Source organism: Falco biarmicus, chromosome 20 (assembly GCF_023638135.1).
Source record: "Falco biarmicus isolate bFalBia1 chromosome 20, bFalBia1.pri, whole genome shotgun sequence".
Classification (NCBI taxonomy): Eukaryota; Metazoa; Chordata; class Aves; order Falconiformes; family Falconidae; genus Falco; species Falco biarmicus.
The window spans coordinates 1,607,586-1,677,987 of record NC_079307.1 but is presented as its reverse complement, the minus strand read 5'-3'; the positions used below and the strand labels follow the sequence as shown (position 1 = coordinate 1,677,987).

Below are 70,402 nucleotides of genomic sequence, written 5' to 3'. Positions count from 1 at the left end.
CTCTGAGATCAAAGATGCAGCTCTGAGAGCGGAAAGCCAGGAATAAATTGCATCCTGTCGGACAGACATGCCCACTGTCGCCCACAGCCTTACCTGTCCTCATTCAGACCAGGGCCACCACGTCCCTTTGCCCACCCTCAAGGCGAAGCCCAGCAAGATGCACGCCTGTGCAGGCACCTTCACTGGGCTTTGGGCTTGGAGGAGGCACTTCTGGCTTCTGGTCCTGCCCCTGGGCTTTTCTTCTGATTTTAAAAACCAAACTGTGTTTTTCTCCCCAGCCCAGCAAAGCCCACCCTGGCCACTACTGAGAAGCCACTCCAGCTGCAGGCTGAGCTCCCTGCCAGGAGAGGAGGGGGCTGCAGGCTCAGGCTGCCCCAGGAGAGCAGCCAAGGCACTGGGTGTCGAGGCAGCACATAAGATACGCAGCCCTGGCAGGATGTCTCAGACCAAACTACACCGTGCCTGGCACTGCTGCTTTTTTAATTATTTATTTATTTGTTAAATTATTATTTCCTCCACTCCTACGGTAGCAAAACCCACACTTTAAAAAGAAGTAATCAGAGCCTTGGCCCCAGGGCAGCACTGCTATTTAGAGCCAGGGCTCTGTGTTTACTATATAGGTAGGGATGTGGCTTTTAAGTGGAGATAATAATAGAGGGGCAGATGTAAATACATCCTCCGGTAAAGGGAGAGCAGCCTTTAACCCTGCACCCCATTGCTCAGCTGTGGCCTGACTCTGGTTTTCCAGGAATCCTGAGTTGCCAAATGCAATTCTTTACCCTTTTGGATCTTTTTAAGATTAGGTTAAGGGAAAAAAGAAAAAAAAAAAAAAAACCCACGCAACAACCCACAGTGTAGAGGAGCTGGTCCTTGGGCTTGGCAAGGTTAAAGGAGTACGAGCCCAGCCCTGAGCATGTCCACTCCCTGTAAAAGGTTGAGGAAATCAGGATACGGAGCAGGATAGGACCCACCAGCCCCAGGCTGTGGCAAAGACATCCCAGGGTACCGCAGTGCCGCACAAAGGGTGCTGCCGAGGCCAGGAATCTCATGAGCTCATGGGGAAGGAGGGCTTAAGAGGAAAGAAGGAGTAATATATAAGGAGTGATTTCCCTTTCTCCATTACAGCTGGTTGTTCCCTGGTGCTGAGCGGGTTCCCAGCCAGGGACAGCGTGTTTCTGCCCATCTCCTGATGTTTGCCACCGCTGAGCACGTGGCAGTAGTTACCTGGGTTTACAGCCAGAGACTTTGATACTCCTGCAAGGCAATGTGGCTGGGAAGGAAAACTCGGTCTGAAAGAGGGAAATGTGCATTTTAAATGAAGCTGCACAATATATCCATTTCCCACCCACCCCACCCCCAAAAAAAAAACCAAAAAACACAAACAAACCAATAAAATAAAATAAAATAAAATAAAATAAAATAAAATAAAATAAAATAAAATAAAATAAAAGGGACAGGAGGAGCTGGCTGCATCGTTTTATTCTCGTAGGTATTTTCCGGAAGACTGATTTAGCCCGTTGCTGGAGGAAACCCCACGTGGACCCGGCTGTTGGTTCAGGGCATGGAAACCTCCTTGTCCGTGTCACAGGGGCCCGAACCCTCCGTCCTTGGCTGGGGGAAGGACGTGGGAACCCGGGCGAACCCTCCCGAGGCACCTCCTGCCTCCAGGCTGGAGGGAGATGCTGGCACAGGACCCGGGGGGGGGGAGGGGGGGGGGGGATGTTGGGGACAACGGGAGAGGAACTAGCCCGCTCGGGGCAAAGCCTCCTACGGTGTCCAGGTGTGGGAAAGGCAGCCGGGTGCCAGCCCCCAGCCCCTGGGGCAAGACCACCTCCCCGAGCCCCTGCACTGCAGGATCGGGCCCGGCGGGCAGGGGCTGGGCTGAAGGGGTTAATGCTGGAAGAGTAACAGGCTGGAGTTGACACTGGGAGGCAGGCGGGGCTCCCGGCGCCTGATTGGCCTCAAATCGCATCCAAAAGTGGGTTGGTGTTTTTTTTATTTTTTTTTTTTTAATAATTTTTTTCTCTCTCTGCTGCTGCTTCTTCTTTCTTTTTTTTTTTTTTTTTTTTTTTTTTTTTTTTCTCTTTCGGTTCTCCTCCTCCCCCAGGCTCTGGCTGGCAGGGGAGGGGAGTGGGGAACAGCGAGAGATCAAAAATAAACCTCTTATGTCAAAGCCGGGGGGAGAAAGTATAAATACCGCGGGCGCGGCGGCCGGCGCGGAGGCTGCGGGGGAGCCGGCGGAGCGCGGCGGGGCGGCGGGGCTGGGCCGGGGATGGGGCCGGGGATGGGGATGGGGCGGCGGGCGCTGCTGGGGGGCCGCGCCCCGCTCCACCTGCTGCTGCTGTGCCACGCGTGGGCACTGCCGCCCCCCCCCGCGGGAGGCGCAGCCGCTGCTGCCCGCCCGCCTGCCCGCACCGCCGGGGCAGCTGGCCCTGCGCCTGGCCGCCTTCGGCCGCGCCGTCGTCCTCCGCCTGCGCCCCGACGCCGCTTTCCTGGCCCCCCGCCTCCGCCTGCAGCGCCTGGGGGGGCGCCGGCCGCCGGGACGGGCGCCGCCGCGCCGGGGGTGCTTCTACGCGGGGGGCGTCGAGGGGAGCCCCGAGGCGCCCGCCGTGCTCAGCCGCTGCGGCGGGGGGGGGCTCCGCGCCGCCTTCCTCCTCGACGGGGCGGCCTACGAGCTGCAGCCGCTCGGGCATCCCGCGCCCGGGCCGCCCTGGCGCCGCCTGCACCGGCTGCAGCGCCGCGCCGCCCCGCCGGGCCCCCCCGCCGCGCCCGGGCCGCCGCCGCCCCGCCGCGCCCGCCGCTTCGTCTCGCAGGCGCGGTACGTGGAGACGCTGCTGGTGGCCGACGCGTCCATGGTGCGCTTCTACGGGGAGGACGTGGAGGTAAGGGCTGCCCCGCCGTCCTGCCGTCCCCCTGTCCCCATTGCCCCTCCATCCCGTCATCCCGCCACTCCTCCGTCCTGTTGTCCCTCTGTCCCCTTCATCCTTCCGCCCCCTCCGTCCCCTTCCTTCATTCCTCCATCCCCATTGCCCCTCTGTCCCCTTCATCCCCTTCATCCTGCCACCCTTCTGTCCCCATCACCCCTCCATCCCTCTGTGCCCTCCATCCCCATGTTCCTCTTGTCCCTCCATCCCCTTCATGCCTCTGTCCCCTTTATCGCCTCCATTCCTCTGTCCTGCCCTTTCATCCCTCTGTTCCCATCACCCCTCTGTCCCCTTTATCCCCTCCATTCCTCTTTCCTCAAGCTCTTCCATCCCCTCCATCCCCTTCATCCCTCTGTCCCCACTGCCTTTCCATCCCCTTCATCCCTCGCTCTCCTCTGGCCCTGCTGCCCTTCCATCCCTTCATCCTGCCACCCCCTCCGTCCCCGTTGTCCCTCCATCCCCTCCTGCTGCCTCTCAGCCCCTCCATCCCCCACTGCTCCCCCAGCCTCTGCTGTGCACCCGGACCCGCAGGCACAAGCAGCCCCGGGGTGCCAGGGACCACCTTGGGTGAGCGAGTAGAGAGCTGGGGACAGGGTGGGGGACCTTGGGTCTGTCCCCACCTTCCCCGGCTGCGGAGGGGCTGTCAGTCCCCGGGGCAAAGGCTGCAGGGCTGATCTGTCTGTGTTTGGGGACACTTTGCCAGACTCAGCATCCATCCCAGGGAGCCGGGGTCTGCACAGGCTGGACACTGCCATGTCCCGTCACTCTGGTGTCCCCAAAGATGAGGGACAGAGGGGGTTAATGCCTTTCTTGCTGCAAGGGAATAGCCTGCTGCAAAGCGATGGGCTTAACTCCCGGATAGGAGCTCGGGCCAGATAGTAAATAAACCAGGGGCTGAGTAATGTGCAGTCCTGCTCCTGAGCCACCTGTTAGCAGCCCAGCAGATGGACCGACAAGCCTTTCCCCAGCCACCACAACCGCAAACGCTCCCCCTCCTTAAACACACTCCAGCTGCAGAGACCCTGCCCATGGCCAGGCTTGGTGGAGACCCCGGGAGCAGAGATCTTGGCCTCTGGAGCCCACACATCCATCTCCAGAGCTGTTGACCAGCGGCTTTCATCAGCATCACGTTATTTTTCACGCCTCTTGCAAAGCCAGTGCGCCCCCCTGCCCATGGTCCCTGCAGTGATGGGTTGTTCGGGTGCTTGGGTCCAAATCCAGCTCTGAAACGCACTCGGGTCCTTGCAGGGGATAACTCTGCGCCGAAGCTGCTTGGCTTCGGCCATGGGTGGTTTGGGTCCAGGGCTGGAGCTCCGCGGGGAGCAGCCGGGCAACTGAAACCAGGGGCTGCGCTTTGGCTGCCTGGCTTTGCCACTTCTGCCAGCCTTATCCTTCCCCTGGGGGCTTCATCCAGCTTCTCCACTCTTAATAAAGCAGTGGTTTAATTCCAGCCCTGCTCAGGCGGGGCTGGACCTTGGGAAATGCTAAACCTTGGAGCTCCAGCTGATTTCAGCTGCTCAGCATCCCTCAGGTTTTGCTCCTTGCTTGGTTTTGCTTGCGTGCCACCATGCTGGGTTGGCAGGAACAGGTAGCAGAGAATCAGGGTTGACGGATGCTGCGCTGGGAGACAACCCCCCCGAGCAAACAGCAGTCAAGCACAGAGTTTGCAACGGAGTAACCCAAATTCTTAAGCAACAGGCATATAAATGGGGGTGAAAATCACTCTCCCTGTAGTGTGAGCCTGGTCTCTGATTCCCCGAAAGGACAGGGGGAAAAAAAATAGTGTGGTGCATCTTCTGCCAGCAGCTGGGCACCCGATGGCTTTAAAGCAACACCCGAGGATCTGCCTCGGGCTACAAGTAAGGTGCTATGTTTGAGGGGGGAGTCACGGTAATGCCCAGCTCATTTTGGAGGAACAGAGCAAGAGTGTAAAGTGATTTGGAGAAAATCAACCAGCTCTCATGTAGTAGTATAAAAAAAAAGCCACCTGCTGTGTTTCTGTGTCTTTTGTTCTCAGCAACAAAAATGCAGGGAGAAGCATGGTTGCTGCTAACTCAGGAGACCAGCCAGCCATCTCACTTCTCCCTAAATACCTACATTTTGTGGGCCAAAAAAAAAAAGTGATGGCTTGCTGGTGCTGGTGAGATCTTGGCTGATTAGGAGATGCGCAGGGAGCAGAAAGGTTGAGTCAGAAGAAACTATATTTATATAGTGACTTTTCTTCCCGTAACCACACTTTAATTACCAATTTTTATTAAAGGTCACAAGTATTGTGTGTATTCCTGGTTGTTTTCTTGCATAAGCTGTAACAGCTTCAGTAGAAGATAGTCGCCATAAGATGCATTCAAGCGTTGCAAGTTAGAATCAATGCCCTGCTGTTGTTAGGAAAATACTATTAATGATTTATTTCTAATCAATCCAAGCCTTATAGCTCAGACGTTAACCTAATTTAGGTAACAAATGTTTAATTCTACTTCTATCAACACTTAGGTAAACTAGGAGGAAATGATGAAGTAAGAGCAGAGCCAGAGTTGAAATTTGGGGGTTTAATCGCTCTTCTGGCTTGATGGTTGCTGCATGGGGTGTTGGAGGGGGCATTAGCAGCAGGACAGTGCTGAGCAGTAACACCTGTGAGCAGCTGGCAGGTTGAGGAGGGCTTGGCAGGATGTGACCTGCAGTAATTAGGAAGAGCCCCCTTATATAAGGGGTGGGTGCAAGGCCCTCAGCTGGTTACACAAGTCATCCTTTGTGTTTTTCCTGCAGAGGAGCCAGAATGTTTGAAGAAAAAGGACCATGAGCATCACTAACAGCATTAAGTGGGGGGTTGGGGATGGGAAACCGAGGCAGGAGATGGTGCAGGGGGTAATCCCTGTGGTGTGCAGGGAAAAGGGCATCTGGGCTGAGCACCTGCAGCACAGGCTGCACTTGCAGGGATGCTCAGCAGGGCTCGGGTGATGTTTGCCGAGACACCTAAAGCAACAGGCGGTTACAAAAACCGGCCGCGGCATCCCCAGCCAGTTGGCAGCTGAATCGGATTCCTGTGGTGGGATTTCTCCAGTCTCTTGGGTGCAGACAAGACGCATTTCCAAGCTTTCCTCTGCAAACACGATGGCTACGATCCCCTTTCTTTCCCCCTTGCTCTCACAAGTGAGGATTCTGCTATCCCAGATTCCAGGAGTTGGTAGTGACTGAGGACCCCGGGCAAAATCGGATTGGTTTGATTAAGCTGGGATTCCTCGCCTGACTTCTGTGGTTTTTTTTCCAGGTAGATCAATGAGGTTTTTGGAGTGCTGTTGCAATGCCTTCCTTCTAAGACCAGGTGGGTGCTGGAGTGCGTGGCATGGGGCACTGCTGGGGTCCTGCTGCCGGCTCTCCTGCACCCAGGCTGTCCGTCAAAGTGACCTTGGAGGTAAAACCCAAGCCACCCCAGAGCCTCAGGTTCCCCCCCCACCGTGTCCGGCTCCTAGGCTTGCTTTAGGATATTTTGCAGCTTGAGCGGGTAGATTCACTTAATCCCTTGACAAAAGGAGCTGACCCCTCCTGAGCCCATCCCAAAGGCAACTGGGGTGGGATTAAAGGGGATCTTTGCAAAGCAAAGGGGGACCTGTGCGGATGCTGCCACCCGCCAGCATTGCCGGTGCTTTTCCTCTGGGATTTGTCCCCCGGGTGTGACCCTGAGCCTGCATCTCCTTCGGTACAAGGGGTCGGAGGACCAGCCAGCCTCCCTAAATGTTCCCCTGGCCGAATGACTCGCTTCCTCGCATCGCCCCGTAATGTTAAACAGCTGCAGCGTTTCAGCCCTGCCGCTGGCGCGGTGACCGCCGATTATCAAGGGCTTCGGTATGAAAGGCACAGCGTGGAGGGAGCTGGCTCCCACCGGAGCAGCCCAGGAGCGGTTGCAAACTGCAGCTCTTCCCGCCCTGGGATGCTCTGGGGACGGGGTTTTGCTTCGTGTTCATCCCTGCCTGCGAAGAGGTGGTGGCAGTCTTGCGTGTGCCTCAGTTTCCCCTGCCCTGAAAAGGAGTCATTTGGGTCAGCCCCAAAAAATCCAGCAAGCAGGGAAGGAGGAGGGGGGAAAAAATCATGTGGCAAAGAGAATAAGGATGGGATGGAGAGCTGGGAAGGCAGAAGGGCAGGCAGGCAAGCAGGCTGGCAAGGTGTCCACCTCTCCTCGGGCTTGCCCCCCGTTTCCCTTGGCTGTCGCCCACATTTTTGCAAGGAAATTCTTGGCCTGGGCTTCAAACCACAGGAGGGGGCTGGCAGGGCGGCCGCCGGCCACTGCGGGTATCCGAGCCAGGGGGTCAGCACGCAGATGTCGCTTCAGGGGAGAGAGACAGGCTGGGATATGTTTTTACCAGTTGTTTTTTAAAAGCTGGGCAGCCCTCGCATCTGACCCTGTGTTTTCTTCCTTCCATCTGTCTGCGCTCCAGAAATCTCTGCGTTTCTCTTTTCTCCCCCCGCTCCCCTACAGAAATGCTGGCTTCTAGGGAGAAAGGCGGGGGGCGGCGGGGGAACCAACCCAAAGCCAACAACTCCATGAACAAACAAACCTACAGCCCCAGGTGGGGTTGAGCATTAATCTCCACAAGCTGGGGAGCATGTCGGAGGGAGGCAAGTGGTGCAGGGGTGTTGTACGGGTGCTGCCTGCCATCCTTCTGCACTGGGTGGGTCCAGCGATATTAGATCAGTATGTGCATACCACAATAATAGTTAGTGTCTGTGTAAGAGCAGTTCCTCCTTGAAAAATAATTATGATTTAAAACAAAAACAAAACAAAAAAACAAAACAGTTTAGGGATCTCCGCAAGCTTCAGATTCTGAGTGGTTCTCGTGAAGGAGAACATAAGCAGAGACTTTGCAAGAGCCTGTATCAGAAAGCGAAATCCTTCAATATTATGAGGTTAAAAACAACCACTTCTGTTCTCCGTGCTCTGACTTACATTCATTTTTTTCCATTGCTGACCCTCTGCCCATGCTTTTTGCTGCTGCCGGTCTCATGTCAGGTAATGCTGGTGGTACCTGTGCATGCTTGGCTTAGCAGTGGCGATTTTCTATGCAGCCTGCTCTAGGTGAGCTGCTTGAGCAGGGCGGTTGAACTAGATGATCTCCAGAGATCCCTTCCAACCCTGACCACTCCGTGATGCTGTGGCAGGAGGGGTGTCGGAGCTGCTGTAACGCAGGTGTGTTGGACAACAGGCATCCTCCCTTGTTTTAGGGGGGAAACAGGTGGAATTTGAGGTCCTTGAGACCAGAGGGAGCCAAAGATTGCAGCCGGGGAGAAAAGAGGTAGGTTTTGGGGGGCATCACCAGGCAGTAGAAACCCCTGCACTGCCTCTGCAGCGTGGTGGCTCGGCTGCAATGCTCATACCTGGCCATAAAAGCAGAGCATGGGGCAGAGGAGGGATGCTCCTGCAATCCTCTCGGCCTTGGGCTGCTGTCCTCTCCCCCCACAGCAGGTAAGGGGTTGATTTTCCAGCTGTATTTACTAGCTGGACAGAAATCCTGCCAAGATCTTGAGATGCTGGTTGGAAAAGGCAGGGAAGCACCTTGTGCCCAATGTGCTGCAGTGCCTTGCAAGGAGGCAGGAACCAGTCCGTTTGTACCTCTGGGCTGCCCAAAGCTGACCCTGTGGCTGCCCCACACCTGATTCCGATACCCTCGGGGTCAGACCCACATCCTCAGCCTCTGTGCTGGGAAGGAAACCCCGGAGAAGGCGGCGTTCCCTCCTGGGCGGCTTGTCAAGCCAGAGCCTGTTTGCAAAGGCACGAGAAGGATGGGACAAGCGGGATTCAACTCGTCCGCAGCCTGTTGTTGGCCAAAAGCACTCAGGCAGCCTCTCCTGAGCCCTGGGGATCCTGTAATTTGCTTTTGGCCCCAGCTCCAAACCTTTGGCCAAGCCAAGGCAGTGCAGGTGGATTGCTGCTCTCCCCGGAGCGGTCAGGGTCCAACTGAAACCCAACCAACTCCTGCACGGTCCAGGGATGGGTATAAATAGACACCAGATGGTGGAACAAGTGAATTTGACCTTTTAATCTGCACTAAATAGTTGTTTGTTCGGTTCGTTTTCTGTCTTCGCTTTCCAGACGAAAGCAGGGCGGACGGACGTTTTCCGAGTCCCTCCATTCCTGCTGCTGAAAGAGTTTCTTGGCTGGATGTAACCCTGAGGATGCGAGGGTTGGTGTCCCAGGGGATTTGCCATAGGGATTGAGAGCTCCCAGGTAAAAACTACCGGGATGGAGAGAAACCTCTAATGGGTTAGAAAAGGATGCGGCAGAATTTGCTCCCATGGAAATGAGGGATGATCCCATGATGCACTGCTCCAGCACAGAGCATCCTTCTAGATCTTCGCACACGTAATCTTAGGAAGGGTTTGTGATGGTTGCTTTTAGGAAGGTTCCCAACAGACTTTCCCCATGGGGTAAACAATTCCCCCGGTCCCCTGCAGCAGCTGCTCACGGGGATCTCGCCTGGGTTTCTTGCCTCGGCGGTGACTTCTCCGTGACATTTGTTGCGTGCTTTGGGCTGGGATGTGAGTCATGTCGCGGAGATCTGGCCAGTCTAAATAAACCAGTCTATTCAGTGCTCCCATCATCCTTGCTGGGGCCTGCCCTCAGATAATGAGCCGGGGAGGACTTGGGATACATCTTGCTGAAGCAAAACATCTGTTTATGTGGAGTTGCCAGCGATGGGGTAAAATGGGGCAGAATAACTTAAAATAGCCACAAGTGCCCTGGGCGAGCAGCTGTTGGTGCAGCAAATATGCTGTCACTATTAGGGGACGGGGGTATCCCCTAAACATCTCCCTCGTTTTCTGAGAAAATGGCCTTTTGTGCATATCACTGTCCTGGCAGCGTCACGATGGGTGAGCGCGCCAAGCCGGCTCTGCTCAGAAAACATGTATTTTGGGTGAAAATCAGGTGTTGGAGAGGGCTTCCACTGAGTCCTTCCAGTTTAATTAGGTAGTGGCACTGGAGTGAGACCACAGGGTGTAATTCATCTGGGGAGGAGAGAGGCCACTTTCTCTTTCCCAATATGATATTGTGTAATAGCTGCATTTTTTTCTCCTGACTCTTGGCTGCGAGCGGGTGCCAAGCAGAGGAGGAATTTCGATGCTCCGATAAGATGTTTACATCAGCTTAAACACCGCTGGCGCGTTTGACATATTAAGTAATCTCTGACCGTCCCAGTTGCCCGAGCTGGGAATGCTGCTGGGCGAAGACTCGGCCGTCGAAGCGGTTTGGCTCCGGTTTGTCGCCAAGGACGTTGGGTTCAAACCCTGCCGACCAGAGCGGGCAGGAGTTTTACGGCGATGCGAGGGCGGTTTTGCACCAGCGAGGGGATGCATGTGGGGCAGTTCCTGTCCTAGGGCAGGGTTAACGCTTTGGGAATAGGCAAGAGCACTCGTGAGGTTTTGCCAAGGGATTTCTGGGTGCCAAGGGTTCATGGCAGGTGAGACGCAGCGTCTGGAGAAGGGGATGCAGGGGTGGGCTTGCTGTGCCCGGTGCTGGGCACAAGGTGTAAAGCATTGCGTACAGAAAAGGCAGCGCTTAGTCTGTCAACCCCAGTGGCTGCCTGAGTCGGTCTGGATGTAGTAGGCTTCATAAATGAGATCCATTTCTCCTTTCCTACCATAAAATTAAAAAAAAAGCCCCATGGCAAAGGCTTTAACCAGGCTCTGCCTGCCTTTCTTTCCCCACAGAACCATGTCCTGACCCTGATGTCCATGGCTGCTCGCATCTACAAGCACCCCAGCCTGAAGAACTCCATCAACCTGGTCGTGGTGAAGGTGCTGGTGGTGGACGAGGCGGCAGCGGGGCCAGAGGTGTCCGACAACGGCGGGCTCACCCTGCGCAACTTCTGCAGCTGGCAGCAAAAGTTCAACCCCACAAGTGACCGGCACCCGGAGCACTACGACACTGCCATCCTGCTGACGAGACAGGTCCGCAGGGTCCCTTGGGGATGCTGGGGGTGGGGGGAGGAACGGGGTCGAGGAGGGATCCCCCCACCATGCACAGAATGGAGCCTGCAGCAATGCAGCTGAGGGGGCGGTTGAATTTGGGGTGCAGAGCACCAGTGGGTCACCCAGCTCTGCCTGGAGATGTTGGGGCAGCCGAACTGGGGACCCCTTCACCCTGCCTTACCCGCCCCGGCGCTGCTCGCAACCAGGATTTCTGCGGACACCAAAGCTGCGACACGCTGGGAGTGGCGGATATTGGCACCATGTGTGACCGCAACAAAAGCTGCTCGGTGATCGAGGACGAGGGCCTGCAGGCAGCCTACACCCTGGCTCACGAACTGGGTAAGGCATCCCTTCCCAAAGGGGTTGCTCCTTTTTCAGCCTGCCATTGCCAGCCCAGCTGCTGGGAGGGGATGTAGCACAGCCCAGCACCAGCATCTCCCGGCTGGGTACCACCCACCGAGCCTCGGGCAGCACTGGGGAGCTCCTGCCACTGTCAGAAGCTGGTTTGCACCAGCAAAACCGCTTCAAAGTGCCCGAATTGGTGTAAGTGGGTGTATTTGCCTGGTGGATGAGCTAAGGCAGGGGAGCAAGCAGTTTTCCCCCCCTCAGTTTGCCACTCCTAGAGATGCCCGGACTGATTTGGGCTGCTTCACCCTGTGTACAGCAGGCTGTACCGCTGAGACAGAGCAAGCTCTGTTTTGTTTAGCACTTCTGATTTATCGAAGCAAGTAGCTTTTGCAGCAATGGAACTGCTTGATGACTTAGAGATGCTCCCAACTGCCCACGCACCGCTGGCAGCAGGGGCTGGGCTTGGGGGCTGCGGCTCAGCGATGCTCTCTGCTCCCCAGGCCACGTGCTCAGCATGCCCCATGATGACTCCAAGACCTGCGAGCGGCTCTTCGGGCCCCTCGGCAAGCACCACATGATGGCCCCTCTTTTCATCCACTTGAACAAGACCCAGCCCTGGTCTCCTTGCAGCGCCATGTACCTCACTGAGTTTCTAGATGGAGGGCACGGTAAGGCTCAGTTCAGCCACCTCATCATTCAGGACAACCTTTTCCTTAATTGCTCAGGCTCATTGCAACGCCTGGAGGGGGGTGTGGGGTGAAGGGGGAGTCGGATCAGAAGGCAGAGAGAGGTTTGGGGTGCCCCGCTTGGTGCAATCTGTGGCATCGAGCCCTGATGCATCTCCAACCTAATTCTTGTGCCTTGCCCAGGCGACTGCTTGTTGGATGCCCCAGCCAACCCCCTGGCCCTGCCTGTGGAGCTGCCCGGCCAAAAAGCCCTCTACAGCCTGGACCAGCAATGCCAGCAGATCTTCGGCAAGGACTTCCAGCACTGCCCCAACACCACAGAGGAGGACATCTGCGCCCAGCTCTGGTGCAGGACCGGCAGTGGGGAGCCCCTCTGCCACACCAAGAACGGCAGCTTGCCATGGGCCGATGGCACCCCCTGCAAAGGCGATGGGCTATGCTGGGATGGCCGCTGCATGCCACAAGATGCCCTGAAGCCCCAGGTAATGAGGGGGAAGGGGTTTGGGGACCAGCAATCTGGGGCTTGACCCTTTGGGATTCCCAAATCTCTGCCCCTGGTCCTGGTGTCTCCTGGTCTAGCTTTGGATTTGCCCGATTTGTTTTCTGAATCTCTCCTTCAACAGCACCTTGCGATAATCTTTATCGCTGGCAAGCCCAGCTTGTAGCTAAATGCTGCCGTATATTTTGCTGAGGCGTGAGCTGGTCTGAACCAGAGCAAGCACCCACAGTTCTGCAATTAAATCATCACTTTTTGCCTGGCTGGGGGAATTAGTGAAGATTTCCAAGTCAGTCAGCAAAGTACTTAAACCCAAGCTTAACTTTAAGCACATGAACAGACTGGTGGAAGTCTGTAATAACTTCGTGTGAAGTATGTGCTTAAGTGCTTTGCTGGATCAGGGTCCCAGCTGGTGACACAGGGGGAGGTGCTGGGGGGGATTTAGTGTCGCTCCAGAGCTTTGCTCACCCTGAGAGTGAGCAGCCAGGGATGGACGGGCTCGGAGATGGATGTAGCAGCTTCTCCTGGCCTCTTGCAGCCGGCGGTGGACGGTGGCTGGGGCCCATGGAGCTCCTGGGGCTCCTGCTCCCGGACCTGCGGCGGTGGCGTGCAGTTCTCCTACCGGCACTGCGACAGCCCCAAGCCCCAGCACGGCGGCTGGTACTGCGAGGGCCAGCGTGCCAAGTACCAGTCCTGTCACACCGACGAGTGCCCGCCGGACGGTAAGGGACGCCGTGCCCCGGTGCACGCTCACCTCCCGCTCCTGTGTCTCTAGAACCTGTCACCAGGGGTTGCTCCGCTCTCCCTTGAGTATTTATATTTTTTGGTGGGGGGGAAAGAGCCTTCTGCTGGGGGTTGTGATCCCTTCCCGCTGGGTGGAAGGCGTTTGGCATCCCTCCTCTGCTTGCAAGCTTGCTGCGCACTCTGGCGATGCTCAGCTCGCTCCCACATCTCCGCGACAGCTCTCTGAGGACAGCCGTTCCCACCGGCTTCCCACAGCTCCCAGGTCATGTTTCACCTTTCCTTGCAGGGAAAAGCTTTCGGGAGCAGCAGTGCGAGAAGTACAATGGCTACAACTTTACGGATCTGGAAGGGAATCGCCTGGAGTGGGTTCCCAAGTACGCGGGAGTGTCCCCCCGGGATCGATGCAAGCTCTTTTGCCGAGCCAGAGGGAGGAGCGAATTTAAAGTCTTCGAGGCCAGAGTAAGACACCTGGTGATGATAATCACCCCTCTTTCCCCCCTTGGAGCTCAAATGCCCTAATTTCTCCTCTGCCCCCCCACCTTTCCCTAGGTGATTGACGGGACGCTGTGTGGACCCGAGACCCTCTCCATCTGTGTCCACGGGCAGTGCGTCAAGGCTGGCTGCGACCACATCGTTGGGTCCTCCAAGAAGCTGGACAAGTGCGGGGTGTGCGGTGGCAACGGCTCCACTTGCAGGAAAATCTCCGGCTCACTCAACCGATCCAAGTAAGGCACTGGGGAGAAGGGCTCTGCAGAGATGGGCTGGGGGCAGACCAGCTTACCCCTCTCCGCCTCCTTTCTTCTTTGTTTTTTGTTGCAGAAGTGCTAGGTTAGGGATGTTAGGACTCCTTCTAGGTCGCATAAAGCCGGTTTGCTTTCCGTACCTGAATCATTGCATCTATGCATCCGAGCAGCCGGACTAGAGGAGCGCTTGGCTTCCCCTCTCAGCCCTGAAGCTGGGTGGCCTTGCAGCAGCCTGGTCTCCTCCTCAGACTTTGGGAATTACACTGGGTTTATTTCGGGGCAGTATTATGCAAGCCAAGCAGAGTTTATTTCCTAAAATAATAGCTGGTGCTGACACGGGCAACAGGCTCCGTACGCCACTGCAAATAAATCTGCTGCCCCAAGTTGTTTATAATATGTATCTCACCCCAATGCAGCCGGTTGGGCACATATTCAAGAACTGATGTGGGATATAAATAGTTCAATAATTTTTCCCTGGGCTTGGGGGTGAATTTCAGTCCCGGGACTCGGGCATTGAGGCAGCCGCTTCCCTTGCCCAAGATCCCCGTTGCTTTGCCAAAGAGCTGAATTGAAGGCTTTTGTTGAAAATATCGTAACAAAAGCCCAACGCATCCAATTCCATGCGGCGAGGTGACTCACACAGTCAAATTAGATTTCCTAAATGGTTTCCTTCCAGGGAACCAGCTGAAATGGGGCTTCCACTCTCCTATGAATTGTTTGCGGTTGACTAAAGAGAGATTAGCGTGGCAGCTACAGCCAAGAAGAGATCCCATTAAGATCAGGGTTAGGGAGGCCAGGGTGACTGAGAGCACAGTTTGACCTAAAGGCTTTTTTCCAAAATACTCCAAACCTAATTCCTGACCTCAGCGTCAACGTGGGGATGTGTGGAACACGATCCTGCCGGCCCCACGACGTGACTCATGCCAGGATGGCATTTTATTGTAGTGGCACGTAATTACCATAGCATGGGGTGCCGAGGGCTTGAATACCAAAGCCTTCCCGGTGCTGTCCCGGGAGCTGTAGTGCTCCGGGGATCTTGTTTGGGAGGGAGATCCTCCCCCAGCATGGCAAGGTGCTCTGCGCCCTCCAACAGAAGCTCTTCTGTGTCATGGGTGGTGGCTGCAAAACTCTTCCAAAGATGAGCCCAGGGTACAGAGATGCCCACCCATGGATAGGGGATGGTTCTGCAGCAGTAGGACTTGCTGTCTTCTAGGAAAGGCTTTTGAGTGGATATCCAAGTCATCTGCAATATGAGATGCCTGTTGGATTAACTGTTTAACTGCTGATCTGGTTCTAGCAGCAGCATCTGGCCAACGTGTGTATCCTCTGAGCGTACAATGCCAGCAGCGCCCCGACTTACTGCTGTTCTGCTGTTCTGCTCTTCTGTATCTATCTATAGCTGACGCTATCAGTCAGCATCACCTGTGACAGCACCACTGGCAGAGCCAAGCTTTTAGTCCCAAACACCTCACCCATTTCAAAAGAAAGGGGAATTTTCCACCAAGGCCGATAACCGTGGGGCTGCTCGTTTGATTGCATCGCTCATTTTTGCGTGTAATTCAGCAGAATCTTCCAGCCAAGCATTCATCTGGCACAACTACAGTATTTCCAGCTCCTAAGTGCTCTGGGCTACAGAGTGATGGCTTCAGAGCCATGATCCCGCTTGCCAAGGGCCATCCCTTGCCTGGGTCTCCTCTTAGGAAGTCCAGGAAAATAACCGTGTCCCTTTGCCCTGCACAGATACGGCTACAACGACATTGTCACCATCCCTGCCGGGGCAACCAACATCGACATCAAACAGCGCAGCCACAGAGGAGTCCGTCACGATGGGAATTACCTGGCCCTGAGGACCCTGGAGGGCAAGTACCTGCTGAACGGAGACTTTGCCATCTCAGCCATGGAGCAGGACATCCTCATTAACGGGACCATCCTGAAATACAGTGGCTCCATGACGACCCTGGAGAGGCTGCAGAGCTTCCGACAGCTCCCGGAGCCCCTGACCGTCCAGCTGCTGACCATCGCTAGTGAGGTCTTCCCACCCAAAGTCAAGTACACCTTCTTCATCCCCAAGGATGTCCCTTTCAGCAAGCAGAAGGGCAAAGAGAAGAAGTCAGCCAATGTCATCCGACCGATGCTGACCTCCCAGTGGGTCCTGGGCGACTGGTCCGAGTGCTCCAAGACATGTGGCTCCGGCTGGCAGAGGCGGACGGTGGATTGCCGAGACGTGGAGGGTCAAACCTCCTCCACCTGTGACAGAGCCCTCAAGCCTGAGGACATCAAGCCCTGTGGAGATGTCCCCTGCCCGCTCTGGCGCCTGGATCCCTGGTCCCCCTGCTCCCAAACTTGCGGTGAGGGCATGCGGACACGCAACGCCTCTTGCATCGATTACACCGGTAAAATCACTGCCCCGGAGAAATGCAGCTCACCGGGGCCACCGCCAGCCACCGCCACCTGCCTGCTGCGGCAGTGCTGAGCCGTGCCGGGACAGGCTCGGCAGCAATGCGCCAGGGCAGGATGGCGAGGATGCCACGATCTTGCTCACCAGACTAATAACCACTCTCCAGCGGTTCGTCCCCACCCCATCGATGTCTACCTCAGAGGGGGGAATACCGGCAGCAAAATGGGGAGGAATCACTTCTTTTCCTTTCTTTCTTCCTTTCTGGCTGGCTGCTCGCAGGCAAGTTATAATTTAAGGGGAAAAATAACCGTATCTGTAGGGTGTTTCCAAAGAGTTGTTGTTAAATGTGGTTGCGGACTCTGTTTGTAAGGTTCGCTGGGGTTTGTTGCTGGAAAAAAACACGGAGCCTGGCTTTGCCATCGCCCCGTCCCAGCTGTAGGTCGAGGAGGTCCAGGGTGGGCGGCTTAGCTGATAAAATTGGGATCCCTTTGCAAAAGGCTTGGATTGAGTTGCCGTCCCCTCCCTGCAGCAGCGTGGGTGTCCTTCAGCACGGGGAGTGTTTTATCGGCTGTGGGTTTAGCTTGGGAGGTGACTCGCTGGTTTGGCTGGGAGCGAGCCGAGGGCTGGATCCTGGCAGGCACATGGCAGAAGGACAGGCAGGGTGGTCATGGTGGTTTCTGCTGGATTTATAATCCACGAGGCAACAAACATCTGTCTCCAAACACCCCCAGCATCAGCAGAGAGATTCCTAGAGCTGCAGCCCCATGCCTCGATCTTCCCAGCTGCAAACCCAGGGCTTAATTACACCTGAGCTGGCTTGCAGGGCTGCTGTGAGGATTAATTAATTACTAATTCTGCAGTGCTTTGGCTGTGAAACTCCGACCCCCTCTGGAGTGGACACTTGGGTGTGCCAGCATTTCCCCTCCCACCCTTGGCTTTCGGTCCCCTGCATCTTGCTTTCCCAGCTCTGCTTGGATTTTGGAGATAATTTGCTAACGTGGCTCGTAGCAGGGCTGAGCCCAGGAGCAGCAGGTGCTGAGCCCTCTCCTGAGCCCACCACGGTGATGGGTGCCGCTCTCCACCTCTGCTTTCCCGGGATATGTGAAGATGCTCGGGTCTGGCACCGGGTTTCAGCCTTGCTTTAGCGATTCTCAGTCTATTCGCCAGCAGTTCACGCCTGGCAAGGCTGGAGCTCCTTCTTCCCGGTGGGAAGCAGCCAGGCCCCCTCTCCCCAGCCCAGCCGCTCCCTGGCCCCGGCACAGATGGCTGCTCGGTCCCTGAACCCCCCATCAAAGCAGTCGCCATCCGTGTGCTGGCAGCAGCTGGTGCCTGGGGAGTGGGGATGGAATTTGGGAAGGTTTTGCCATCCCTGGATGGCGATTCGGTATTTCCAGGATCCTCTCTCGATGCCCCTCGCTGCTTCCCTGCGGATGCCCATAACCCTGCCTTGACTCCCCTTTTGGCAGCAAAACGTTGAATTTCCCGTGGGAACAGCCTTTCTCATCCGGAGGGGAGGAGGGCTGGAGTTTGTGGTGCCTGAGCTTCCCCATCTGCAGTTGCGGAGCAGATCTTTTTTCCTTGTCCCTTTTGCCTGAGCTGAGCCTGTGTGAGACCCTCGTCTCGCTGGCCGGGCAGGTTTGGGATGGGGCCATGGGTGAGCCACTCTGGAGCTGTGCCGGAATCCCTACCATTGATTTGAAAACCCAAGATACTCAGCTTTTATCTCCCGTAGGTGATTCCTATTGAAACCAAGGGGCTCCAGCCAAGGGCTGAGGGTACCGAGGGCTTGGCTCCTTGCTTTTTTTTTTTTTTTTTTTTTTTTTAGGGAAGAAAAAAAAATAAAAATAAAGACCAGCTGCAGAGTTTGGATGCAGAGCTGTTTGGGCTGTCGTTCAGACCTACCTTCGGGCAATGTTCTGTGTCTGCTAATTAATCTCCAGGAATTTAACAAATAGCTGGATGCTAAAGTCATGTAGCCTTGCAGGGTTATTTTCTTTTTCCCCTTTGAGTCTGTGAGGGTTTTAACTCAAAGGCCAGCATGTGTTTCCTCTCCAGCGTCGTAAACCATCATTTAGGATGGGTCAGAAATTTCAGCCTGAGATGGTGCCAAGGAAAACGTCCGCATTTATCACACAGGAGTCGTGCATGCCAAGGGTCTCTTCCAGTTTTCTATAGTCACTGCGTGGTTGCTTAGCCGCAGCTTCCTAGATGCAAAAACTCCCTGCCATGGGCAAATCCTGCTGCTTTTCCAGCGAGGAGGAGGATGGGGAGCTGCTGGGAGCAGGGGGACCGCAGGTGGCGATGCTCGGTTGAGGTGTGGGGTCTGGGTGATGGTAAGTGGGATTCCTGCCCTAGCCTTCCCGTAGAAACACGTAGCCTTTATGCTGATTTAAGTCAAAGAGGTTATATATTAGGATATATATATATATGTATATATGTTTCCCTTCAGTGAAGGATTGTAGCAATGTACTGAGCCTCTTGTGTTAGGTATTTATTATAAAATTCTGTTTGGTTTTGTACAGTAGCTGTCTGGAAAAGAGAGGGGAAAAAAAAAAAGAAAAAAGAAATAAATAGTAATAAAAAAAGACTGTCTTGTTTTAACATGCTGCTCCCACATCCCCACTCCGAAACCCGCAGCGGGGTCGGAGAAGGGATGCCTTTGCTCATCGTTTAACCACTTCAGTATATGACTGGTGTCTCCCTCCTCCCTGCTGCATCCAAATCAGGGTGCAATTGCTGGCCGAGCTGTGTAAGCATAACAAATCCTACCGAAATTAAGCTTTGGACTTTGAAGGGGAGGGAAAAATATCGTTTTCTGGGTTTGAGCCTTTTGTCTGTATTTGTTTTAACTTTTAGAGCAGTCTGTTTGTGACTCTGCCTTTACCCCTTCAATAAAGGATTTCCTGCCTCTTACCTCTTTGCATTCGTCTCTATTTGCATTTTCTCAGGATACTTTGGGTTTTTTTCTATCCCAAGAGCAGTGTCTTAAATCTCCCTTTTCTGTAGCTTATCCAGCCTTAAATAAAAGGTTAATTTGGTTTTAAGATGCTGAACCAAAACATTATGTGATGGCGTAGACAAAACCCAGGGAGCAAAAATTATTCCCCGGAAATTTTGAAATCATCTCTGTTTTACGGACTGCTTATGAGCAGCTACCTCCTCTCTATACATACATCCGTATAGATAATTCTGCTGCTTACCAGGAGGGCATACAGCCTAAACAGGGCTAAAACAGGGGACGCTGGCTCCTTCACTGAAATATATAATAGCCACGGGTAGTAGGAACTTGGTGCTGTCTCTGTAGGTGCGGCATTTTCCTCCAAAACACCAGATCACTGGAATTTGGTTGATGGCAACACAGATTTTGGAGCTTTCTTGTTGGAATAAGCATGGGCTCATTACAAGGTAATTTGGGTATCTTTGCTTGGGTCAAACAGGCTCTGCTGCTAGATGTTGAATAGCAGCTGCGGTTTATTTTCTGTATATTGGTCCACTGACAGAGCTAGAAAACGATGCTGCAGAGGCTGCCTAAAATTTAGCCGCATGGGAGAGCAAGGGAAAGGGGTTAACCCATCGCCATGGGACGTGTCACAACATTAATGGGCACAGCCACGCATGCCACCCTATTTATAACCAGGTGTGACATTCATTTTAGATGACTTCCCCTGGCACCCGTACAGCCAGGTCCTGGGTTTCGGCTCATTAAGGCAGCAGCCTGCCCTGGCTTTTCCCCCACCTTTCTTTTTTGTCGTTTTGTTGCCATTGCTGGGTTTGAGTTCAATAATTGGAATTTCAAACAATGCCAAAGGCTCTGGGATATTACTGGGTAGGAAAAAGCCCTTAATTAATCATAGCAGCATAACCATCATAATTTAATTTTGAGAAAAGAAGAGTGGGATAAGAAAATAAACCTTAGGGGAGCTTCTCGGTCGCCATATCTGCGATGGTACCCCAGAGACAACGGGGGCCAGTGGGCAGAGAGATGCCTTTTGGTAGCCCCATCAGGGGGAAGTTATTAGGGTCAACCCATGGCTGGACCCCTGGCCCTGTGCTGCGAACGGTGCTGCTCCCCAATCAGGGATAATTATATTTTATCAGCGTATTTCCTCTTATGAGGTGCTTGCAGAGGATGTGGGATGCCACAGGCTGCTCCCCCATGCATGGTACGTGTGGAGATGGTGGTTTGGTCCTTGTTCCGAAACCTCCTCCCTCCAAGGGTTGGGATCTCCTGGTCTCCAACCCCACTTATTGCTGGAGTCGCTTCCCCCTTGTCTTTGTGCTCACGCTGTTCTTCAGGTCAACAGCTTTCCCCTCTCCTTGGTTTGTACCTGCCCTCCCGTGTGTTTGTAGGTGGGAGCTGTACCCTCTTTCAGCCTTATTTTGCTAAACTTCGCAAGCCAAGCTCTGTAGGCTCAGCTCATAAAATACCCTCCTCGGCTCTGGGCTGAATTTATTATCCCCAGGCAGAAGTGACCATGCTGTCCCAGCAAGGTCACATCGGCAGCTGGTGCTCCAACCACAAATCCTTCCTTATTCTTGATGGAAACATCCTTCCTGATGTGTCCTAGGACCATAACGTCCCTTTTCTGCTGTTATCTTCTGCTTAGCTCATCCATCCTGCTCTTACACCCCTCTGCTCTTCTAGATCTCTCTTTTTCCATACAGATACCTGCAAAATCCATCCTCAGTTGCCCGAGCAAGCAGGCAGGTTCCCAGAGCACCTGGGCAATGGCATTTTGGAGGGGCTGTTGCAATTCAGAGCATCTTAGAAAACAGGCTCCTTTCCTAAACCACCCACTTCAACCTCCTCTTCTGCCGACCAGGATGCTTTAACCCCCAGGACTGCACTCTCTGAGGACCAGGCAAAGCGTTCCCAGGTCTGGAGAGGACATAAACCCCAAATCTTCCCGATGTCTGGAGAAAACCAGGGGTTGCCAAAGAGGGAAGTGGTGCTGGATTGAGCTAAAGCAAATTAACTACGCCCTGGAGACGGCAGCAGGCAGGAGGGTGGAGAGGAGTTGGCTCCTGCACACCGGTGGTAAATTAAGGAGTAGGTGACGAGTCCTCGAGGGTGGGAGCGAAGAGGTTTTCCCTCCAGAGGTGCTGAGGTTGGGGAGGAGAGAGGAAGGCGTGCAGGGAAGGTGTCATTTGCTGTCGGTGCTAATGGATGCATCCTGCCAGGAGCAGGAAGGCAGGCTCCTAGCAGCACGGGATCTGCTCCAAGAGCCGCTGCAGCAAAGGAAAACGTATTCCACAGGCTGCAAGAAGAGGGTGAACCAGCCTCCAGGCTGGAATTGCACGTTCGGCAGCTTGAACGGGGTAAGGGAGGGAGAGGTGCAAGGATTAAAGCAAGGGGCCAGATGATACCAGTGACCGACAGGAGCTGTAGCTGGGTGGGTGGGAAACCACGATTTCTGTTTAGACAGACAAAGGAGGCTTTAAGGGGATGGTGGCACAGCCCCCGGCCACATCCATCCTGCCGCAGACAGGACCCCGTTCCTCAAAGCAGCTGCTGGCAGCACGCCCCGAAGGCAATGCAGGACCACTCTGCTAAGCATCCCTGGCTCCGGCAGTTTGCGTTCCATTTAAAAGCTGAAGGTGGAAGCTACAAGTCACCCTTTGAAAGCTTTCTCCTCATTTTCCCACTGGTGTTTGATACCCATCAAATTCCAGCCGGTTAATCCAAGGGACCCCCAAAGTCCCTATATTTCCCTATAAATAAGCAGTAGATGCACAGAGCAGATGTACCACTGAATTACTCAGGGTTTATGTTGGTGTTGCTCCATCTGTGCCCACGAATCGAGCCCACGATGTTGTAAAATGTGCGTAAGAGCAAATCCCCTTACCGGGAAAATATGGGAGTTGGTATTTTGGCAATTCATGGCAACGCCTCTTGCTGAGAAACTGCAACTCCACAGGAAAAACAAATAGTAATAAAGGATGACCCCGTAGCTTAGGAAACCCGAGCAGGCGTAAATCAATACAGCTCCCTCCTTGATTTACTCCAGCAAACAACGTGGCTCCAGGAATGGCTGAAGAACCTCTCCAGATATCAAGGGCTAATAAATTGTTATTAATAAAACAACCCCTTCTGCCAGAATGAAAGGAAATTCACATCAGAGTCAGGCTGGGAAGGCTGATGTGCTCCTCCGTGGTGATGATGTGCAGAGTGCTCCGCATCCCAAACCTGCCAGCTTCCCACCCCACCATTAATTGGAAACCTAACGAGGTGGCAGCTGGGAGGCAGGTGTGCCATTGCAGGAGGTGGTAAGGAAAAGGCAGAAAGGGGAAGAAGTTTAATAAAGGGTGCTTTTTGTTTGTTTGTTCGTTTATTATTATTTTTTTTGCAGGGATGGGGTTGACTGGCTGAAGACATGGGTCATTTTTCTGAGTGAAATCAATGCACTGGCCAGCTGCCCGCCTCACAAACACCACTGTCTGCAAGGCAGCTGGCATTCCCGCTGGGGACACGCTGGTGATTCGGAGGCAAATCCAACCTCCGTACACTGATTTACACCGGCCGAGCATCCTGTGCTTATCTCTGCTGCAGGGGAGACCCGGGCATCCCAGCACCGCTGGTACCGCTGGCCTGATGCTGGGGCCGTGCTTTATTCCTGGGGGGGTTTATGTGCAATGAACTCATTCCTTAAAAAAAAAAAAAAAAAAAAAAAAAAAAAGGCAAGGTGGTGGTTCACTGTGCAGCTTTATGGCTTCTTTCCTGGCTGCACACGGCAGGTTTAAAGGCTTCACTCAGAGGATTTTGTTATTTTGCCGAAGCACAGCGAGGACACAGACCACGCTGAATTTTACTGTCTTCTAGATGGGAATTTGGGTGGGTCGGACCTCGTTTCCCTCCCATGCAAAGCTCCAGGAGCTTGCTCAGAGCAAGTCTCGAGCAAGTGGAACAACTCACAGCAACACCCAAGCCCCTCTGCTGTGCTAACTTGAAGCTTTACTCCCGAAATTGCCACAAATCGGCGCGTTGAAGCAATTGCACAAGGTGTGACAGGACGGCTACGGAGTCAGCGAGAAAAAGCAAATCGATCCCAGCATCTTCAGGCAGCAGCACCGGCTCTGGGTTGGCTAAAATCACTCGATCCCCAACACTTTTGCCACCAAACCCCCCCCAGCTCAACACTTTTCCTAGCAGCATTTTGAAAGGGAGGGATGGCATCTCCTAGGTTTTTTTTATTAATCCGCTGCAATTCGGGAGTTAGGGTGGCTCGCCACGATTCTCCCTTGCAAATGACTCACTGAGGCGGCCGCGACCCATGCACGCGCGCAGCCTGCTGACACCCCTGCTATTCCCCCCCCCTGCTTTGCACGGGGTGGGGGGGGTGGGGGGGGGTTGCAACGTGCATCAGGGTTGCAGCACAGCTCCCTGCAACCAACAACCCAGTATGAGGAAGCCAAAGGAGAATTAAGCAGCTGAGAGCCCTGGAGAAGGCGAGGGCTCTGGTTTTCTCCCCAGTTTTGCAAGGAATCATCTAAATCAGTCCCAGGGTTTTTACAACAGAGCGGGGAGTTTGGCCTCGGTTTTTTATTTTTGCCAACAGAGCAGCGTGGAGTTTTCCAGGGGCCAGTTTTAAGTTTTTTTAGTGCTGATTAACATTTTTTGGACCACGGCCTTTCAATCTGTTTCCTGCTTCAATTTACTGAGTGCTCATCGGGAAAAAAAATCCCAACAACCCAAAAAAACCCCAAACCAAATCCAAAACCCCACGGTAAAACAAGCCGTGGAGGAAATGGTTGCACTAATCATGTTAAATTAAGCAGTGCTTACCCTGAATTAGCGCAGATCTGGACCAAAATAGAGGGGTGGCTTAATTAGAGACTTAATAACTATAAATTTGATGGGGATGGATGCAAACTGGAGGGTAGCTGGCACAATCCTGGCTCCAGTGGTTGCATGCACTGGAGCACCAGAGGGGGTTGTGCACAGTCCTAGCCCCAGGGGTGCATGCATCGGAGCACCGGGGGCATTGTGTATAGTCCTGGGCCTGGGGGTGCATGCACAGGAGCACCGGGGGTGGGGGGTGGGGGGGGGTGGGTGGGGCGGGTGGGTAGGTCCTGGCTCTGGAGGTGCATGCACCAGAGCAGTAGGGGGGCAGGATGCACCAAATGCACGGTCCTGGGCCCTGGGGGTGCATGCACCGGAGCACCAGGGGGGTTGTGCACAGTCCTGGCTCAGGGGGTGCATGCACCGGAGCACTGGAGTATGTGTGTGTGTGTGTTGTGCATGGTCCTGGCCCCAGGGGTGCATGCACCGGAGCACTGGTGTGTGTGTGTATGTGCGTGTCGGATGCACCATGTGCATGGTCCTGGCCCCAGGGGTGCATGCACCGGAGCACTGGGGTATGTGTGTGTTGTGCATGGTCCTGGCCCCAGGGGTGCATGCACCGGAGCACTGGTGCGTGTGTGTGTGCGCGTGTCGGATGCACCATGTGCACGGTCCTGGCCCCAGGGCTGCGAGGTTGTGCATGTTCCTGTGCCCCGGGGGTGCATGCACCAGAGCACCAGGGGGGGGTCGGGTGCACTGTGTGTTCAGTCGTGGCCCTGGGAGTGCATGCACCCAAGCACTGGGGGGGTTGTGCACGGTCCTGGGCCCCAAAGGTGCATGCACCGTAGCACCGGGGGGTTGTGCATGGTCCTGGGCCCCAAAGGTGCATACACCGGAGCACTGGGGGGTTGTGCATGGTCCTGGCCCCCGGAGTGCATGCACGGGAGCACCAGGGGGAGTCGGATGCACCATGTGCACGGTCCTGGCCCCGGGGGTGCATGCACCGGGGCCCCGGGGGGTTATGCAGGGTCCTGGGCCCCGGGGGCGCATGCACCGGAGCACTAGGGGGAGTCGGATGCACCGTGTGCACGGTCCTAGCTCCGGGGGTGCATGCACCGGAGCATCCCCTGCTCGGAGGGGTGGGGACGGGACGCACGGGAGGCCCCAAGCACCCCAGTCCCGGGGGCTGCCAGGCGCGGAGACCCGCGGGGGGAAGCGGCGGATCAGGCCCGCGCAGCCCCGCTCCCCCCGCCGCCCGCCGCGGGGTGCCCGGCCCGGCCGCTCCCGCTGCTCCCGCTCTGCGCATGCGCCCCCCCCCCCCCCCCCCCCGCCGCGGCGGCCCCGCCCCCGCCGCCCCGCCGCGGTGCACTGTGGGACACAAACAAAGTGCCCGGCCGGGCGGCGCGGCGCGCAGGAGCTCGCACCGCCGGGACCCCCTCCCCGCCCCCCCCCTCCCCCAGCTGCCTGCGCGTGCCCGCGCCGCCCCCCCCCCCGCGCAAACCTCTCGCGGGGGGGCACGCGCGCCCCCCCCCCCCCCCTCCCCCTCCCCGCGCCGCCTGAGGGGGAGGCGGCGGCGGCCTCCTCCGCCGCCTCCTCCGCCGCCTCCCGGCCCGCCGTCATGGCCCGTGCAGGGCCCCGGCGCGGCCGCCGGTAGAGGGGCTCGGCCTCCCGCGCACGCCGGGCCCAGCCGGCCCCACCGACCGCAGGTAACCGGGGCGGGGAGCGCGGCCGCGGCCCGGGAAAGGGGGCGGCGGGTGGCGGCGGCGGCCGTTGGTTCCCCTCAGGGGCGGGGGGACGGCTCCCCTGCGCGCGCAGGCGGGCGCCCACCCCGGGGAGGGCTCTGCCCGCTGCCCCCCGCGGGCCCGGCCCTCTGCCCCCGCCCCGCCGCGGCCACGCGTGGCTCCGGGGGGAGTCCCCGGGGCTGCCCGGCCCCGCGGGGGTGGCACTGCGCCGTGCGCTCCCTCCGCCGCCTCCGCACGTGTGTCCCCGGCCGCCCCCCGCGAGGGCCCGTGCTGCCCGGGGGGGGGCCCGTGGCGCCTGTGAGCCCGGGGGCGCGCTCGGGTGCTGCCCGGGCACACGCAGCCGCGGAGTTTTGGCGATGGGGCGGGGGGAGTTGTGTTGATTCCCGCATCCCAGCGGGATACCTGCTGCCTTTTCCACTGCAGGCTTCTGGGAGGAGAAGAGGGATTCCCACTAGCTGTTAGGCGAAGCTTGCCGTCCCTTTGTTGTTGGGTTTTTTTTTTTGGTGTGTTTTGTTTGTTGTGGTTTGTTGTTTTTATTTTCTTGCAACACCCCTTTCTGCATCTTCTTTACTGCCCATCTGCCGTGGTCTGCAGTGCTGCCTCCACTTGCACCCATGTCCACGCACGATGAGGATATCGTAGTGCTCGTCTGCCAAGATCTGTTGCATCGAGATCTGTTGCATGTTTTTCTGCTCTCCCTCCATGTATTCGGGGTTATTTTCCTATATGCAAACATAAACATTGGCAGATGCTGGGGGGGGGGGGGGGGGGGGGGAGTTGCATAGTCTGCTTCTTGCTTGCCAAGAGCATGTTGTCTCCTTTCGTACACACAGGGCAAGGGTACCACTGCCTTCCAAAATCTGCTGTACTTCTTTCCACACACAGGTGTGCTGGGGGATGGCTCCATGCTTGACCACCGCAGCCTGTTAATTATATAAAACCTAGGAGGCTTCTTCCTGTCTGCAAAAACCCGCTAAGTTTTTTTCCACCCAAATAGACATGCACACATCTTCCACCAAAGGCTAAGAGGTGACTCCTCCAGCCCGTCTCCTGTTTGCGCTGCGCAGCTTGTTCTGCCTGCTGATGAGGGGGAGTATGTCTCCTCCTACGTATGTATACACACCAGGGTTATCCCGCTGACTGCCTACCAGAAGCCGGTGCATCCCGCGTTGTGCGTGTTTGTACACATCAGGAAAGGCTCAGGCAGCATTTCACTGGCAGCCTTTGGGAGGCAGGCAGGCAGGCATTTCTCCTACATGCTTCCAAGGAGAAGGTTTCCACTGTTTGTCCTTTCATGTCTTGTATGTTCCCACAGACGCCCAGCGGCAGCTGTTTTGGTGCCTGCCCCCAGACCATAGTACTTCCCTGCTACACGTGCTGGAGGGGTCACCTGTTCTTACCCATTTCTTATCTCTTCTTGGCTGCACTTCATGGCTGCCCGCTACATCTTTCTTTCGTGACTGAGACTTTCAGCCCTTTTCCTTCATGTGCTCTGCTGATACTGCAGTGTGGTACAGTCAGGTTAAGGCCTACCTTGTGTTTTGTTTTGATGTTAGGTTTTTTATTTGCTGAGCAGTCCACCAGAGTAAAAATAAGTAGTCTGTGTACTTCCTTGGGGTCTGCAGACCCCAAGTTGGAAAGCACAGTTCTAAAATAAGTTTCATTTCTCTTTTCTGGTCATACACAGAACTTGTCCAGCCTAGGATCTATTGTGATGTTTCTAGAAGTCTCCTGCTTTCACCCTGTGTGAAGCCCTTGGTTTGCCATACGCACGTGGGGAATTTCTCAGGTTTCCCAGTTACATGTTTGCCCCTGCTTTCTTTCTGTGCTTCTGCCTGACGTGAGGCTTTTCCTTTTCCCCTTTTTTAATTTTTATTTTATTTATCCTTGGGATGTCTAGTACATTTAGCTTTTACTTAGGTGGAGGTCACCCAGTTCACCTCCTGAGTCGATCCCCAGCCTCTAGCTGCGTGTTTTCACAGACGAGGTGACATGTTGTTTATCACATGTGGGGCACGCCTGTGGCACCGCTCTGCAGACCCTGCAAGGTGACACTGGGCAGGAATGGCTTGCATGCAGGTGGGTCACGGACTAGCATCCAGGAGTCTTTTAGTATTTTGAGCGCGATGTGCTTTTCTTCTGCCATCAAGGTCTCTTACTGTAGCTTGACGTCTACACGCAGCACAGATCCAAGGTGTGTGATGCACCTGGAGACCTTGCTTGGGCTTAAGTGCATCTGTTTACAGAGATAGAGCCGCACAAGTGTTAACCTGCTAGCTTACCAGTATAAATGCCTCCATTGATGTAGAACTGTTTATACCAGGAACCAGTTACAATGCTGTAAGTGTCTCTCCCTAGGGACTACTTCTATTTGAACAGCTGTTTTTAATCCGAAACTTTAATTGGTGCGAACACTCCAAGCAGTCCCTTTCCAGGCGAAGGGAATTTCCAGCCCTACTTTAGTCTCCCCAGGTGGATGTTGCACGGATGCTGACTTGTCAGGAGGGAGGATCGCGCTTACTTTCCCACACAGGAGGTTTCGTGCTGGTTTTGTTTGCAGGGTGAGAGAATTCCTCTTTTTGTGACTGTCGGGGTTGTGTTTGGGGGGTTTTTGGGGGGGCGGAAGGTGGGGCAGGGGGACTGTCCTTACGTATTTCTTCTGTAATATGCAAGAGAAGTAGTCAGCAACTGAAACTGAATCCTTGCCATGTTTGTTGCAACAGGAGGTTAATCATGAACTCTGGCAACTTTTAAAAGGGGTGGTTTCATTCTGCGGTGTCTGTAGCAAATGCATGCTGTTAGGAGGGTCTGGTCAGCCGTTTGCAAAAGGGATCAAAAGCAAATACAGCTTCCCTCCTGTGTGAAGTTGAACGAGCATCCGAACGTTATTTTTGGTTGTATCCCGTGACTTGCTCGAAGGAGGCTTTTTATTTTTATGTCCTTCTCATGAATGGATGTGCGATGCCTGTGATGTGAGATGAATGGTGTTCGTGTGACTTGTCACTGATAAGGAGAAGGTCCAGGGTACTTTGTGCTTGTATTGGTTGCTTCTGATCTAGCATTTCGCCAGCATTGTGTGTTACATCTGGTGAACTTCTTTTTCAATGGGCTTTGTGGAGGTCTGGGTATCTTCCTCTGAGGAGATCTGGTGGTATGTGTAACTTGCCTCCTTTTTAGGTGTTGTAATCCGCTAGCTTGAGCAAGAAGAAAGTTGTGCTGTGACAAAGCAGCGATGCTTTTGCTGGCACGTGACGAGGAAGGAGATGTCCCTTGACGTAGAGGGGATTGTCTGTTGACATTCTTCTATCTCACCCGCTTATAAGTAGGTTATCCCTGCTCAAATTATGCAACTGTGCAGACAGCCAGACTTCAGGAATTCCAAATGCTTCAACGTGTCGAGTGCTGACTTCTAAATTAAATGCCACAGTTGCAGAGTGCGTTCACAGTCTGTCACTTGAAATATGACATCAATCTTGGAATCGCGTGTGGCTGAAAAGGGGCAGCAACTTAATTGCTTGTTTCTTTGAAAAAGTGTTGTGTAAGATTGCAGGAACAAAACTGGGTGAGAGATGTGCCTCTACCTGTAATAGTGGTTTGATATGGAAGCAGGTGGCTAGCTTTTCAGCAGTAAGAAGCAGGACAAAATACTGAAAATGCTGATTTATATAAGAAGTTGCAATGCCTCACTCTTTGTGGCTGCTGCTGTTGCCTTGAAAGATGCAGTTTCTGGTGCATAGATCTAATTAAATAGTTGTGTACTTATTGCTAAGTAAACATAGGAGTCCATTACTCTTAACTTGCCTTGGAGATCAAATTGATTCTTCTAATGGTTTCACTGGATGAAAACAAATGTCTAGTACTGCTTTGTACAAGGTGCCAAACGAAATGGTGGTGGTAGCAAATGAACTGCAAACCTGATAAAATGGAATTTGTGCATACGGATGGGAAGAGAGGAATTGTAAATGCTCGGCATATCATTTAATTCTTACGTTCCGTTTAATCAAGTTATCTTGATTAATCAAGTTAAGGAAGTGACTTAAACTGTGCGTTATTTGTAGATAGCATGTTTTTAATATATTCCAATTTAGAGCTGGGGAAATGATTATTTCACATGAACAGGTTTTTCAGAGCATGTGAAAGATGGGATAATAAGGACTGCAAAATGTGTGCTGGGCTCAGCATGTGGTCTGTGACAGTGGCCAGAAGTAAATCATTAGGGGGAGAGTGGAAGAGCATACACAGACAGCGCGATAATCATTCCTCCATGCATCTACCAGTGGTGACAGGGTTGAAAGTGGCCCGAACTAGAGGGCATGTGCTGACAGTCATGTTCAATAGCGCCAGTTGAACCTGTCCTCCATGGATTTGCCTAGACCTTTGGAACAGTTTATACTTGTAGCTTTTGCAGTATACTGTACAACGAATCTCACAGTTTGTGCAAAAATAATTCCTGGGTTTGGGCTTATTTTTGTTTTAAACCCAGTGAATGGTAATCTCTTCGAGTGACTGCTAGTTTTTGCGGTGTGAGAAAGAATAAAGAATCTTTTTGCAGTCATCACCTCATTTGCAATTTTACAGATCTTTGTGTTCTCAGTTTTCTGTCTTTAGTGGTTTTCGGGTTTTTTCTTTTCCAAGCCGTATTGTCCCAGTCTATTTAGTACATCTGATTTGACCACAGTATTTATTTGCTTGCTTTATCCAAGAAGACTGAATAAAGGCAATTTTTTCAGAGCATTAAGAGATGCCTTATAATAAAGGGACACTTTGTAGCTCATCTGTGATATCGTTACACAGTAAACATTGATAATGTTTTATATTCCGAAGTACAAATGAACATAGTAATTGTAGCGAGAGCTAGTTTAGGGGTAATACAGATCGTGAAGAAGATTCTGGTTTATAAAGCTGGCTACAGATGGCAGTTGATACGGCATTTTGTGTTTGGATGTTACCAGGAGTCCTTCATGGAAAGCCTGCAGTTATGGTGGGTACTTGCCAGAGTTAAGTCTTTTGGAAGGTTTTGGAAGCATGGAGATGCTATGTCTTGTGGAGACCCAAGAGCCTTAGAAATCTAGAACTTAGTGTGTTTGGGTCTAACTGGTGGGTTAAGGAGCAAGTTGGTCCCATCTTAGGGACAGATGCTTATGTTGTCTTGGAGCTCTGGCAGTTTCTGCAGTTTTCTTCCAGCGACTTGGGTTTTTGTTTTGTTTGGGTGGTGGTTTTGGTTTTTTTAAAAGTGGATAAGTACCCCTGTTAAGAAAGAACTTCTCAGTTTCTGTGAAATGTTCGTAAAAGATGCTAGAGATTTCAGAAAAGTCCTGCATAACTCTCCTTGTCCCCAGCCTGAACTGTGGGTATGGTTCTGCCAGTCCAGGTTTGGCCATACAAGGGAAGAAAGTTAGAAGGCCTGAATAATTGCTGCTCACCTGATAAGGTGATTTGTGGATGAATACAAGGATTTTTAATTTTCAGGGCCAAGAAGAACTCCTTTTAGGCATTTATCTGCATAAATGAGTCATTAGGAAAGTAAAGGGTACACATGGTGCTAAATGGGGGATGACACAATCACATTCCTGCCTTGCTTAAACTTGTTCAGGATTCTTTATAGCTGCTTCCGTTGGAAAGGTGGCTGCTTGTTTATGTGTCTGTGACACCTTGACTAGCTGGCCACGGTCCATGCCGTCTGGATTAGCGATGCCTTTTCGCCTCTTCACATTGTACACAATGTGTGACTTCGCCTTGATCTCTCCCCTTTGCTCTTTACACAGGTTTTTCTGTGGCGTTGCTTGTCAGCGCAGGCTTCCAGCACTTCGGGTGTTAATGGGGCTAGCATGCTTCAGGGAGATTTAAGATTTGCATTGAACTTCAGAAAAATTCATTTATTGTAGTTAACGTGGATTTTGTTAAGGTGTAACGCTTCCTTGCTAATCTGGAATAGAAGTGAGAGAAGGAAAGCTGTCATTTCTTGTAATAAACCTGAATACTTCAAGCAACAAATGAGTTGACAGGTAAGCTTTGTGGTGAGCTAGTAAAAACTAGCACTTAGCCAAATTTGGCTGTCACAAACCTAATGATTGTGATATGCAGTTACAGTCATTTGTTTCTGTAAAATGAGGAGACAGGTTGTCATTTCCAAGTGACAAAAATTAAAGCCTCACGCACACTAAAGTAGGAGGCACAGCTTGGGGGTGATAGCGGAGGGCAGAAATTCCTTCCTGAGTTTGGTTGCTGACGTAATGCACCCAGTTAGGCACTTGTTTTTTCTTGGGGAAAATGAAGAAATATGTGTGTGAGGAAGCACAGGTAGGTTTTTTGGTGTGTTTGGTGTTGTTTTTTCCCCTATTGACTCTTGCATGGATGTAATGCAGTAGTGCTACCGAGAAAATAGTGAGCCATACTGGAAAATTTTGGTATGCGGATGCAAAAGACCATGCTATTTCTCTTGATATTTCTTTCACGTGGTACCACCAAAAAGAAAGGGATTGGAGATTTTGGCTTTTGTTACTAATTTGGGAGGCTGGCTTGAATAATCTTTTTGGTGTATGTTTTTTGTAAGTTGATATGCTTGCAGGGCTTCTGAAAGTGAAGACTGAATTGCTATGGGTAGCCATGGTAAAACAAGAAAAATTAGCTTTCTGGAATTGAACTAGAAGGTTGCTGCCTCGTGGCAAATGAAGGTACTTTATAGATATTTTTTGGCAATTTGCAGTACTTAGAATAATTTAATGTTTAGCCTGGGTTTTGGTGGTTTGGTTATTTTGTTGTGTGTCATTCGTTTTACTGCTGTTGAAGACCAAAGTCTATAAAACCGAAGCCTTGCTTTTTATCACGCAGAGTGGGAAACCGTCATGTAATGACTTTTCTACGCCAAGAAATTTGAGAAGAATTTAACCTGAATTTGCACAGAGCAAAAAGTGTAAAGAAGGTATTAAGATCACATAAAAATTATGCATGAACACTGTCATGGAAAGAGTGGTTAAATTTGAATGTGTGTCTCGGGGATGTAACACATCAGTCCATTCCGTATGATCTGATTATGGTCTGCAGGGCTTGCCTGCGTGAGGATATGAAGAGGACAGTGAACTCACTTGTTGCTTTTATTCTAGTTTAAAAAAAGATGAACCCGCAAACTCTCAGATACGAGATTTGCTCATATGTTGATGGCACAAATGTCTCTAGCATGTGCTTTCAGGGCAAACCACTGTTCGACTAGCGATCTAGTAGTTTGAGCATGTGCTTTCTCAGAGAACCGGTGAAAAACAGAACTTGCAGGGCAGTGAATCCATTGTGAAATATGTCAATACTTTCTATCTAGGGAAGTTTGCACATTAATTTTTATTATGAGAATAAACGTAGTTCAATATATAACAAGACCTTTTAGCAGTTACTGCTCATATTGTTAAATGAGCCTGACTTTTAAGTACTATCAGAAAATTTGCTTTTATGTGTTATGTGGAACGCTAATGTGAGATTCCTACAATGAGAAGTTTAAAGTGCTGGAGGCTGGGGAAAGTGGCATTTATCTGGTTTGCTTATTCAACCATGTGAAAGCTATATTAGGCACATAAAGTTTATACTTCGCACTGCAGCTTCAAAAAGGCAACAAGTTAAATCTGGGGCCTTTGAAGTAGTGAATGGTAACATTCTGTTCTCTGGAAGAGCTGACTTCAAATGATCACACCAAAACTTGAAAAATGTGGTGGTGGCTGGGGAGAACAAGACTTGGGGCAGGGGATAAGGCTATGAAAATGTGTGGAGTTTCTTGTGTGTTGTTAGTAATAAAGAAAAGCCAGAATCTTGTGCCTGATTACATTCCGGAAGTTCTTCACTCATCCCGTACCAGATTGGTGAAAATTTTACTGTTTTAAATTCTCCCCAGATAAATCTTACTTGAGAGTTCAGCTGTTGCATGAAACACGGAATTTGTTGGAGCCAGCGAACCTCAGTTATGTAGAAAGGTACAGTCTTTTAAGAAAATTACATCTATCTTTATCTGTAAATGGTTTCAAGAAACATCTTGTCTTCTAGCTGTTGCGTAAAAATTCAGTGGCGTCAGATCACCAATTTACATACGGTGCACGCTACTGTACTGCCCTGATTATTGTAATCTCTTCTTTTAATTAGATCCTGAGATTAAGAGCTGTCTCGCTGATCGGTGCACATAATGTATGCCCCATCGGTTCTAACTAGTACATGTTTCTAGCTGAATGTCACCTGGTTAAGTCTGATACTCTGAAAAGATCTAAGCATAGTTTACTTTACAGACGTGTTAAGGGAGAGATGCACAGAGAAGAAAAACACACCAAAAACCTCTTTTTGAGAACCTTTCAGGAGGTTAAAATAGATATTGACAAATACCTGGCAAAAACGGAGGTACTAAAATACTCTGGTTGTTCTGTGGGCCTTTCAGTTAGCTGTTCAATTTAATTTCGTAGTGTGGAGATCTTGCTCCAAAGTTGCTGTTAACAGTTAGCTTCCAGATTATAGCTCAGTTCTGTTACTAGCTCCCTGGTATATAATGTCGAGGTTTTAATTTCATACTGTTGGATTTCCCATTAATTTTGTTTTGTTCCTAGGACTCCAGTTCTCAGTCATTTGTTTTTACGTGTTGTGATGACGAGACATCTTAACCTTTTCATCAGTATTTTTTGAGCCAGTCTCTACGGAAACACTCGGAGATTGTTGCTAAAACAAGTCTTTATGACACTTCATGGGTAAACTCTTTAACCTGTTATTTCAAGTACATGAATTAGTTCTTTTCAGCCGGCTCCTTAGCTTCAGATTGTCTATTCATCTCCTTGTTTTCACTAATAGCTCTATATATCATGTTTTTCAACCGTTTTAATTAAGTTCTCATCATATGTGGCATTTCCTTTTTTTTTTCCTTCTGAAAAATATCAAGTCAGTTTGACATACTTTAGCTTCAGTAAACACAGGTGGTGTCCCATTTTCTGTTTATTTTCTTATTCTTCCTTCTTTTCTTCAGGTTGTTTGCATTTAGCCAGATTACTGCAGTGGTATACAAACACCTATAATCATTTATCATTAAGAGATGAAAACATCTCTGTATTTTCCAATAATCAGAGCTCCCGCACTAAGTATTTGAGAGATGAAATTAACACAGTGTTAATGTAGCCATGCTTTCTGGCAGGTGCGTACCACAAAAAGAGACAATCTTTGAACAGTCCTGCCTCTTCTCCTGGTACACTAGCACATTTTCCCTGAGAACTAAAATACCAGTTTGCGTGTTTGTAGTCACAGCGTCTAATGGAAACATTTGGAGATTGACTCCTAATGAAAGGAGTGGTAACATGTTTTACACACCTACAATGTGATCTTTAATCTTCAAGTTTTATCTAGACTAGGAGTTGTAGCTATGCTTTAATCTCCTTACTGTATTAATCTAGCACACTCAGTGCCTACGTACAGAGCTCTCGATTGTCTGTCGGTGGTTCCTAAGCTTTTTTGGTTATAAGTTGTTGTCAGCTCTCAGCTTCTCCCATCAGTCAGTAGAGTCTGCTGTGGCCATGGCCATTTGTAATGCTGTGCAGACTAATTTTCACTGGTGAGAAGCCAATGGGACCATTTAGCAACTTAAATTTCACTATGTACAACTTGAATTCCAGCTCGGTGATACTTCCACAGTGAATAATTTCCTGATTTATCTGTGTATTGGTTATCTGCTACAGAGTTGCCTCATGACAGCTGTGAGTTTGTCAGCTGCAGTGACCAGAACTCTCATTTGTCTCTGATTTGCCCGAGACCTAGGTGGTGTGCTGTTCCTGCAACAGAAATTAAAAAGGAAGGTTTACAATAGGATTAAATTCTTTTGCCAGTTTGAGATCAGTCAGAAGAAAGTCTTGCAGGCCGCTTCCTGTAGGCCATGTATACAGGATGGCAAGGGACAAGAATAAATCTTGGAGTGTCACTTTCACAAGGAAATGACTGGTCAGAGCTGCACGAGAGTCTGCTGCAAGTATGTGGCTTCTGGTGAAATTAATGGATGTGGCCTTGGCATCTGTTACCTATTATGGTCAGGCAGGTGACTTCTTAATTCTGTGAGATGCAGGGGTTGGAAGAGATCCTTTCTGAGTTCCAGGATGTATGCTTGGGGGTTTCGAACAGATACAGTCTGCAAAGGACATGCTGGAATCTGTGTTGGCCCAAATAAGTAACTTCTGTGTCTTGTTCTGTTCCATCACTGGGAAGTTTTTGAAGGTTTGTGGAGGCACTGTTACCGAGAGGTTTGGCTTGGTTTGGGTGTACGCATTCCCATCCTTTCTGCTGTGTGCTGGGCGCTAAGGTAGGCTCCTCTTCAAGCTGCAGTATTTCTTCCTAGCAGCCTGCACCCAAGGCTGTCTTTAATACCTCCTGCCATGCTGTCAGAACATGACTGCTGAATTTTTATATCTGACTTTCTTCATTTGCTAATTAGGAAAACGCAACAAAAATCCTTGAGACGCGTTGTGCTTCAAATTATATGTAGAAACAGCAGTTCCTGAAAAATTGTGATGGCTTAACTAATGGTTTACAGCTTTTACTTTGTTATGACCTCGTGGTGCAAGAACAGCAGCTCTGTGATATATTTTTTGTTGGTTTTAATATTCTAAAATAAAAGTAGTAGACCTGTTCCTCTCTTTCATTACCAAAGATGTTGTTTTTTTATGTATCCAGCAAACATCCTGCTTTTATATGCTGAGGCAGTCTTGTAGCTTGAGGAAGACTTTGGTCTTCTTGCCCTGGAATCCGTGTGCTTTTTACTTGGAGCTTTGTAGTTTAGAACCAGTACAACAGAGTCGTTTGGAACTAAGCAAATATTTCTGATTTATTCTTGGTCTGTGTTGCTTTAACAGCGGGCATCGTGCTGTTTGTGTCTTAATATCCATGGTGTAAAAAAAAATTCTGCAAAACAGAGGAGGAAATGGAAGAGCATGCTAAGGTACTGTCCATCTTCTGGCGAACAAAGTCGCAATCAAGTAACAGGAACGTGCAGAAGCGGATTGCAAGAACAGTGCCTTCCCCTGCCCTGCTTCACAGTGGAGATTTGGTAATATGTTGTGATCAGGGTCTCTAACAAGATATTTTGGCTTCTATCTAGGTCCCTTCGGTTCTGTTCAGATAGCTCTGAATCAACACAGCCGCACTAAGCGGACGCACTAAGCGGATGTCTGCCTTGCCCTGTGTGCCCAGAGGGCAGTGGCAGTTGCGGGATAGGGTTACTGGAGTTTTGAAGGAGTGCTGGCCAGGAGTACGCTCTGCTTTGCATGTCAGAACTTTGGAACCCGCTTCAAGGTGATGAATGAGGATGACAAAACGATTTTGCTGAGCAGGCCCTGGGCTCGTCGTGACAAAAGCTGGGGAAAGAGATGAGAATTTTTGTAACCGTTTTTAGGAATTTGCACAGAAATGGGAGCTCTTTCATTAGCCTAATACCTGGTGCGTATCGGTTTCTTTACCACTGAGTAAAGCACATGTTCCAGCATGTGGAGATTTTGAGTTTGATGTGTTCAGCAGCAGCATTGGTCTCTGCCCAAAGCTTACACTTCAATGCTAATAGGAGTAAAAACAGAAAGCCAGAAGAGGTGGATTTTTTTCACTCTCTAGTATGGGAATATACTTCAAGAAGTTAATTAGATTGACTTCTTTTAACACCACCATATATGACACGGTGGCCCAAAACAGTCCCTGGGTTTTGAATGATAAATTGCAGAGGTGATAAGTTGCTGGGAGCCGCAGCATCTTGAAGAGGAGGTGTATCAGCTCCCCTCAGTTCCACACTCAGCTGAAGTTCCAGTCATGCAAACAAGTTTAAGTCTGTACTCTTCTGAGGGGAAAGGAGTCTGTTGTTACTGCAAAAAATTGCACCCTGAACTTTCCCTTAAAATGTATATGTAAATGTTTTCTAATTTTGTCCTTTCAGAAGTATTCTGTTGCAGCTGACCTCCCATCTCAATTTACAATAAAATCATTTGTAGAATAAATTGCTGGTTTTGGCACCCTACTCCTTGTCTCAATGCTTTCACCAGCTCCGAGGATTAAAATACACCTACCAGATTTGCATCATGCAAATCCACTTTTCCGTCATCTGAGTAATTCTTTTCCTATCCACATTAAAGATTAATGCTTTCAGTAGCAATGATAATATGAGCCGGTGCTGTAACTGTGATCTAGGACTTTGCCATGCCTTCACACATCTTCTTTCATCTCGTGGCATGTTACAGTTAAAGCTTTTGCTTTCTGTTGTCAAAGGGTTTAATTTTGGAGAAACTTGGGATGTGTTAGGAATATGAAACAGGTATTTCATGGACACTGTGGGCCTTTCATGTTCCCGAATAATTATTTTGGAAGAGGAGGTGTGGGATGCTTTTTCTCCTTGTCCCTTGCAGGTAAATGCTATTCCTGCTCTGTCAGAGGACTTGGAGTAAAGAAATAATATGTGCTTTTGCACCTGCCTCCATTTCCTGTCCTGTCAAGGTTTGCCTTAGTTGGTACCAAGCAAGTCATCATGGACCATGGCATAGTTCAGGATTTTCAGATGTGCAAATTTTTTCAGCAATTTTTGTGAAGAGTTGCAGCCCTGGTGCTTTGACTTTGTAAACCACAGCCCTTACAGCGCTCACAAGGAGCTTAGCTAAATGCTTACAAATTCATTTAAGATTGCAGGGGGGAGCTTATTGCTACAACACGTTTCCACGAGTGGTAAACAGTTGAGACCTGGGTGCACGGAGTTCATCTTTCGTCTGAAAATTATGTAGGCTGTTCCCACAGACCTGGATCAGTTAGCGTTATTTGTGTGCACTTACACATTTGAACCATGGCTGCTTCCTGATGGTGTTTTAGTCTGCCTCTGTGAAGCTTAACGCTAGTTTTGAAATACTGCCTGCCACCCTTCTGGTGGCTTGTACCTAAAATTTAGGAAGATGATCTTTTGGAAAGTCTGTTTGCCTGGGGTTTTTCAGAGGAAGAGGTGGCTGCTTGTGAAGCAGTTTGCCACTGCAGCATCCTTGGAAAGTGCTTTTGGGGGGAAAAAAAATAAAGTGGTGAACATGGGTACAAGCTTGTGTGCAAGTACAAAGAAGGTAACAAAAACTTCTTGTGAGTGACACTAATGGTAGATAGAGTCAACAGCCTCAAAAGTTCTGGCATGTGAACTTGTCAAAAGTGGTGTGCCAAAACCCCAATTTTTACAAAATAAGTGGCCTTATCAAATGCAGCACTTGTGGAGTACATAGGAAAAGCACAACACGCTCTGTTATATGCCTGCTAGTGTGAAAGGAACTATTACTGCTAACAGTAAATAGATGGATTGTAGTCCTCAGCTTACTGTGTGAAATTGCTCTACCATTAAAGCTCCCAAGTGCAGCTCTCCGGAGTTAACTTATCTCACCATCAGCAATTCATTGCTGGGCAGACAGAGGTCTTCCCACAGGGCTGTCCAGTGTGCAGCTCAAGAGCCTTGTCCAAGAGCAACTCCCCCACCCCCCAGCTCCTTAAAAATAGAAAATGCCTGAAAATTGTCCTCTTCTTGAAGCTGGGAGGAAAAGGACACAGGAACAATTTCAGTGTCTTGAGGTATTTCAGTGGGAGTGGTTTGGAGAATAGAAGTCTGGTTCCCAAACTGAGAGGCCAAGGACCAGGGCAGCCCCGGTACTGAATGCTCTCCTGTTTTTCGCAGGGTATAGTATCACCTCAGCCTTCGTTTACAGACTGCAGCTCAGCATCTATTTCAGGTTTTAACATAACGGTGTTTATGAAGCAGCTAACTTAACACTAGCTCCTTTGTGCACTTACAGTTTGAAGTATGCTGTCCTAGAGGAAATTGAAGTTCTGAAACACTGCATACTTATCTGGATGGTTCATTTCCCCGGTCCAGTCACCCACTGCAGCTAAAGGTTACAGGTTTGCATTCCACAGATTCCAGTACACCGAAGTGAATACTGCACATTGACGTAATTTTGAGCACAGAAACCTTGTGTTTGCCTTCCCTGTTTTCATAAATACCATCAGACTTGCCAGTGGTGGGCTGAGCTCAGACTAGGTTTACTGGCCTGACTTAAAATACGCTTTAAAGCAAAGTTTAGCAAGTGCTGTTGACTCGTTTGAAATGAGAATGGTGTGGCAGCTCCCGCCAGCAGTTTTTTTGTCAAGTAAAGCAAGGCAAGATTTGTGGTGGGAGATAGTACCTTTTATTAGGCCAGCTGGTGTTGGGGGAAACAGATGTGTGTTTAGATACATGAGTGTTTCAGGTCTGAAATAAAAGTAACAAACTCAAGAGTTAAGTACACGCTAAGAGCTGTTGTTGTAATTAAGTTATAAAGTTAACGATACTAACTAGCTAGTTTGAGGGAGCAAAGGGTGCTGGTACCTGTGTAGCACACTGAGAAGGTGACAGAGGTAAGGTGGTCCAGGTCATGCATTTATCCCCATAAGAAGATTTGTCTGTGTCTGGGCTGCTACTGCTGTTCGTGGGACAGTGCTGTAGCCAGTGCCTGAGGAGTGGTTTGGGTTAAAAACAAATGCCAAAACTCAGAAGGTAACTAGTGATCTGATTTACACTGTGGCCTCACAGGTGATCATACCTGAGCAGTAGGGTGGCAGTTTCCTAAGGTTTTTGGGCACTGAAGCTGACCTGGTATTTATGCGTCTGAAGTCTGTTGGTTTTAGTGTTCAGAAACGTCGGTGTTTTCATGCTATTTTGTAAGTTGCCACGGATCAGGATACAGAGGGGTGGAGTGGTAGTTTTGCAGTGCTAAAAAATTACTCACTTCTGTTGTAAAATGATGTAGCTCACTGAGAGACTGAATGCAGACAGCTCTATGAGTTTGTTTCACGGACTCTTCCAAAGAAAAAAAAACCCCAAGATTATTTTAGATACCATGTTTCCAAACCAGTGATTTGAGCCATAATATGAGGCGGTAGGTGAATAAGAAGCGAAGTTTTTGGTAGGTACAAGTAGGCAGTATTAAGAAATATTTTTCAATTCTGTTACAGTTGCTTTTCCATTTAGACAATGTGGTGCACACTCGTACTGATTCTAAGCACAGAAACTTGACATGTGTTTAATCATTGGCCCAAAACAGTGTATGTGAATTGCTAACTCTTGCTAAAACTTGTTTTTCAGTAGCCTTGAAACAGTAAAAAGGAGCTAAGTTACTTGGAACTACTTAAAGGTCAGGTCTACATTAGTGTTCCTAGGATTAAAAAACCCAAACAAACAAAACAAAAACCTAATTTTTTTATTAGTTGTATGGTTTTGTTGTACAGAGTTGTAAGGCTTTGATACAGTAGTACTTACCTTCAGGCTGCTTTTGGCTAATAGTGAAGAAAATTCTTTTTGCTCTGGAAGCCCTGAAGTGCTTGCATCCGAATTGTCACCTTCTCCGGAGACCCGTGCTTTGGTGGCGAATCCCCCCATGTTTCCAGCGCAGGAATGCACACTGGAAAAAAACTTGTCTCAGAACTGTAAGTCTCTGTGGCAAAGTTGAGTACAGCCCATTAAATACAGGCTGAAATGTCATGCTGAGAATATTTTTAAAACTTTTGGAAGTGTCTTTACATTTCAACGTGTTTCTCGTGAACTTTGAAATACTCCAGTATTTTGTGGGCCAGGATATGCGGGGGGATGTGGGGAGGAGGAGCTGTGCCGGCAGCAGCTGGGAAGGAAAAGGCAACCACCGTTCCTTTGATGATACCAGCCCCAGTCCCTGCTTAGAGAATCGCTGATGGTTTGTGGCTCAAAGATGAACAACTTTTCCAGCTCCAACCCACTTATTGCTTAGTTTATGTGCGCACCTTGATCTCCCCACCCCAAACGCTCCCAAGTTACAGTGTATATTTAGTTCTAGTTTATGGCTCTTTAATCACTCCTGAATGTAGCGCCCTATACCTTTATGGTCTAATGACTGCTGCCGTGGACTGCTTAACAATCGGTAGCTAATAAGATGTGACAAAATGTCATTTTGAAATGGTGACGATCTAGAGATGTTCGACTTGAGGTGAAGTTGTTGTCTTGCAGCCCTTTACCCTCTTTCATCACTGTGACTTAGTGTAGCTATAAAAGCGCCCCGTGCCACTGAAAGATTAACAAAGAGAATTGAACCATTTTATAACCTGGCTGAGCTTTAGCATGCTCATGCTTTTCATGCGGAAAATATTTTCATATTGTTTAAATTGCCTTCTAAAAATATTTGACGTTTTTACTACCTCATTAACTGTAACGAACTGATACTGTTCCCCCTCCTCAGCCCACCCCTTTTGATTTTTCTGAAAATAGCGTGCATATGCATACATCCTTTGTCCACGCTGAAGCCTGTGTAGGAACCACTTGTTTCAGTGGTGGTGTCAGTGCAGTGAGGGGGAAGGTCATTTTGCAGAAGTGACTTAACAGAGCAATACCGTACATTCATGGCAGGCACGCCGCTCCTGTAATAAATTTAAATCAATTTATTGCACATCACTGACTTCCGCTATTTTATTTTAACTTCTGTAACCAGATCAAGGTCAAGGAAGCAAAAGATGAAAGGAGAGGGGAAAGGAAGCCAGAAGGGGAGAGGCGGGCAGGAAGGGGGAAGCAAGACAAGGAATGGTTCGGAGCAGGGTAGCAGAATAGAGCGCTCCCACTTAAGAGACTGAAGGGCTCAGTGTTACTCGTTCAGATGAACAGAGAAGGAAAATAGGTTAGCCTTCTGGGTGCGTAAGAATTGGGGGGATCGCTTGCTTAGGTTTTTCTCCATGTTTATAATTATGTATTCGTACCGTTCCTAAATACCAGGCACACCGCTGATAGTTCTTGCAAATGTATTATTCTTTTTGTAGCCCGTTGCTGAACAGAAGTACTTCTGGACTTCCGATGTGCCAAGGAAGTGCTGCAGCAACTGGGAATTCAGAAGGAAGGGTATCCCAAGGCCATTTTAGAATGCACTGTTACAAGATTTTACTGTCGCGTTTTGGTCTGAGATCAATTAAATATGCTTTTCATTTGATTCATGCTGGAGAACAAACAGTCTGGATCTTCAGATGCCTCTTGAGGTCGATATGTTTTCTTTCAGTGAAGGGAATGTTTTGCTTGTGCTTAACTTCTTCCTCTGCAGTAGTGTGAAATTTCATTTTAAATCCAAATGGCCATTATAGTTTCACTCAGACTTCATATATATGTTGTTAAGTGTTAGTTAATCTGTTCTCTCAAACAGATATTTTTCCTCTTGATACTGCAAAGCCTTTCAGACAAAGTGAAATTGTAGGAAAAAGAAGAAGCCAAGTGTAAATGTCTGTAGAACAAGGTGGGCTCTGACAGCTGCCATTTAAATATGTGCTAAGACTTGTGAGATTTGTGGTAAGTTGTTCCAAACTTGCAGTGCTCTTTGTATCTGCGAAGTTCCACATGAGCAATTTGCAAGCGTGGTATGTTTTTGCATACATTTAAGGGAAAGGAGAAGGATGATGTGAAGAAGCTGGCTGACTCCGGGAAATAATCAGATCCAATTATGTTGCTGATGTTTAACCACCAACTTCACTGAGATGATGTTTCTATATCATGTTAATTGTGTGAGTCATGTGGAACACAGAAGACTTTTCAAGGAACCTTGGGGAGGGCTTAAGAAGGTGAAACGTGGTGGCTTATGTTTCCTTTACAGTGAAATAATTCAGAAATAATTGGAGAGAACCCAGGAGCTGATTTTCCTCGTTCGGAGATGCTCCGCTCTCTGCAAATAGAGACAGCCTTGGTGGCCAGAGAAGTTCCACTGCGGGGGCCGAGGACGTCTGGGCATATTGCACTTGGCTTGGCACGGCATCTTTCCTCTGTGTATTGCAGAGAGATCGAGTCATGGATCAGCTTCATCCTCCTCAAATCAGAGGCATTTATTTTTCAGATACTGCTGCAGCCTTAAAACCTGCAATGTGGGGCATGCACCCCTTTCTCCTCCTTCAGGGCCTTGCACACAAACCACGCATCTGCTCCCACACAGAAGAGAACTGGTCCCCAAGAGGGCAGTTTTGTACTTTTCAGAAGAAAGAAGTTGCCCTCCTCATATTACTTATCGCATATATAAAATCAGTTTATGTGTTTTTGATGTAAACTTAAACTTTCCTTTGAGGTTTATAATCCATTGTGTTTTTGAAGGAATTTTCAATAACTTCTCATCCTTGTCCAAAGCTATTTATTAAAAGCAGCTTTAGGCAATCAGTACCTGCGCTACAGCAGGAAAGCAGAGCTGTTGGCAACTCTTATTTTATGTTTACTAGCTTGAACTCTGTCCTTTGGAAATTCATGCTGTAGTTTCTCTAAAGCTTTTCTGGTATTAAATACCTTGTCTGGGAGATTTGCTTGCTCCTGCACACTTGTAGTGGACCTGAGCTAACAACTTTTCCACTTAAAAGAAACGTTTGACAAAGCCTGTCAGGTTTAAGAACCGTAAACAATAGTTTCATGGGCCCAGAAAATAAAAATACAGGTTTCTCACACAGATGATAGTTTTAAAAATGCTTTCTTTTCAGTATTACAACATCTGTTTTTCCCTAAGCTGTGTTAGGAATTTGTTTTGAGTGGGCAGTAGCAGAAATGTGGAAGATGATATTAGTGGTAAATTGCAAATAATTTGATCTGCGTTTTTGAAAAGTACAGGTAGGTAATGGCATTCTGTAGAGTTAGTCCATTGCACAGTCTGAATCCGAGGAAGAACCTGACCCTAGAGAACTAGGCTGGATTTTCTTCATACAGAGTCTTATATCAGTGAAGCCACTTCACTTTTGCTTTCAGAGATGAAAATGACAGTTTTCCTCTTTGTTCTAGGGTACCTGTGATCTCTCATATGTGGAAAGAACGCTAGCATAAAGGTGAAAAAATGGGTGTTAAAACATTCACTCATAATTCCCCTGCTCACAGTCAGGAGATGCTGGGAAAGCTGAACATGCTTCGTAACGATGGACATTTTTGTGATATCACCATCCGCGTCCAGGACAAAATCTTCAGGGCGCACAAGGTGGTTTTGGCAGCCTGCAGCGACTTCTTCCGTTCCAAGCTCGTCGGCCAAGCAGAAGACGAGAGCAAGAGCGTGTTAGACCTGCACCATGTGACAGTGACTGGTTTTATACCGCTCCTGGAATATGCTTACACAGCAACACTATCTATTAATACAGAAAACATTATCGATGTGTTGGCTGCAGCCAGCTACATGCAGATGTTCAGCGTTGCTAGCACGTGCTCGGAATTCATGAAGTCCAGCATTTTATGGAACACGCCCAACAGCCAGCAAGAGAAGGTGCTGGATGCAGGACAGGAGAACAGCGCAAACTGCAATTTTACTTCTCGGGATGGCAGCCTTTCTCCAGTTTCTTCTGAGTGCAGCGTAGTGGAAAGAACCATTCCTGTTTGCCGAGAGTCACGAAGAAAGCGCAAAAGCTACATTGTTATGTCTCCCGAGAGCCCCCTTAAGTGTAACACACAGACAAGTTCCCCCCAAGTGCTGAATCCTTCAACTTCTTACCCAGAGTCCAGAAATCAGCCCGTGGACTCATCCTTAGCTTTTCCCTGGACTTTTCCTTTTGGAATTGATCGAAGACTTCAGTCTGAGAAGGTGAAGCAGGCGGAGAACTCTAGGACTTTGGAAATGCCTGGACCCTCCGAGTCCAACAGAAGAATTACAGATTACATGACTTGTGAGAGCACAAAAGCCAGTTCTCCCCTTGTGATTGAGGAAGACGTGCGTGTCAAAGTGGAAAGGTTAAGTGACGAGGAGGTGCATGAGGAGGTATCGCAGCCTGTTAGCGCATCCCAGAGCTCTCTGAGCGATCAGCAGACGGTCCCAGGAAGCGAGCAAGTGCAGGAAGATCTCCTGATCAGCCCACAGTCTTCCTCTATAGGTATGACCGTTTCGGGCGTTGGATACATGTTCAAATAGGCATGTGTGCACTGTGATTTTAGTGGAGGGGATCTGCCTGTTTTGTCATGCTTTACTTTTGAGAAACAGCCTTTTTTCCCCTGGTTTATGGAATGCTGCATGTAAACCCCAATGGGGGATGAGACTTGGAGCTCTTCTAAGTAACTTTGCAGAAGGCAGCTAGGAAAGGTAAGCCTGTTGGTAGACCTCCTTCTTCAGCAGAGATCGATAACCCTTTTTACCTCTAGTTGCTTGGCTGGCGAAAATAATTCTGTTTTCCTTCATGTCAAAGTGCATGATCTCAGCTGAGCTGCGACACCAAATCTAAAAAACTTGTGGCTGTAGCCACAGAGGGATAGAATGGTACTTTGCCCCAGACTTAAAACCTTGTATAATCATGACAGAGAGCCTTTGTAAGAAGATTTGCAAAATAAGTGGTGGAACACTCTCATCTTAATGGCCCAGACGAAAACAAAACCACACAGTCATAATATTGAGAATCTTTCCATTTCTGTGGGATTTGGTTCTCAAGTTGCTTCTTCAAACACTGCCAACTGCTGAGAGAAACCTTTTTTCCATGAAAGACAATTTGAAGCCCGTTTTGGGTTCTTCGAGCAGGCTGTTGTTTAATAATAGCTAATACTTAAAGGTTACTGTAACAATCCCTGTTTTCCTCTTTGTGCAGAATGCATTGAATGGCTTTTAGTAAGTCAGAAGATAGAGAGTTTGCAATATTTCTAGTGTAATTGCCAAAATTTTGCCTGAGTCAGCTATTTTGCTTTCGGTTAAGTGGCTTGACCTGTACTCGGTAGAGTTTATTGAAAGATTTTTAATAAAGCCTGTTTTGTTTGAAGAGTGTAAGGGTGGCAGATGTATTGGTCTGCTTCATTCAAATAATGTATACATGAAAGGCTGCTTCAGTTAAATAAATAAATAAACTACACAACAAAGTAAATAAATGTAGCCTAGTAGCCTGCATTATTTGTTTTGTTTGGTCAGCATAACACTGTGCCTTCTCTGAAGACAGCGAGCGTTAGATCAGTCAGACCATTCCAGGACTTCAATATATCATCAGTGTTCTTAAACTATTCAGGTAATAAAAAGAAATGAAAATATTTTCCATTTATCCCATCCTTCAAGACTTTATGTTGTTGGTTTTGCTCATCAGTTCTTACAGCTCGTTTGTTGGTATTTTAGATTGGCAATGCTTTTTCCAAGCAAAAATGATAGATTTACTGGAGACAAGGCTGTTTACCTTTTCTGAGAAGCAGACTTGCTATCAGTTTAAATGTAAATGTTTAAGTGTAGTTTGCCAAAAATAGTGTGTAGATTCAAAACTAAAAGGAACAATTTGTTTGCTGGGTAGTCTCCAGGAAAAGTGGTCCTTGTTCAAGAACAGGTTTAGTTTGAGTCAGTTTTTAACTCATTATAATAGGAACTTTGGAAGGCCCTTGCCAGGGCTATGTAGAAAGAGATGCAAATTGTGTCATCGATCTAATTGTACTGTCACAGACAAAATAGAACAAGTAGAAATAGTGATTAGAGGAAGTTAGAAATAGCGTATCAAGTGAAAGGAGGGAGTTTTACCAACTATAAACACTGTATGCAAGCAGCTTAAAAGAACAAACTGGGTGTAAACTCTGGGTTACAGATGAGTAGTATATGATCTACGGAAGGTTTTGGAGGACCTCTCCTGTAGTTAGAAATACAGAAAAATTTCATACTCAAAAGTGGCGTGAATGAATTGGGGCATGAGAATGTGAGACTAGGACTGGATTGGAGAGAGAGAGGTGCCGCTGGATGCTATAAAATCTCCTTTCCTAAGAGAGTCTTAGCGTTAATAAAAAATACTTTGTAATGTGCTCCAGTAGCCAGGCACCTTACTGACTTTTGTTCTTGCTTCAGCCAGTTTCCTGAAATGATTTCTGTTGACAAGCAACTGTGCACATCTGTCTTCAAAAGGTATCTCTTTTTGAAGCCATTTTGGGGAAAGTTTCCCGTTTCCTGTTCTGGGTTTTGTACCACTGAGGTCACGTACCTGACCATTTGTACGGCATGGGGCAGAGGATCTTAGGCTTTAGTGATTATAAAGTTTAAAGTTAAATGTCTGTTATTGAGGATGTTAGTACAGCATGTTCTTCCTTCAAATGGCCACAGGGAGAAGAAAAACGTGCTAGGCCAGAGTCTTCAAAGTGCAAATCTGTTCTTTCTCTTTGAATATGTTTGACTGAATATTTAGCAGTCTTCGCATAACATTGTTAACTATCCTCAGAATAGTTTTTATTCACATTTTGCTGTAAAGAGAAGCAGTGCTCTTGCTTTTGAGCACAGTTCACATGTACCTAATATATGATAAGGCAGGCTTTGTAGCTAGAAAGCACTTTTTACCTCCCCAAAATGTATTGCCTTATGCAGTAATATAAGAACAGCAAATGGAGGCAGCAAGATATGTTAAAAATGCAGCTTTCTCTTCCCTGAACATATTTTCCTTGTGTAATTGCATATATTTATCTCAGTGTTTTATAGTGCATTTATAAAAGCATTCCTGCCTCTCTTTCTGATACTGCAAAAAGCTCTTATTCACTCTTTGGGCAATTTCAAGAATTGTTCATTTGCAATTTATTATATTTGGAAGCACTTTATAATATGGAAGGAGACGTGAAGCAGGGCCTTGATAAATAAGTCATTATGGTTACAACAATAGCTATGTCTGAGGAGATATTTTCATAACTCATTAACACTGTTTCCATTTGAGAGGTGAAGGCATAAAATTAAACCTAAGAAGAGCAATTTGGCTTATTTTTCAGTAGACTTTCAGTTAAGTATTTCATGAAAAAGAAGAATAAATCAAAACAGAATTAACTTTTGTAACTTTATGGATTGCTTAGTTGCTGAATTTCCCAAATGTAATTTGTCAGCTCGTAACAAAATCAAAAGTTTTGATTCTCTTAGTGTCATTTTTAAACTGCTGGAGGTGCAAGTTTCTTGCCATCACTGGCCCCAGAACGTGGGGTTGCGTTAAGACAATAATCTTGCACTTCAGCAAGGTTTTGTAGAACACACTGACCTTTATGGGGCAGCCTTTTTTGGAGACACTACTCTCGTTCTTTTTGACAAAATATGCATATTTTCTGCTTTACTTTCCATGTCTTTGTTCCTTCTCTTTGGTTTTCCATTTTGTCTGACACTTGTCATTGTAGACCTAGTGATACTTGATTTTCCTAGTGAGCTTTAGAAGGGGGTTCCCAAATTCCAGTTGCTCATGTACCACTCTCTCAGAAAGCACAATTCTTTTTACCATAGCAGTAAGAGTGGCTCCTAGCACTGTCCTAAGCTTCTCTTGTTCTCAAGATGTAGGTGTAGAGGGAGATAGCTTCCCCCATCTGTTCTCATCTCATGTGGATTCAGTGGTAGAGACCCAAAGCCTGCTTGACTGTTCAGAAAAGTTCAAGCGGTGCTTCGTGTGCAGCCTCAACAGAGGGAGAGTGAGGCGAGATGGAATTACAACTTCCAAGTGACTTTCACGCTACTAATCATGCATACGTAATGATTTAGGAGCCCCTGTGTTGGAGAGGAACAACAGCAATTCTGATCCTTTGGAAATTTGGCGGAGTTCAACCATTCGTTTTTGTCACCTCCCATTGCACCTATAGACATCATCAGAGGAAGAGGAGGAATGCGAGGTGATCCAGTCGGCTCTCTGCGCTCAGCTTAAAGACAAAGCAGGGCAGGGTTTATCGTTTATCTACATAATCATAACCAAACCAAGAGGATTTTTATTTTTTTTTGTCGAGGGGGTATAGTTGGCGTGAGGTGGGGGTACCGGTTCTTACAATTGTTTTAGTACCGTACCACCATCTTCCCTCCCTGTTAGGGTGACATCAGGCCACAATAACCTTGCGTAATACACCTAAACAAGGACTTAATGCCAAACTCCAAGGGGTGATGAGGGAGGCCCATCTGAGCAACAGCACATCAGGTGAACGAAGTTGTAGCTTTGCTTTAGTGCTGCTTAGATTCTGCTTCCAAAATGCACTTGAGCTACAGTTGTTTGAATGTCAGTGCACTGAACAAAGCTCTGGTTTTGTGTATAATTTCCCTTGCAAACAGATGCGTGGTCTCTTTTGTGCTGCATTTCTAATTTCTCAGAGGGCTCTTCCTGTCTCAGTATCTTATCAATAAGTGAAGACGTTATCAGGGAACAGATATATTTTATATATATATATATATATGGAAGATTTGGAACACAAAAGCAATGTAGTGTAGCAGGATGGAACTCTTTATTGTTTAAGAAGTCTTGAAAATTGATGAAATGGTCCCTTTAGGTGAAGGTAACATTTCTGCTTTACAGTGTTAGTACTGGATGTGTTTTGAAAACTCTGGCTGTATTTAACATAGATTCTTTCCATTTTCTAGGTGTGCCAAATATTTGCCCTTTATTGAATTGTCTATTTGCTAGATAATCTGTGCAGAGGAGAAGCTGATTTGGAACATGTTGCTTCTGGGTTTTCGAAATGATTTTCCCAAGACAATTTTAGTATCTTATCACCCAGGAAGCAGTGTCTCTCACAGATTTGGGAAAGCAAGCTTTATATGTATTTACCAGCCCCCCCAACCCTTTTTGAACACTTATTTGCATTAAATTGCCCTTTTTTCTTTGCCTAGGCTCAATAGATGAGGGGGTTACGGAGGGATTGCCCACACTCCAGAGTACCTCTGGCACTAACGCTCATGCAGATGATGATGATCGGTATGTACCAATGTAGTGTGCAAACTGTTCTGCAGCAAGTGCTGTGCTGTAATTAACCTACCCAGCCTTAATCCCAGAATGTTTAGTTGTTTGTACATCTAATTCTCTGTGTTGATCAACATACAATCAGTGCCTGAAGGTTCAGATGCTGTAGAAGAATGTAGGTGATGAAAGTCAGAATTTGCTTACCTGTTCCTTCATTTCCTGTCTATTTCCAGGCAACACTGGTGAAGAAAGATATTCATGTTTTTACTGTTCCTTCATCACTGCTCTTTATTAATGCCAATTTGAAAAAAAATCTTTACTGTGAAACAGGTGTGGTAGTTGCATGCATGCTAAAGCTGACGTAAAGGCACAAAAGCAACAAAATGAGAACAAGTGCCTAGTCTTGGCTTCACCAGAGATTGTTATTGCCATAAACCACAGAACAGGCAGAGCAGCCTGAAATCTTTTCTCCCAAACTTTCTGCGTGTAGCTTTTTACTAAGATGCTGTGTGTCACTTTACTGTAAATATTTAGCGGTCTTTTTGGCAGAGAAGGCCAAACCAAAATGGGTCTCTTTGGTCAAAGATGTATCGTAGTTCTCACAGACCGAAGCGATGTACCTGCAAGTGGCCTACAAGGGTACACAGAACTGGTTTGACTTCTATTTCTTTGCTTTTGCGGTGTGTCAAGTGTGTGTATAGCTAGCTTTTGCATAGTGTTTTGTTAGACAAGTGGATCTGAGGAAGAAGTGTGAACCTTTGGGAGTTGTTCCAGAAACTGTGTCAAGTGAAACTCCCTATAGAGATAACTATCAAGAGCTGCATTTTCATAGCTCGTAAAACCTTTCCTGACATTTCCATCTAAAACCTGTCCCATTGCAGGATTAAATCTGGAGGGAAAATAACTGCCTAGATAAGATTTTTTTGTATGACACAGAAGATGTTATCTATTTGCTAACCAACCTCAGTATAAAAATAATACCCAGCATTTAGGGTATGAATTGATAGTAGGAGCACATGTTACATTAGAACTAATCCAGGTTTTTTAAAGCTATAATTCTAAAGTCAAGTGGCATACATATTTTCAGCAGAGGATTATTTCAGAAATTTCCTATAAAATTGCAGAGCTTTGGTGCAAACTGCACAGAATAATTCAGGATAAATAAAATCCTTTAAACGCACTGAAAATTCCCACTTAAAGGTCTCTTCCATGCAGCAAAGGAAAGAATATTTGCCTTAGTTTATGCCCAAATTTGAAAATAATTAGTCTCAGAGTAACAGACGCATCAGCAAAATGAACTAGAATTTGCATGTAGTTTATATCACAGTAAGGAATGAACAGATATGGGAATTTATGAGAATTTTGGACTCCAGAACTAAAATTTTCTACCAAGTGATGTACTTTATAAATTCAAGTGAAAGTGCCAAGACTCTGCTTATTCTGTCAATCAATTAAATGTGTAAAATGGTGCTTTCAAGTCCCAAAAAGTTTTCTTTCACAGGCACGTATGTGTATGCCTGTCAGGATGGGACAGGGCATTCTGATACGCTGTGACAGCCCTTTGAGCACCGAACTTCTAAATTCCCATTTCAAGCACTGGATGGGCACATCAGCAAATAAATACAGCCTGTCATTCTCTGTGTAGCAATTTGGGCACACAGTTTTGGGTGCACAAGAATTCTGAGTAAGATAAAATGTATATCTCTAGCTGAATCAAATGAAGACGTGATCAGTTAATCATATGGATGGAGAAAATTTCCCCCTCTTTACTTTTGTTTTGTTGTGGTGTTTTTTTTTAAATGCACCTTTAGTTTAAGTCCATGTTGTACACTGCTTTATTAGCAGAAATTCTCAACATGTCAAAATCAGTTGTGAGTGGACAATGCAAGTTTGTAGTGAGAAATGGGGTTTTTTTTTGGCAAGTATATGTTATATTTCTGTTCATAAAACAAAGCAAAAGACTAGTCCATCTAAAGGTCTTTCAGTATTACATCCTTACCACCATGGAAACAATCATAAATATTTCAAAGTTTAAAACATCTTATCTCTTCTGTTTCTGTGTTAATAATTAACGTCATTAATTGGTCCTCTTCCATAGTCAGCGTTTCATAAACAGCAGGTCACATGTAATTGTTGTCAGCTTAATAGACACACAGGAATTTGTTACGTATTAAAACTACTGTTTCACAGTGAAGTCTGATGCATTCTTTCTCTGATATTTCACATTTGGATTGTAATATACTTTTCTGACATAGATCTGTAATTCAGCCTTGGCTGGTTTAACAGTTAGCCTCTGTATCAGTTTGCTGATTTAAAAAGGAGTTGCAAAGACTCAATTATAAAAGAACTCTCTGATCCAATATAATGAGAGCCTCCACTTTTCTAAAATAAGTGTTATTTACAAATAGATAATGTTTCTAGGCTCACTGAGCATTTTGGCATTCACATTTGTCAGAGTGTTGTTCTACACAGTTAAACCTCTTGGTGAAGAGAAGAAAAAAATGCAAGTAGAATATTTTAACCTTGCAGTGAAAACATTTTAAACCTATCTCTTTGTCTAGCTGTTAGAGAAATTATCTGAGATGTTAGACGAATCTCAACTGTTAAATGCCACATTTAGCACAAATTGCATGCCATTGAGTATATATGGAGAAAAAGAAGCAGGGGAGAGAAAATATGTTTGTGTTTTAAATGTAATTTGTTCATTGTGCTAAGGTGCGCGCTTGTGTCACCAATAGGTATTTCAGCCTGCTTGCAGTGTAAGGATGGAAAAAGACATGCCAGTCACTGGTAGCTGGAGAGCCTCCTGATTGCCATTTGATCTGCTTTAATCAGCCTTTCTCATTGTGAAGCTTTTATGTAGGAAAAACCAAAACTTTATTTTCAATTTCTGCTGGGAAGGTTGTCCCCGTAGCGCTTCTCCTGGCTGTTTCAATTGCAGAGAAGCTGGCACCAGTACAGGCTTTGAGGATGAACTAGCCTGAGAAAGCTGGGAAAAAAAAGGAGGGCTGTGATTCCTAATTTCTGTCCTAGTTTGAGTGTCTCCCTAGGAAGCTCTCAGAGCACAATGCGCTGTTGCCTCCTCACAGTCCCTTAATACAAGAAGGAGGGAGGAAGAACCTGAGAATTGTGTTACCAGAAGCTGAAGTTCTCTATGAAGCAAATGTCGCAGAAAACAAACGCAATACTTATTTGAGCACACTACCTGTGTGTGTCTATGTACATCCAAGAGCAGGAGTTCTGGCTGGCCAGCCTGTTGTCCCTTTTATCAACCCTGCATCGCAGCTGTCGCTTCTGTTGCACGTAGCTGTGAAAATTTTGATTGTGAATTCTCTGATCAGCTGAGTGCAAGGAAACCTTTTCTGAAGGAACGTGCCCCTTAGCCAGACTGTGTGACATTTGTCAAATGCCAAGTGAGGGGCAAGCTGGCCATCCTGGGCCCAGATCCATTTGGCCATTTGATTACTAGGCTGTTATGGCAGCTGAACTTCTATGCCTTACACGTTTTTTGCAATGTTGTTCCTTTTTTTTTTTTTTTTTTTTTGATAACAGATCGGTCTGTTGGTCTGTGTTGGTGGAGTTGTCACTGGTAAAGTGGAAAGTGTATGGTCATACCAACTCCAGAGACAAAACTAATGTTTCCGTGTCTGAGTAGAGAAAAATCTGTTCTTTATCTAGTGATCTGCTCACAGGGAGGGAGGGGAGCGCCAGGGTTTGTCAGAAATTTGGTTAGACAAATCAGAACCCGTGTTTACAAATACCCTCATTTGTTTCAAGTGGGTCTGATGAGGCCTCAGCTGGCCTTTTTAGACCTATACACGGCAGGGAACTACACTCTGCCAGGCCCAGGGCATGAGCTGGTAACTTCCCTCTTGGAAATACTCCCTTTAGCAAAGATCAACAAGTATGTCAGCATCTATGTTTTCCACAGCTCTCTAGGACCCTATTGTCTATAAAAAGAATCGAAGGACAATAAAATTTCTTCCTTAGAGCAAATATTCCAGTTGCATGAGAGCAGAAATCCTTCTGGGTTTTTACAGACTTGATTGATACTGAACTCCTGCAGGAAGCTCTTTCATCCTGTGTGTATTGAGGGAGAGCTGGTGCTCCCTCACTCTCCAGATAAATTATACAATTGGAACTTTTGCTGCTGACACCCATCATTGTATTCTGAATTCAGACGCCCAGTTCTCACAGTTGTATTGACATCCATTTCCAGAGGAGATAAAGACAATTAAGGTATTGATTTTAAAGAGATTACCCTAGTTCTTTGCCGTCCTGTGCTGATCTGGTCTGTGGATTTTTGTATGATGTAGGAGAATGTATTTTTGCAAGGTGCACGTTTCATTCCCGTGAACATTAGAAGCCCACAAATTCAGCCGAACCTTGAAACCAGTAATCTGGGCTTGAGATGGAAGCAGAGCAGGGAAAGGATTTGTTCAGTCAGGGAGACTTTCTGACTGTGTGCAACAGGAGACATCGTTGTACTTTTTTCTCAATAGATTTCAGACATTACGGTTTAGTAAAACTAAAATTGCATTGTTCTGGCTGTGGAATATTCCGGGTCAGAGCAGTTCCCTGCTGCCAGTGATGTCTGATCTTCTGTCAGGCTGCGAGCAAGCTGAAATATCTATTTCAACAACAAATATAGACCTTAATGCTCAGGAAAGGGAAACCCCAGGTAAGTACAAACTCCTATTGCTATTATGTTTGTACCAGCAGATTTGTTTTTAGTTTACTATGCCCTTTAGCAAAGCAAGTTCCTTGCCAGAGGACTGGGATTGTAACGCTTAAACAGTTCCCTTAAACAGTTTGCAGCTAGAGGCTATGGAGAAGCAATTAGTCAGTTTTAAATAAATTACTTGGAAAGTTAAATCATTCCTTTATTATAGTCTGTGTGCTGTTTTTTAACATAGAATCTTTTTAACAGAGAATAGCTTGAACTATTCTCAGAGCTGATTGAATCAGACAAGGAGCAAGAATTGATTAATTAGATTAATATTCTAAGCTTAACAATATGTAGTTGTAGATACTAATGTTTGTTCATTGGACTTGGATTGAAATGAAAATGAATGGGCTTTAATTTTGTGTGTAAATATCACTGAAACTGCAAAACACTCCTTTGCTTTCCAATTTGCTCCGTTCTTTAAATTCTGCCTTCAGGGACTGTTTGCTGATTGTAAGTCATCGATATGCTTGAGAAAATGCCCATGCCTGGAAAATAAAGTTCAGTTTGCAGCTGGTGCTCAGACCTGTTGCCCAAAGAAATGGAAGGCAGAGGTTATCCTCTGGTTTTGTTCAGGTGTGTGAAGTCAGTGGCGATAAGACTTCAGATGCAGGTCAGACGTGTTGCTATAGAGGCAGAGATTTCCAACCTAGATACCGATTTCAACAGAAATGTGAAGCGCTGGTCTTTTTTTTCTTCTCATACAAATGTGTTCAACGTTCACATTTCTACGGACAAGGCTTCTTAGTTTTTTTTTTTTTCTTTAGCTTGCTTGTAAATCAGTGAATTTTTTCTTTGTAGTTTGGAGAACGTTCAGTATCCCTACCAACTCTACATTGCTCCTTCTACCAGCAGCACAGAGAGACCCAGCCCAAATGGTCCAGACAGACCTTTTCAGTGTCCAACCTGCGGGGTCCGGTTCACTCGCATTCAGAACTTAAAACAACACATGCTTATCCACTCAGGTAAGAAACGTTACTGCTTCCAAAAATTGCTCATTTATAGACTCACAGGGTTTTGCTCACTGTGCCGCAAATAAAATAATGCAGTTCTTTTTTAATCACCTGCCAAGTGCTTGAGAACCGATTTCAGAAAGATTGGTTAGAGGTATGTCTCACTGAATGCTTGTTTTGATACATCAGATCTGACTGATAGCTCTGTTCATGGATGATTAGCATTTGTGTGGACTGAAAAAAGATCTGATTGTCTGACACCCATCAGAATAAGTCAGTTTCATGATAAAGGTTTGAGATGAAATAAAGTATACTGGGGTTTTTATTATGCTAAAGAAGTGATGTAGATCGAAATTCTTCCTCTTACATGTTGTAATTGTCTGCTGTGTTTTAGAGGGGACTTGCAGCCATAAGAAACTACGCTCTATCTAATGTCTTTGCATTGAAGAAAGTTGTATACCTTTCAATCTCAGAGTGTTTGGAGGGATTGCAGGACAACTGGATTGGTTTGATGATCAATTTAGGTGCTACAGATAGAGTACAGGTAGCAAAAGGTTCATGTGAATGCCTCCTCTGAGTCTTGATCCCCAAATTGGTACATTTATTTTGATTCCTAACAAGTATGAACTCCTAATGTCTTTGCTGTCGGTGTTCAAGACCTGTCAGCGTTATCTGGCAGTAGTGTTGACATTTGAGCGAATGAAGGGGATATTAAAGGGTTATTGCGCTTTAGCACTGAGCCTCATGGTTTAGCATCTGCTGGATTGAGCTTGACTCAAGCCCGCGCACAGATGCTGTACTGTTTTTGGGCAGAGCAACCTCAATGTCAAGATGTAATTTTTTCCACTGTCAGCAATTATTTGTCAAAACCTTTCAAGCAAAATGACCAGACTATGTTTAGGCCAGCGGTAATAATACATGTTTAATACAAACTTTGTGGGCATATCAGGTGCAAAACTATCCCAGGCTGGTTGCTAAAGTCTTAACTGACAGCAGCCAGACAGGCTTCAGCAAAGCATCTGTGGCCGACCTGTCAACTGGCAACCCCTGGGCAAAGTTGGGAGAGATTTAAATAGCTGTGTTACAGTAATTAGCACGCAGAAGAAACTCTCAGAACTTGCAGATGTTGAAAGTGTTTTCACATAAGCAAAATGGCTGAAGAGATTTTCCTCGGACTTATCAGAGGAAGTAGATGCCCTTGGACAGTACGAAAGCATGAAAAGTTTTAGCTCCACGAGACAATATTCTAGTATATTAACTTGCTTTCACATGCTTAACAAGGAGTTTCAGTGTAACCGTAACTACAGCTTTCTCTGTATAAAAGCCCCAATTAAAAGTTCAGCTCCCGCTTTGAATGTAAGGAAAGCAGAGTGAAAGACTGGTGGAATTAACAGCCTGGACTGATGCACATTCAGCCTTTTGAAAAATCCTTTTTTTATTCCTTGACAGCCCTATTATGAATGGAGCTCCATATTCCAGATTCTTGGCCTCGTGTTTGGATTTCCACACTTTCTGGAGTTCAGTCTTTTTATTAAATCTTAACTTTTTGGTGATTCAGTCTATTATGTTGTAATAGTTCTGTTTGGGTGTGATTACATACTCCCAGCCACTGCAACATGTTGCAGAGCTCATGTGTTTTAGGGTTTTATTAGTGCCTGTGATAAATGAAAAATGAACGCCTAACAGAATTTCTAAATTAATACAAGAAAAAAATGAGGCATGAACCTAAACTGTCTTAGCTATCTGTCATGCAAAGTTGCTGAAAATTCTTGTATAGAGAGGTTCCCACGCAATATAAAGGCTGCTACTTCACCCTTTTATCACCATTCCTGCTGCATTACAGGGGCATCCTTGTGCACAGGGTCCCCCTGCCAGAACACTTCTCTGAGGCCAAAGGCAGCCAGAAAAAAACACTGCAATTAAGGGTAGTCTGATAATTGCATTGTTGGGAACCAGTCTGGCACAAGAATCTCCCGAGATCAAAGGAGTTCAAAGATGGTTTGAGATGACTGCTGCATCAGATAGTTTTTGGCTGTGGCTCAGGACCTTATCCATAGCATAATCCATGGAGGCTTGTGTTCGTTTTGAACTGTGGGGAGGAAGGCGCGCAAGCGTTATGGACAGGTCACATTGTTAGGAAATTTTTTGACAATTGGATCTGAGAAAACGTAGCTCTCTTCTAATTGTTTCTGCCATTTTAAAGTGAAACGGAGAATTTCTTCCTAAACCAGCGCTTTGCTGTGAGTGGCCACAGCTGCTGTGCTTTCGCTGTTAGGAGTCTGGAAGGATTTTGCCAGTGACCTCTCATTACAAAAGGTGAATGTTTTGGGTTTTTTTTCCTCTCTCTTCCGCAGGCATTAAACCATTTCAGTGTGACCGCTGTGGGAAAAAGTTCACCCGAGCTTACTCGCTAAAGATGCATCGCCTGAAGCACGAAGGTAAACGCTGTTTCCGGTGCCAGATATGTAGTGCCACTTTCACTTCCTTCGGGGAATATAAACACCACATGCGGGTTTCCCGGCATATTATCCGCAAGCCTCGGATTTACGAGTGCAAAACATGTGGCGCCATGTTCACCAACTCTGGAAATTTAATCGTTCACCTGAGGAGCTTGAACCATGAAGCGTCAGAGCTAGCAAACTACTTCCAGAGCAGGTGAGGTGCACAGCAAAAACCTAACAGGGAAACGTGCCTTTTTTTTTTTTTAATTCCTTTTTTCTTTTTTTTTTTTTTCTTTTTCTTTTTTTTTTTTTTTTCCTAAATCATCTTTTCCTGCTTTCAGGGCAGCCTGCTGTGCCTCTCATCAGGTTGCCAGCTAATTCCAGTCAAATTCATTCTTGCGCCACTCTCTGTTGTATCTGATCTGTCTTGCAGCGTCTAAGCTATATAGGAGGGCACTGAAGAATCGAGTGATATGCAGAAGCTGCTTCTGGGCTACTTAATTTCTCTTTTCAGTGCTGTCTGTGGACAGGCTAATAGTGTTAAGTCCTAGCATTCTGTGCTATAGCATCTGTGGAGTTCTGTAAATGATTTGCTATTCAAAATCTCATACATGGCCTGTGCGCTTACATAGGGCATAGCCTTACGACTTCATTTTAAGTACTTGCTTGATGGTGGATGTTGTGGAAAGATTGCATGACTCTATACCTTCTCTTTTTTCATTTTCTAGGTAACATATTACTAAATTATTAGACTAATAGGGTTTGGACTAGTAAGGGCCAGTTGGACATCTCGTTTATCAGGGCACAAAAGTCTTGGCATATCTCATAAGCACACTTCACTAAAGACTATTAAAAGGCTTCTGAGGCATCAGACTAGCCTGTATTCTCATACTGAAATAAATGTTTGTAACCATTGGAATTTGAGATGGAAAAATGTGAGAGCGAATGAGGAAAGAGAAAGATAGATCTCAGCTCTTAAATGTATGGAGAGAGTGCAGCTTGGTGTGTGCCAGTCATCTGTATTCAGCAATGCAAAAGAAATGTATTGTAAATGTTGTGGCATCTACAATAGCATCCCTGGTGATCTCTAGACATCATGCTTTTTCCCCTACAAAACATTTCAGCATTTTGTCCTGTTATCTCAGAAGCAAAGTAGGATGAAAAAACTACGAAACAAACCAGGAAAGCCAGTCACTGTTTTTTCCAACAGAATATTGTTTAAAAGTACAAGCGCTTCAAATCTGTGGGTTTACACAGTTCTTGTTCTTAGCACTTGTGCCAAAACTAGAGCGAGAACTCTTAAGGGATGATGATGCCATGATTGTGGTAAGCATTTTATTGTTGTCGTCGAATTAAAGTCAGATTGAAGTGTGTGATTTCAGTTGTCCGTAGGCCTTCCTTTAGTTTGAATGTACAGACACTAGGTTTAGCCTAGTTGATTGCAAATCTGGATTTGAAGCAGTGAATGCTGCTGTCATGTAAGAAAAGGACTGCTTTAAAGTGCATTAATACAAGGAGGAACAAAGCATATAAATAAATGTGCATATATGTAACATGTATATACTTGCCTCAAGTACAAACTTACATGTCTGGTGCTGAAAATTTGCCAAGAAACCTTATTTTCTTTATGTCCTTATGCTCTGCAAATACTACTGGAGAGTTTCGTAGATTTTCTCTGGGTGCGCTCAGCCATCATTTGGTAAGAGTAAGTTACAGAGCTGTGGTCCAGAAAGTACTGAAACGGGAAGGAAACGCAATTCCTTTCTTTTCACAGTAGTGTGATACGTGTCAACATCACAGAACACCGCTGTGGTTGGCAGCCTCCGTACGCTTCCAGCAGAACCCTTGCCTCCTTGCCTCATGCTTCTGTTTACAGCCTGTCCCCTCTTAGAGGAGTGCTGCTGCTGTTTCTCGGGTGGGTCTTACCTCAGTGGTGGAAAAGGCCCACATCTTTGCCAGTGCTGAACTCATTTTTGTTTCTGTTTTTAAAGGTTGAGTGCGTGCTTTTTTCAATGGGGTTTTCAGTGCCGTATGATGTTCCAGCCATTAACTTTCATTCTCATCCAGGTGATACAATCTAAATAACAAGTTGCTGTGTAGGAAATAATGGATGCAAAGCGATGCGAAATAGCTGCCTTTGAATACATTCTCTGTGTGTTTAAATGAGAACCAGGTTATAGTGCTTAGTGAAGTATGTCGCTGTGATGATCTTGGAGCAATGTGAAATGAGTATCTTTGTTCTCTGTGCAATGCAGTGCATAGCTTGTGTGATGTTAACTGATACACAGAAACTGATATCGCTAATGTTTGTGTGAGAAATGACATTTCTCTTCTGTCCTTTGCCCCTCTTCTAGTGACTTCCTAGTACCGGACTACTTAAACCAGGAACAAGAAGAGACCCTCGGGCAGTATGAGCTAGGGGAGCATGGCTTTGAAAGCAACTCTTCTGTCCAAATGCCTGTCATTTCACAGGTGTCGTCAACTCAGAATTGTGAAAGCACTTTCCCCTTGGGGTCTCTGGGTGGGTTGGCAGAGAAGGAAGAAGATATGCCAGAGCAGCCAAAGACTAACGCCACTGCTGAGGCAACCACAGGTGACCCTCCGAAACCGGAGCTGTCATCTATTACTATTGAATAATTCATGGTTTGGTTTCATTTTTGTTCTTTGGAAAGTGCCTGTGTTTGGTCCTGTACATTTTAATTTAATTTTTTTAAACAAAAGTGGGGAGATTTTCCCTTTTTACTTTGTAAGCTACGCTTTAAACAGAAAACTGCAACAGATGTTAGATTATTTTTCATGACTGAATGATCACTTCTGTGAAAATATTTAAGACTGAATGCACAAAAAGATCTTGTCAGAACATCATGGAAGCTGTGATACACTTCTAAAGAAGAACAACTGATTCAGATCACTTTAACTATTTCTTCTTCCACAGTTAGAGCAGCTCATTAAGTTTCTCTTGCTTCTGCAGACCCTCTGGTTAAGGGAAAGAAATCAGAGGAAACCTTTTTAAAATGACAAACAAAAGGATGCATTGGAAATCATTATTGAACAGTTTTGACTAGTTTTGAGTGGATGCTTTAATCTTCTGCATAAAAAAAGAAAAATGACACTTCCTATCTCTGTGCCTGCTGTTTTTCAAAGCGCTTACTGTAACCCTTTTCTTGGAAACAGTAAGCATTTTTGAAACTAACAGTCACAGGCTTTTTAAAAACACGTTGTCCCTTTTCATCTCAGATGAATCAGTTTTGACAAACCAAGAGATGTCATGCCAGGTATTCCTACTTCTTATATTCCAGTCCTTTTAGAAACTGCTTGATCAGGTAGCCTGTCTAGATTTGCCCATCTAAGGTTAGACGTGGAAATACTACGGTCAGGAGAAGTCTGATGGTGCATAATGAATTGAGGATGATAGGAAAGTGTATATCCGTGCAAGCCTGACAAATATCTCATGACTGTATCTTTCTGTAGAAGGGGGACCTTCTACATGAAATGTATGAAAATGAAGGTTTTCCCAAACAGAAATTCTGAAGTCGTGGCTAGATTGTTTGCAGATCTGATCACTTCCCCCTGTCATGTATACTGTATCTTTACTAATCTCCAAAAGCTAGCTAGAGGGAGTTTACAGATGGGAAAAAAATGAGCTCTTTTGTGTGTTATTGCACATTTTTTTGTTTATACATATGCATGTATAGTTTCTGAGATTTTTATTAGTCTGTTTTGGACAAAACGAGCAATTTACTCTCTTTAGAGGCCATCTTTCTAACCCAACGGGGGGTTGTTTACAAAAAACCTATATAGCAATGATGAATTGTTCCTGTTTCAAAACATTTTAAGTCCTTGCCAACTCGGTTTATTAAAGGCCATTACTCCAGCTACATACACAGCTCAAGTAAGCAATAAATTGAAAGATTTGCAATTTCATTTTTCCATATTTAGAAAAAGCTGCAAATTTAGGGTGTGGGATTTTCAGAGCAGTGAGTCTTGTTTTGTTGAGGCTGTTTGGGCTATAGTACTGCTTTGAAACCTAAATCAGGAAATATATTAGGAGGTTTGTGATTTTTCTTACTGCTTCTTAAGTTAACTCGGTGTTTGATGCCAAATGCCTGTCGCCTACAGATGACATGCTGAGCAAGTAGGTATTACCTGATCTTAGTATTCCAAAGGCATGATATACTCCCTTAGTTTTGAATCTTGGTTGGTTGTTGGTTTTTTTTTTTTAAATTGTTGCTTTCTGTCCGGATTTGTTTTAGGCAAATATGAGGAGGAAATGAAACCAATAGAGAAAGGTTGCTTCTGAAGAAACAGAAGACACAAAAGTCGTATTATATGGCAAGATCAATTTGTATTCAGTTAGCTTAGGCAGCTTTGATACTCTGTAGGTCTGAGTTGTTTCTACTAATAGCCAGCTTCCGTAAGGAAAAAAGTTTATTGCCCTTTGGAAAGAGCTTAAAGGGTTTCAGTGACTTTAAAATTTTTCTCTGCTGTGTTTTAGGTCAATAAACCACATTTTAGTTAGATAGAGCAAAAACATTTGGGATATAAGTCCTTTCCAAGTTGCTGGAATGAAGTTTCTCCGCCAGATCCAAAGGGTGTTTTAGCATCACGCTGCAAAGAAGTTCTCTGCTACAATTCAGTCTTGTATGTCTACCTGTGTAAGTCTTCTTAAAAGGGCTTGAAGGAGAAATTCTTCATTTGGGATGCTGTACTGTGAATTAGTCCAGTGTCTGTTGATGGGCTGAATTTAAAGACCAATTCTCTTCCAGTTCTGATTTCTGCAACTGAGAAGCCAGTGAGACAAGACAAGGTCTTTTGCTGAGCTTTATCCTGAATTATAGGGCTATGAAACTGAACTCACATACATAATTTGCTTTTTTTCTAACAAGTGTTACTCCACCTTGCAGGTATGAGGATCCTTTGTGATTCATGTAGTAAAAAGTACTTCACACAGAAACACATTGCCAGACTGTACGGATGTAATGATCAAAGGTGGTTAGATATAAACGGACGTAATCTTCTGTTGGAATCTGATCATTTTCACCCATTAGATATTTTGCTGAACAGTTTATCAGTGAGGAGAAGTGCAAATACAGAATAGACATATCTGGATATTGGATTTTTAAGGCTTAAAATTTTGTGTCAGAAGGCAAACTGCTTTCTGAATACCAAAGAGAAGGGGAAATAAAAGCTAAGACGACTTTGCAGCTCTAATCTGTTCTTCCTTGAAAAGAAATGAGTATCATTAACTGTTAACACCTTGGTACAAGGCAAGTCATGGGTTTCATTGGTCATCACGCTATGTTACACATTCTCTTTTTAACCCTGTAATCTCCGTGAAACATCTTAATTTAGTTCCCACTTTTCAGTCTGATTCAACTGCAGGAACAATAAGAGTTTTTAGAGGATTTTTTTTGTTGGTTTGTTCAGTTTTAGGGTTGGGTTTACTTGTTAGTTCTCCTGTTTGTAATCGTTTCTTGTTAGTATCTCTTTTCTCCATAGAAGTGAACACAGATTAAACACAAATATTGTTTTATTTCTCGTCCCTAACTTGTTGGAAGTGTTCAGTTCTTTGAAACACTGGTGTTCTTCACAGGAGAGATGTAAAAGCATAGGACACCTTAAAACAATCTCTGTTGCTAATACGCTTAGATTCCAAATTGAGCAAGATAGATATCTAACTAAGCTAGAAGAAACTTGCCTTAAACTACACTTGGGATTAAACCTAAAGTATAAATTTCTTTCAGTACATTATCAGAGGATTTTGAACTCTGGACTGCATTTTCTTTTTTTCCTCTTTTTTTTTTCTTTTCTTTTCTGTTTTTTTTCTGTAATTTTTTCTCTCCTGCCCCCACACCCCCGGAAACCCCCATTATTTGGTATGCATTTATGTTTCTGTGTGACAAGGATCACAGAATCACGGAACAGTTGAGACTGGAAGGGACTCTGGAGGTGATCTAGTTAACCCTCATGCTCAAAGCAGAATCAGCGAGAACAGGTTGCTCAGTCAGATTTTGAATATCTGCGAAGATGGAGACTCCCCAAGTTCTCTAGGAAAGCTGTTCCAGTGTTTGACCACCCTCACTGTTAAAAAGGTTTCGGTATGTTTGCATGGGATTTCTTGTTTTTCACTTTGTGCCCACTGAGAAAGGTCTGGCTCCATCTTCTCTGCCCCCTTCTATCCAGTAGTTTCACAGATGGATAAGATCCTCCTGAGCCTTCCCCAGGCCGAACAGCCCAATCACTCCCAGCCTGTACGGCAGATGTTCTAGTCCCTTTCTCATCTTTGTGGCCCTTACAAGTTGTTTAGAATTTCTTCCAAATAGCTACACGCACAACACATTGCAGCAGTTTCTTTGTCAATGAGTAGTCTCCAAATGAATTCACCAAATGATTTATGTCTTGCTTTTTGCGTATCCTCCTCCCATGCGGCACCAATCTTTGCACTCAGTGGAAAATCCTGTCCTCGCCCATTTATTTTGCAAGCAGAGTGCCTTTACTACCACAGAACTAGCAAGGTTCTGCCGTATGCCAGGGACCCGGATTCTCGGAGTCTGTGTGGGGTCTTTACTCCTTGCATATTGTGTAGAGCAGTACGTCTGATGGGAACAATGGGAGGGGAAGGGATAGGCTTTTTCCTGATTTATCATGGTGTTTTGGGAGAGGGGAGAAGATTCAGAAGCTTTCTATTTCCCTGCAAAGAGTGGAAGAAAAAGAAGTTAGGTTTTCACTGTGCGGGAGTTTTGGCCAGGTTGTAAGGGTTTGTTTTGTTTTTCGATGCAGACACATAGCACAACTCCCCTGGAAGTCCATGGGGATACCTACACATTTAGCAGCTTAAGCTCCCCGTAAGAGCTGCTTGTCACTGTTCTTACACCACATTAAAAAAGGTGTGTGTTCCTGACGATTTGTCTGTCTTACTACAGTTTGAGTTCAGTTGTCAGGCTCGCAGATACTATGGTCAAGTCTCTCATACTGAGAGATTAGTAGACTAGGTTATTGAAAATGGTTCTGGGTTCACATGTATCCTGAGTCTAAAAGGTATGAATTTAAACTTTTTTAAAAAGTAATAGCTGCCAATGCAGTAAAATATATTTTATAAGACTATGATCCCTATATGTCCCTTACGGGATAAAATTTTATTGTTTTTAAGCTATGGTTTAAAGTTTTTATATGAGGGCTTCAGTCGCTTCTTGGTTGCTGGCTTTCCCCTCCAGCCCCAGGATGTAAGAGCACTGAGACTATTGCCGGTCTCTCTCTGAGACGAACCATGAAGCATTTTATATGCAAATAGAACGGGAGCTTTGTGCACCCTGCAGGGATGGAGAAAATGCAGATGCAGGAGCACCTGTCGCTCCTACATCCATTACAACTTCCACACCATCAGAATATGGAAAATAGCTAATTTTCATTCAGATCGATTAAGTTCGAGTTTTGCTTATGAGGTGAAACCCAGTTTTGGAGGTTTCTCATCTCCAGTTATGGACATAATAAATTCCATAGCATCTTGATGACAGATAAGAGGGTTCAAGGCCGGACGGTACCTCAGCCACATCAGAGGTCCCTAGCAAATAGAATCGGTTCAACGTATTGGAGGAAATGTACCATAAAAAACAAATGTGAATTTTTTTAAATGCAACAGTACTTACTGCTCTGGGTTTTTGTTAACTCAATGTGTGCTATCACAGTAATTCAGTGTCCCACAGGTCTCAAATCGGGTTGCACTAAAAAAAAAAATAAAATAAATAGCTGAATCAGTTTCTGGTGCTGCCAGCCTGTGTGGCAACTGTACCTGCAGTCTTCCTGAGGGTTGCTGAAGTCCCCAGAGGAGTGATTTTGTTTAACCATTCGTTTAGCTGATGCATGCTTTTGATATTCTGACCTATAGCCCTGGCTACACCAAGTTCTTGGACAGCTTCTTTGCCCTGTTCCTGCAGTGCCTTCACTCTAGGTGCTGCCCTATGGTGAAACCCCAAAGAGGGAAAAGAGTAAGCTGGAGGAAAAAATGTGAATTAAATTATTGTTGGGCTTCTTTGTGCATTTTAGTAACAGTGAAACCCCCTTAACTGTGCCAGTCTCCAGTCACCAGCCGTATATCCAGTCGTCATCTCATCCACAGTACAGCTTCTCTTGTTGATGCTGGCCACAGCTAGATTACTTGGCATGTTTATTGACTTAACAGAATTGTTTTTTGGTTTTGGTTTTGTTTTTTAATGTATACGATGTTTAAATACACTTCACATTTTATATAATACTATCTGGCTATTAGTATTTTTCAGGAACCATAGTTCTTGGTGGCTATATATATTTTTGTGACTTTTTTTGTAAACTAAGTGCCGTTTCAACGTTACAATCATTTTTAGAGTTATTGTAATCAATGTGAATATCATGTTTTTTCAAATCTGTTCTGAGCCTGTAGTGTTTGCTTTGTGATCATATGTGTAATGTATATATTCTGTATAGTTACATTGTATTGAAATACTAGCTTGTTTGATATAAGAACAGTATGTATTGGGTACCTTTTTGCTAGCCTGGTTGTTTAATCTTTAAAAAAAAATGTTCTAAAATACAAAAAAAAAATAATCTCCAAACTGGTCCCATTATAGGTCAAAATTAAGGGGGGAGAAAAACTAGTTTTGAGTGTCTTTGGATAGAAACATGAAGCTTAAGATTTTTCATTAAAATATTAATGTTTTATGGAGTATATCTTTGCTTTGTGTCGTTATTTAACTATACCAGAGTTGGCTTGTAGTACAAAAGACCAGCTTTGACCTTGCAAAAGAAGGTGCTGCTCTGTTGCTAGAGCCACATTCTCTCATAACTTTTGCTTATAATTAGTCTTGAGGTAGTCGAGTACGAGGAGAACTCGCTGTTGCTGAAGCTGTCATTGAGAGGAAGATAGTTTAAAGCACAGCAAGCATTAATAAATGATTGGAGAGGTCATATGAGTAAAGAGTATTACGAATAAAGTACACGTTTCTGTTTAATTTTCCATTGTATATTACATTTCCTTTTGTTAATGTTTTCTTTTAGGCCGTATTCTGCAAAAGCGGTGGGGCCGCCTTTTGAACGGGGTTTTATTGATGGAAAGCCAGCCAAGAACGAGCCTAATCAAATTAGTCAAAGCAGAAGATGTTTATAAAGGACAGTAGACAGAGTCACCGTGATTGCAGCTGTGTGAGCTTCAAAATAGTCCTGAAACAGCCTAGAGTCACGGGACTTAAAATACACCTCTGCTGTTTCTGGCACCCCTTGCAATTAAATTAATTTGCCTCCTACAGACCCACCTGTCTGACCGAGCTGGGATGCTGGCTGGATCAACACATAGCTAGGGCACAGGTAGGAAAATGGAAGTTTTGTAACCGCTTGGCTGAAATGATTCGAACTCTGCCCGGTAGCCTGTGTGAATAACAAGCAGGCTGGCGTGGTTCGTATGCTAGCAGTCCAGCGGTGTGCAGCATCTGACACGGGAGCGAAAAGGAAAATGGAAAAGCATGCCGTGGTGCAGAGTAAGCGGCCGCGACGAACCTTGGGTGGCGGGGTTTGAGGAGAGTGTCTAAACTCCCGAGTTCTCAGTTGCCGGAGGACCTCGTGTAGGGGCAGAAGTATTTTAGCAGAAGGGTAATTGGGAGAGGGAACGTATCTGGTGAAGGCTTTGGAGAGAATGAGATGTAAAGGCTCTGCCTCTGTTGGTCTCCTGGAAAAGCAAGAATTTAGCTGCTTTGAAGACAGACAGACCCAGTTAGGAGTACGCAGTGATGCTTAGCAGACCGTTACAGATCTAAAGCCTGTATATGAACATATACTATCACAAAGCTAAGGCACGACTGCTAAAACACATACCTTTGATGGATATCGAGGTTCAGACTTGTGACTGGAGCGGATTTTTCCAAAGCACAATCATATGTTGTAAGTTTAGCATGAAACATCTTTTAGATGTCCGTAACAAAGCACGAGTACACCACTGAAGTTTTTCTGTGGTTTTTCTGTGGCTTCCTTATAGCGTTGAAGCATTTTATTCCTGACAGTAATGAAGTACTATTTCTTTTGCACAGTGGAGAGCGGCCGAGATGAGATTGAACTCATAGCTACCGAGAATGTAGTAGAGCAGGGAACAGAGTTCTCCCAGGGCTTACTGCACCATTCCTACGTATGTGATATCCTGGTGAAAATGAAGCTGCTAAGAGAAACCTGGCTCGGATTAAGTATAAAGCGCTTTTCACGAGCTGCTTGTGTATGCTGCATCTCCAGAGTACTGAGCGTAACTCTTGTCATCGCCGCTCTTAGAGCAGAGATTGCTGTGAGACCACGAGCGAGCAGAGCAGGGGTAAGTGCGTACATGGTAGAACCTCGGTGACAGCTCGGAGCAGTGTGCTCTTCAGTCCTTCTGAGTTGGGGGATCTGTTAACGCTTTTTTTTTTCAGAGGAGACATGCGCTTTTCGGAGAGCAGATTTACACTTGCTGCTAGTAGCCCTGATTTTCTTAGCTGCTGTTCGCAAATGCTTTAGAAATAGCCTGCAGGCACCCAGAGTGAGACCCAAGTGCTTGAAAACCACTTTAAAGGCTTGAATTAATTGCCTTTGATCGCAAGTTGCCTTTGTCTCGGTCTCAGGGTCTCCCGGTAAATATTAGAGAGCATACGGGGCACCTATCTGTATATCTTGCTTGCACCTTTACCTCTGGTTGTTGAGATTTGAACTCTTCTGTCCCACTGCTGAAGTCGATGGCCGCGACACAGGGGAGGTACTTTGCTCGACTGCCTGTTAATTTGCGTGGCTGCGCTACTATCGCTGACTCCTAGACAGCCCCCTCCCACAATTCACATACAACCGATCGGATTTACGTGGGAATCCATCCGCCGCATCTGCCAGAACTGCATTCCCGGTCTTCCTATGCCTGCATACAGCTAGATCCTGTGTTTTGTAACACATCCTTTAGAAGGTAACAGTTTTTTCTCCCAGAGTACTGCTTGTTCCCCTGTACGCACACGCGTGCACACACTCACAATCTGTATGTGCTCATTCAGAAGGAATTTTGAACAACGACCATGCAAAAACATCAACTGACCAACTCCTTCCTTGCTGCTTCTCTACAGAAACAGCTGGCATTGCTGGCTTTTTCGGGGTTAATTCTCTTACGAAACAGGTTACTCGGTTAAACCCCCGGCAAGAACCTGGCTTCGCTCTTCTGTCAGCCCGTACAAACTGCTCTGGAGTTTGGAGTGGAAAGCAGAGGCACGGTTCGCTGCGATCCTGTGCCCATCTCCAAACAAGCTTCTCCTCCACAGGGAGGCAGGACTTGGGGAGAAGATACAAATTGTAAGGAAGCAGAATATTTTCTGATCTCCAGAGGGGTCTGTTTGGAGGTGGCGAGTGCTGATGGTACTGCAGTGTATTTTTCTCTTTTGTTTTTTTTCTCTGCGTAGACTCTTGACGCTTTCCAGGCTATTTCTAAGAAAAAACCCCAATGTCAGCTACAAGCAGCTTGCTGTTAAGTATCAGGAAACATCAAATAAATATGGGCAGTATCCATTTATGCCAAAACAAAGTACAGTCCTTAATTATTTGTTGGCTTAAAGCATTTACGTCTGCAGTGCAGTATAGCTTTCAAACTACCTCGGGCCAAAGATAGCTGTGACAGAAAACGAATGGTAAAGTGGATGAACTGAATTCTTTGGAGGCCGGGGAGAAGCCTCCCAGGTGAGTACACCTCTGAGTCGGAGGGGAATAACCAAAAGGGTTGGGAGGGGAGCAAGGAAACCATGATGTGTTCGTGGGCTGGTGGAGGTGGTGACTCTTGATTCCAGGATCAGTTTTGTGTGTGTAAGTGACGAAGACGTTTTGACACACACACAA

The 70,402-nt window shown here is 46.7% G+C and overlaps 2 protein-coding genes across 12 annotated transcripts; both read left to right on the top strand.

The window, feature by feature from the left end:
• Window positions 1-2,290: 2,290 nt before the first annotated feature.
• On the top strand, window positions 2,291-19,211 carry ADAMTS8 (ADAM metallopeptidase with thrombospondin type 1 motif 8). Its single transcript, XM_056322898.1, is given in 10 exon segments — window positions 2,291-2,365; window positions 2,367-2,882; window positions 10,623-10,862; window positions 11,090-11,222; window positions 11,732-11,899; window positions 12,101-12,399; window positions 12,952-13,135; window positions 13,444-13,616; window positions 13,707-13,882; window positions 15,641-19,211. Coding segments are annotated over 10 exon segments (2,697 nt in total). The 3' UTR covers window positions 16,374-19,211.
• A 6,418-nt stretch (window positions 19,212-25,629) lies between these two features.
• On the top strand, window positions 25,630-70,189 carry ZBTB44 (zinc finger and BTB domain containing 44). Of its 11 annotated transcripts, none has more exons than XR_008819117.1 (8): window positions 25,630-25,784; window positions 44,608-45,677; window positions 50,360-50,444; window positions 55,957-56,120; window positions 58,463-58,546; window positions 67,580-67,723; window positions 67,828-67,885; window positions 68,602-70,187. XR_008819117.1 is itself a non-coding variant. In XM_056322699.1 (6 exons), the coding sequence occupies exons 2-6, from the start codon at window positions 44,660-44,662 to the stop codon at window positions 67,686-67,688; spliced, it is 1,677 nt and encodes a 558-aa protein (XP_056178674.1). In that variant the 5' UTR covers window positions 25,630-25,784; window positions 44,608-44,659; the 3' UTR covers window positions 67,689-70,189. The 11 variants fall into 11 exon arrangements, 6 of the variants coding, with proteins under 6 accessions (XP_056178674.1, XP_056178672.1, XP_056178671.1 ...); XR_008819115.1 differs by having other exon boundaries at window positions 58,463-58,763; window positions 68,602-70,186; XR_008819114.1 differs by having other exon boundaries at window positions 58,463-58,763; window positions 67,580-67,885; window positions 68,602-69,865; window positions 69,973-70,186.
• The last annotated feature ends 213 nt before the right edge of the window (window positions 70,190-70,402 follow it).

Bases quoted from the DNA above. Each gene is read 5' to 3' on its own strand.
- ZBTB44 (XM_056322695.1), top strand. From the start codon at position 44,660: ATGGGTGTTAAAACATTCACTCATAATTCCCCTGCTCACAGTCAGGAG. The intron at 45,678-50,359 runs GTATGACCGTTT...TTCTTTGCCTAG, and splicing joins CCCACAGTCTTCCTCTATAG to GCTCAATAGATGAGGGGGTT. The intron at 58,764-60,903 runs GTGAGGTGCACA...CCCCTCTTCTAG, and splicing joins GCAAACTACTTCCAGAGCAG to TGACTTCCTAGTACCGGACT.